The sequence below is a fragment of the Elephantulus edwardii genome, unplaced genomic scaffold, assembly GCF_000299155.1.
Source record: "Elephantulus edwardii isolate Elephantulus edwardi_28Jun2011 unplaced genomic scaffold, EleEdw1.0 scaffold00017, whole genome shotgun sequence".
NCBI lineage: Eukaryota > Metazoa > Chordata > Mammalia > Macroscelidea > Macroscelididae > Elephantulus > Elephantulus edwardii.
The window spans coordinates 14,315,071-14,382,667 of record NW_006399767.1 but is presented as its reverse complement, the minus strand read 5'-3'; the positions used below and the strand labels follow the sequence as shown (position 1 = coordinate 14,382,667).

Genomic DNA, 67,597 nt, shown 5'->3' with positions numbered 1-67,597 from the left:
AGGAAGTTACATCCCAAAGGGAAGGACCTCGCTCCTTGAAAGGAAATATGGAGGAGAAACCTTCTCAAAGATTTTTATAGGTATTCACTCACTCACTCACTGCCATCAATTCAGAATCAACTCTAAGCTAACCCTCCACTGGTTTTCTGAGGCTATAAACTGCTCTGAAAGAGACTGTCATTTTTCTCCTGAAGAGCTACTGGTGGATTTGAACCACGTCTCAGTCTTTGGGTTAGCAGTGCAACTTGCTAAGGACTATACCGCCAGAGCTCCCTTTAAAGTAAAATATTTATCTTGTCTTATTGAATATCAAAATTAAATACCAGGTAGCAAAGAGAAATAAGGATCCTCTTTATGTTTGGAATTTACAATATATAATCAGCGTATGAGGCAGATTACATAAACATAACCAGGCAGAATAAAAGAAATGCACTAGAAAATTACAAAATGCCACAGAAGAAAAATCCATGTTAACTTTGGGGTAAGGGCATTAGTAAAGGCTTTGTGAAGGTGGCATAAACCTTAGATGGTCCTTAAAGGGAAAGATAGTAGGATTTTAATAGGTTTGTATAAAATGTGTGTACTATATTCGAAGGAATTTGATGTCAAGGAAAAATATGAGCAAAGGCACTGAATTATCATATTCTATACTACACCGCATAATAGTGGATGGCTGTTGGGTGCTATTGAGCTGATTTTTGGCTCACTGTGGCCCCATGTGACAGCACAGAACTGGTCGGTAAGGTTTTCCAGGCTATCATGTCTTATGGGCGGAGCCTGCCAGGTCTCTCTCCTGAGGAGCTTCAGGGTGAGTTGAACAGTCAACAGTGGTTAAGTGCTCAACTGCTGACTAAACAGAGCTTTCAGTTCAGCTGGACTCCTTTAGTAACATTGTGTTCACCACAGCAATCCGACCAACAGTTGATTAGGATTAATATTCACATATGGCTTTATTTTACTGTGAATCTCACCTTTCCATGCACCACCATATGATGGAGACTTATTATACTCGTTATAAAGAATGAATAAGGCAGGCTCTGAAATATTAACTGAAAAGCTCAAGATCTTAGAGTTGTTACGGGTCATCGAGTCATAATCAACTCACAGTTGACCCTCTATGGGGTTTTCAGAGGCTGTAAATTACACTGGAGGAAGAGTGGCCAGCTTTATGCAGTGGTACAGCTGGTGGCTTCCAGCAGCCTGCCTTTGGGTTGGCAATGCAACTCCTTATCACTAAGTCGCCAGAGATTAATTCGATAGGCTCTTTCGATTCATCTGAGGCTTAGAAAAGACAGGGAAAAGGTAACATTGCTGGCCTTGTCACTGGATCCTACCTGAATTCTGAGCTCTCCCACTTCCAGAGGGTCACAGCCGAGATTAAAAGCTAGAGTGGCAGGCACGAGAGCCAGTCCGTCAGCGAGAGACTCTGCCAGCAGCCCAGCCCCAGGTCCCAGCCTCTCCGACAGGTCCCAGCGAGGCTCCAGGACCTGCACCCTGGCCAAGTGCGGTCTGGAGTCCGAAGGCTCTGCGGCTCGAGCCAGCCAGACCCATTCGCCCTGGAAGAGGCCGAGGCCCCGGAGACACCTCTTGCTGACCCCGATCGAGTCGCCAGTCCCTCCCAGCACTCCCCGCAGTTGGCGGGCGGCGCTCGGAGCCGCGAAGGAGGACACCACGGGAGGAGGCGGGGGCGGGCCGCTCTTCCCAGTTTCGGGGCCTAACCTGGGCCGCCCGCGGAGCTCCGTCACTGCCAGCCGCGTCCCCGGGCCCAGCAGCCCCTGCAATGCCGGCCGCGTCTCCAGCACTCGCGGCCCGGGGACTGGCAAGGCCTCTCCGCGTCTCACCAGTAGCGGCCCGACTCGCGGGCCGAGTCCGGGCCCCGGCGAAGTGCCAAGGAGCGCCCAGCCGAGAGCCGGGGGCCGCCGCACGGGCCGCGCCCGCACCCTCGCCCCGGCGTCCAGCGCCAGGAGCCGCAGCAGCGCTCGGCTAACCAGCAGCTGCGGGGGCCCGGGGCCTTGCTCCTCGGTTCCCTCCCCAGGTCCCTCCAAGGCCGGCACTAACAACGCCGGACCCCCTGGACCTTCCCCTGCAGGCCTCAGGGCCAGCACCAGGCCCGTTCCCGCTGCGGGCCACGGACCCCCAGGCGGCAGCAACACCGCCAACGGAGGCGTCTCGGTTGGGAAGGGTTCCAGGACCCGCAAGACAGCAAGAGCCATGGTGACAGAACGCCAGACAACGTAAAGCAGCTCGACTTCCGCACCGGCAGAGAGACTACCAGGACATCCGAGCGTCGTTTCCGCTTCCGCCAAGGCTGGTAGGAGGAAAGTGGGAGGGTTGTCGGTTGCGAGCATGCTCCGGGAGGAGCGAGCTGCACCTTGGAGAGATCAAGCGTGTGCATCTGTGATTATAATCACTGCGGCTGCGTGGCATTTACGCATGTGTTCTTTGAGCCAGTGTTTACAGGCATCTTGTAGGGAAGGGTTGTCCCTTCAACTAACAGGTGTTTAACAGTTTATTGACTCACTGATCAGTCAGCATGCCTCAAAGCGAATGTGAGCTGTGAGCTGTAGGTACAGTATTTAGGAAAGAATCTGCTTCTGCTTTTGTAGAGATCTAGGCACTGAGGTTTCGAGCATAATAAAACTGTTACAGACATGCTTATGGAAGTATGTTGGTTGATGCTGGATTACTACGCATGATTCATGTAACCCAGGAGTGCTTAGTGCTGCCACACCTGTTCCAACACAGCCTACTCAAACCCCACGTTCCAACATTTTCCTGTTCATTGTTCTCTTCCTTGAACACCCACCAAACTGGGAAAGAAGACTAAGCAGTTTCATTCTCTCATCTTACCAAATCCAGTTGCTTTCCTCCTACTAATCTTTGCAGACTGGAAATCTATTGTGTTTTTACCCTACAGGTGACGAGATCTAGGCTTCTGTTATGAGCTCCGAAATAGCAACCTACTTCCCACTTGTGCTATTACTTGCATTTGGTCCACGTCTCCACCTGCAATGCTCTGTACAAACCACACATTGGTAGGCCACACATTTCCAATTATGAATAATATATTTGCTCTCAGAATCAATGGATTGGCTCGTGGTAATTTACTCTTTGGACCTTCTATTCTCTCTTAGCTACTGCCCACTTTTCTCCTTTCCTCCACAGCTGAGTATCTTCTGTTAAGAGTAGAAAGAGTTCCCTGGATCCTAACATTAGAGATCTGAGCGTTTCCCTGGCCTAATGTTAGAGGACTGAAATTTCCCCAGGACCTGGTGCCTTAGCCCAGCTCCATCTAGACAGAATATATACTGGAGTTGAATGGAGGAAAGAACATACAGAAGACTAGTTAACGAATCCACCAGATGCTCTGCCGGGGAAGGAGGGGCAATCTCCTCCTGTACCAGTCAGATCTGATTTGACGGTACACGCACACAAAAATAATAAAATAAAATAAAAAAAGAAGACTAGTTAAAAGACAAAGTAAACTTTTATTAAGTTAGAAAGATACATAGAGTAAGCTTTATTAAATAAGGAAGATATACCCTCCAGAGAGGAAGATGGTTCTACTCTGGAGAGAGAGGGGAGAACAGACACTCCTTCTCCTTTGAGTCCTAATTTTGTTACACTTATTGAACTCAGTAGAATACCTGTACTCTGTACAGAGACAAGCCTTTGATAGAACTTCATTGGTTCCTGCCAGAAGGGTCAGTTGGCATCGACTGATTTATCTGCTGCTTGGATTCGATCTCTTGTTTCTCCCCAGATCTTTTTTTTTAATATTTTTATTATTATTTTATTATTTGTGTGTGTGTGTGTGTGTGTGTGTGTGTGTGTACCGTCAAATCGGATCTGACTGCTACAGGAGGAGATTGTCCCTCCTTTTCCCGGCAGAGCATCTGGTGGATTTGAACCGTGCGCCTCTGAGATTGCAGTGCAGCTTCTTGCCACTAGGCCACCAGAGCTCCCCTTCCCCAGATCTTTTACACCATATTTCCTTTGTTCTCTCTTATCATCATATCTTAGACTTTATACATTAATGGTTTTTAAAGTCTAATGTCTGAAAGTTGAATATTAGTGTTACATGTTGTAAGGATTGTGTATTCCTAAACAGTCAAGGAAAGATTTTTAAATGGATTATAGTTCCTAGAAGTACCTCGAATTCTAAACTTGATATTGCTCAGTTCCACTTCTTTGAAATAATATGCAATAATGTATTAGGTACCTGGATTCACATGGATGAAAGGTACCATTTGATAACTAAAGCATATTTATATGAATCTCTGGTGCTTACTGGGTAAGGAGTTGGGCTTCCAACTCAAAGGCAAGTGGTTCAAATCCACCACCAGCTGTTCTATGGAAGAAAGATGGTCAGTCTCTTCCTGAGTGATTTACAGGCTCTGACAATCCACTGGAGTGTCAGCTATGAGTTGGTTCTGAACCAATGGCACTGCCAACTCAAAGGCACATTGTTTGAAGCCACCAGCTGCTCTTCAAGAGAACAACGGGCTATCTCCTATGCAATTTACTGTCTCCAAAAACCTGTTGGAGGGTCAGCTCTGGTTCAGTTCCAACTCAACAGTACCAAGCAGACAACAACAATGGCAATGAGTGGAGTTGTTCAACTATACATGGATATTCCTTGCGTACAGAATTAGGAGGACACTGGAAAGGCCAAAATAAGGTATATAAACTGGACAATGTCTAACGATGACAGGAGGATAATTGATGCCTTTTAGCTATGGTGCTGGAATAGAGTAGTAAATATACCATGGACAGATAGGAAAACAAACAATTTCATCCTGGAAAGGGTGAAACCAGGCTGCTCCTCGGAGGCAAGGATTCTGAAGCTCTGTCTGACATAATGTGGGCATGTTGTAAGTAGGGACCAGTCCTTGGAGAAGGACATCATACTTGGGAGTGTGGAGGGACAGTGCAGGAGAAGAAGACCCTCTATGAGATGGATTGACTCAGTGACTGAGGTAATGGAGGTAGGAGTGTCAGAGACAATGAGGTTGGCTCAGGATTGAGCAGAGTTCAGAGCTGTTGAATATAGGGTCACTATGAGTCACAAGTGACTTGATGGCACATAACAACAAGCTCAAAGATTTGGGACTGTAATGCTCTTTGGGATCTTACAAAAGAACCCAAACAAAACTCACTGTTACTGAGTTGTTATTTGTGGCGAGCCTCCATTGTATATCTGAGGCTATAAATCTTTGTGGAAGTAGACTCTCATCTTGCTCATGTGGTGCCTTTGAGCTGCCCACCTCCTGGTTTAACAGCTCCTCACATAACCCACCACACATCAGAGATCCTTGAGTTCCATAGGAAGGATAAATACAGTCAGAAGGCCCCTGTGTAACACAAATAGTTTGAACTGGTGTATTAATCTAGACATTGATGGTTTGAACCTACCTAGAAGGTCAAGAGAAGAGAGCCCTGACAATCTGTTTCTGTAAAGATTATAGTTGTGACAATCATCCTGTGGAGCAGGTTCTACACTGTAACACTCAGGTTTCCATCAGTTGAAATCAACTGGATTATAATTGATACTATTCTTCCTGGGGTTGGGACCCTTATAGACATAAGTAACCAACTGCTTTGGAGTGGACTCCTGCAGCCTATGTGTATGAAAGTAGAACTTTGCTGTCAATGGCTGAATTTTCAGAAGTAATTTACCAGACCTTCTGAGGTGCCTCTGGATACACTGAAACTGCCAGCTTTTGAAGGGAGCAGCACATTAATGGTTTGCACCATTGGGAGACTCCCAGTCTCTTGAAAGAAAATGCTGTTCCATAGGAGGGTTGTTGTAATCTTTATGGAAACAGATTTCTAGTCCTTTCTCCTATGGTCCTGCTGGGTGGGTTCAAACTACTAACCTCTAGATTTAGTACACCAGTGAAAACTGTGCTAGTTAAGGGCCTTTGGCTATGTTTACCCTTTCCGGTTTTTAATCCCTCCAGAAGACAAGGAACTGTCACATAGAATTTAGTACTAAGGAATGGCAACTTTCCCAGCATGATGTCTTTTCCAGAAGACTGGACCTTCCTGACAACATGCCCAAAGCATGTGGGACAAAGTTTTACTATCCTGTCCTCTAAGAAGCATGCTGAGTAACAAATTTGTTTGTTTTTGTTCTTTGGCAGTCCATGTGCTATCCTAACATTAGGATCAGGGAATTCTTCTGACTCTACCAAAGGTTAGAGCTGTGGAAGAAAGGAGAAGTGAAAAGAGAGTAGAAGGTCCAAAGAGTGAATTACCATGAGCCAATACCATTGACTGAGTGCAAATATATTATTAATTATTGTAAATGTGTGACCTAGCAATGTGTGCTTTGTACAGCGCAATGCAGGTGAATTGGTTCAGGTGCACCTTAGCCTTTAGACTAACATCATTGCTCTTTAGCATTCTGGCGGGATCCCTAACAATAGGTTTTTCTAGTGCAACTCATCTTTCGGTTTTCTGACTGCTGGTACCAAGGGAGTTGTTAGTGTTACACTACTACCCTGATGCAGAAAGGAGGTTTTTAATTTAGAGTTTCCCTCTACCTCTTTCTTTCAGAAGCCCTGGGAATACAATGTTTAGCACTTGCCTGCTAACCAAAAGATCAACTGTTCAAAGCTATTAGCGGCTCATCAGCATTCAGATGTGGCAGTCAGCTTCCTTCCAGGTTTTACAGTTCTGGAAACCATGGGGCAGTTCTAGCTTGTCCTTATAGTCGCTATGAACTGTAATAGATTCCACAGCAGCGAGTTTGAATATTTGATTTTCCTTTAATATGGATTGGGCAGGGTCGCACAGTGAGGAAAGAGAGGCACTTTAGAAGGCAATAAACAGTAACTCCCAGAGCTGCAAAGAATGACCAAGGCCAATGCAGGAGCGCAGCACTCCAAGTCAAGCTCGGGTTTCCCTCTACCCCCGTCCCCTTCACTAAGCTCGACCCACTTTAGGGCGGGTCCTTCCACTTCAGCCAATTCTCGGAGCTGAACCCTGGCGGTTTGTACTCTTTCTTTCCAATGAGAAAAAAAGGAAGCAGCTTGGCTCCAATGACCAATCCGAGGAGGCGGCACCGGGTTGTCAGGCAGGTTATAAGAGTTCGGGCCAATTGGAGGCACAGGCACAGCTCGACCGGGCGCAGCGCGCAGGCGGAGGCAAAAAGACGCCGAAGCGGGCCGAGTGCGGCCGAGCAAAGCCGGAGCCGGAGCGGGACTGCAGGAGCCGGACCGGGTCCGGACGGGCCGAGATGCCCTATAAACTGAAGAAGGAGAAGGTGAGCGTGGCCCTTTCCCCCGCGCCTCCGCCCTGGGGCCTGCACTGAGCTTTGGGAGGGGCCCGCGCCAGGCCCGGGACAGCCCCACCAGACTGACCCTCCCGTCCAGCCCCCCGCAGGACTCTCAGGGCCAGCTCTCCACCCCCATGGCGGGTAGCACCCCTAGTCTGTGCTGCAGTTGGGACAGCTTTCCCACCTTGCTGGGACAGATTGCTTCCACATACACCTTTCTCTCTTCTTCTCTCTTCTACCCCCGGCCTAGGGAAACCTCTTCCCTCCAGATCTGTCCACTCCCAGGTCACTCCCCTGCTTCTCCCCCTTTCCTTGTCCCCTCGTCTCCCGCCCCTTCTTCCAGCCTCTCAACCCATTTGGGACAGCTCTTTCATCCAAGACATCACCTCCCTCCATAACTGCCCCCTCCTCCCTGGCCAGCCCCTACCCATCTCTACTGCTCTTTCTCTCTCGCTGCACCAGCCCCCTGACCTAGGACTGTGCTGCTTTCTGTCTTCTCCACCCAAATCTGGACTAGGCCCCTCCCTCCAGTTCTTCCTTCACACACAAACTTGTACGCCAGGACGGAGCCCTGCCTTCTGTTGATGGAACCTCAGAACGTCAGGGCAGGAAGGGACCTCTGAACGCCTGCAGTCCAACCCCTAGTGATTCAGAGGCCTGGACGGGGCAAGAGACTTGTCCAAGGTCACACAGTCTGCTGGAGGTAGATAGAGCTGCAATATCAGGTCTCCTGACTTGAGGGCCTCTAATGTACCAAAGCTCAGAAAACTGGCAGGCGCCATCACCTGGCTCCCAGGTTCATCTTAGACCAGTCACCCTAACTAATCTGCTCAAGCTCCTCCCCTTATTTCTAACCCCAGGAATAAAGATTTGCATTTTTATTCCTTTTTGCACCAGGGCTTAATTGCTGACTTTCCGGGCCACAAGGTGCTCAAATAGGAATTTATCTTCACTGTCAAATGAGTTTTCCTTCTTACCCCACAGAACAGCCACCCCTGGCATCGTGTCTTTGTCATGATGTCCTTACAACAAGCCCTTTCTTGGCGTTGCCTTCTTCATCCTCCTAGTATCTCCATTCCACCTTCCTCTGTTTCTCATCTTTGCCTTTTTCTACTCTCTTTCCTGCTGTTGCGGAGATCTGACTCAGAGGTGTGTTTCCTTTGAGGTACAGACTCACACCGAGGATGCTAGGATACCAGTTCCAGCCTCCCCCAGCTTCTCTTCTCCTGGGGCTGGCCCTTAGTGGTACAGGCTGGCTCTTACCTTGTGTGCTGGGCACCTGCTTTGTGACTCCAGAAGTGGATAGCTTTCATTTGCCCTCTGATTGTGTGGGTTGCTGGGCTTCTCCAGCCTTATCAATCAAACTCTTTATCCCGAGGCTGCTGGAGATTGCTTGTCAGCCTTGATTCTGGGTTGTCCCTGCAACCACTCAGGGCCCAAGGTTCTGAGAGTATGGTTGTGCGTTCAGTGGTGATGGTGTGCTGGTTACTGAATCTCCCGGAATGTTGTGCTGCACAGCATGGTGTGACCCACTCAGGGCCTGCCTTGAGGAGTGGGCATACCAATGGCTTAGGCAGCCTAGCTGTAGATGCCAGGTTGACCACACTAGTGGCTCTTTGCAGGGGTGAGGGATGGAGTTTCCATCTGCAGCTTTTATTCTAATAAGACAGATACCATCCCATCACAGAAAGCCATTGCCTGTTAGATGATTTGAGAAGAAAGAAAAAAAAAAGCCTGAATTAGACTTGTGAGGATTATAGGTTTAAGTATTTGGTTGGGATTAGGGTGCATAACTCTGACCCCTTTTCAAGTTTAACTTTCTACTCTTGATTTTTGGTTGAATTTGATACTCAGGGGTTTGCATGTTCTGAGGGGGAGGGAGGTGACAATGTGACTGAGTGTTGCCTGGATGGAGTGGGGTGGGGGTAGAGAGAGAAAGCAGGTAGGTGGAGGATCTTCATTGCTCATCCCTGTCTCCCCCTCTCCCCTTTTCTCCTTTGTCTCTGCTGGTCCATCGTTCATGGCCTTCTCTCTGAAGCTCTCCCTCCTTCTCCTCAGGATTTTCAGGACATTTGATAGTCCACTTATGGCCCTTTTGCGTTCAGCTTTGGATTAGGGTTAGTTGTGGCCAAGTCTTTTCTTCTCTGAGACAGTAACTAAGGTTTACCTTATACATAGTAAGTAGGTTCTCAGTGGATAAATTCTGAGTGCAGTTTTCTCATATCCCTTCCCTTCCCATGTGTACTGACCTGGAATATTTCTTTCTTTGGTCCTGGCTGGGGTGTCCCTGTTTCATTCCACTTTCTTCTTCATAAGAATAGCAATCATAGTGACTAACATTTAGAGTTTTCATTTGCCAGACACTGTGCCTAGGGCTATATGCTATGATTGTGGTGGAAGTGATGGGGAAACTGAGACTCGGAAAGAGTAGTTAGCTTGCCTATGGTTATACAGTTAGTCAGAGCTGGACCTACAACACAGGGCTGACTCCAGAGCCTATTGTAACCACATGCCGTGCAGCCCCTGAATGCTGGCTGGGCTGAAGTGTGTGCATACACCTGTTGTGCAGCAGCCAGGGAGAAAAGGTGGTGGGCCTGGTTCCTCCCACAAACACAAACCCACACACACACCCAGCAAACACACATAAAGGCAACTGGGATCTCTCTTGGGTACATACCCTGAAAGAGACATCTGAGACATTGTGCTAAGTGCTATATGGTTGATGTAGGGGTGCAAAAGAGAATAAGGAGCTTATGATCAAGTGGAGAGATCAGACGTGTATGAAGATGGGTCAGTCCTGTTGGAGGGACCTATGTCTGAAGTCCACTAAGTCATCTCAGTGATCTGCTCTGCTTCCGTCCGCCCCATCCTTTTCCTCTCTGCCCTGTGCCCAGAGCCTCTCCTGGCACATGACTGTGGCTCCAGCACAGCCAGCCTGGTTGGTAAGCCATGAAAGAGTGCTCAGCTCGAAGAAGGAACTCCTTCCCTCTTGGGTGACTGCAGTGAGCTGCTCTCTCCTGACTGGGAATGGCTTTTATCCCACCCCCAACCCCTCCCCCCCTTTCAGCCCACACAGAGCTCTCTTCTCCCTGAAATCCTTTTGCCCTCATAGTCAGAATTGCTTGATGTATCACTTTTAACTGAAGGTGCTTTGGTGCTATTGCATTGTAGAAGTGATTTCCAATGGATTTTCTCACCACTCCTTGGGGGAGGACACGCAGCCTCTACTTGAAGGCTCCCAGGGACTGGGAGCTCTCAACCTCACAAACTCAAACTTATTGCCATAAAATCAGAACCGACTCATGGCAGACCCTCCAGCAGGTTTTTAAGGGCTATAAATTGTATAAGAGGTGATTGCCCATTTTTCTCCCTTGGAGCAATTGGTAGATTTGAACTATCTGTCTTTGGGTTGGCAGCACAATTCCTTACCCACTAGGTCACCAGAGAGCCCTTCAGCCTCAATAAGGCAGCCCTTTTCTGTGCAACTCTGTGAGAAAATTCTCCATTTGATGCCTCAGCCTGCCTTGCTACAACTTCAACTTACTGCTTCTTTCTTGGGCATCTATAGTCCTATGGAAAAATTACATTCTTGTTCCACCTGGCAGCTCAGCATTTGTTTGCAAAGTTCCATCTCACGCTGCCTTCCTCAGGACTTCTCTCCTCCCCCCCACTGTCAGCTATCCCAGGACGGCTTGCAGCTGTTGCTCCCTGGATGTGCTATTGAATCCACTCCTAGTGTGGGTTTCATTCTCCCCACCCCCACCGTCATTATCCTGCCCCAAATTGGGTGCTCATGAATGAACCTTTTCCTCCAGATGTAGCCCCACTAAAGACAAGGGCACTTTCGGGTCCTCAATACCAAGTGCCAGGCACACAGTGGGGTCTCCATGCCCATGTGAGAACCAGACATAGATGAGCTGGGCATGTGAGCTGCTGTGGCACATTTATGTTGAGCTTGCAGGCCGACCTCAATCCTCAAGTCTTTTTCACATTCTCTGCATCCTGTTCTCGCGTAGTTGCTGGTTTTGGCCTGAAGCATAGGAAGAGAGGCTGGGCAGACTGAGACTCTGAGCCAGCTGCTGCATTCTCGAGGGAGACTTCAGATCCGTGCCCACCCACTCCTGGTTGCACCGCAGGGCTTCACCCCAGCCCTGTCCCAGCGCTTGTGGACCAAAGGGACCAGTGCCTTCAACTCCACCCTGACTCATAGTGTCTCTAGGACAGAGTAGAACTGCCCCACAGGATTTCCACACCTTTAATTCATTACAAAAGCAATTTCTCCATCTTGGCCCTTGGAGTGGCTGGTGGGTCCAAGTGCTTACCTTTAGGTGAGTCTCAGTGAGATAGTCCTGTACTTGGTAGCATCCTTGGGTGCTGTTTGTAACCATCCCAAAAATGCCTCTAAATCTCTCCAGATGCTTAGAGGAAGAATAATAACTCGTTCCCGTCCAGTGCAGAAGCCTTAGGTATCCCTCTGACTGTGTTAGCTAGAAGCCCACGGGAGCAGTTTATTTCATGATGGTTTTCTCTTGAAGGCCGTCCGAGTCCCTGAACTCATGCATGGCCTTATTGTGTGTTAGGGATGGGATGAGTTCCTAATTAGAGTCGAAGTTCCTTGCAGGGACAAAAATCTCCCTTTATACACACCCTTTCTCACAGGGTCAGGGACAAGGTTGGTACTCAGGGATTCTAACTGAAGGATTTAATTGGACAGAAGAGAAATTGCAAGTAAGATCTAAAGAATCCAGCCAAAGCTGCTCTCTTCCCTTGACATCTATTCACCCTACCTCTGTCTTCTCTCCTCAGGAGCCCTCCAAGCTTGCCAAAGGCACAGCCAAGCCCAGTAGCTCTGGCAAGGATGGTGGAGGCGAGAGCACCGAGGAGGTAAGGAGTATGGGCTTAGCTCTCTAGGTGTGGAGCAGGCCGTAGCTCCAGGAGTCTTTGTTGGTTTCTGAGGTGATAGATTCCAGGCAGTTCTGGGGAATGAGGGGGTGGGGGAGGCACTGATTTCACTTCCACAGCCTAGGAGAGGCCTGGACAGCCCACCCAAATAGCCCTCAAACAGGATTTCATTTGTTTACCAACTTTGAGTGTTGAGAGAAGGGGAAAAGCTTATGTGTGCTAAGTGATTTGAGCTCTGGGAGTGGCTGGTGTCCTTCACTTGACAAGGGCTGGGCCCACACTCCTGAATGACAGTCCTGAGCAGAGTTCAGTACTGCTCCACACTCAGCTGTAAAAAAGCAATAAATGGCAGGTAGAGAAAGCACTAGGAGGCACAGGGAGCTGAAGCAGTCCAGGCTGCATCCATGAAGTTTAGGATGTGCTCAGTGGGATGGTTGTTGGAGGAGACAGGTCTGTGTTGTGCACTGTCCTGTCTGGAAGTTGGCATCCCTTATTTGTTCTGCTTCCTCCCTTATTCTCTGTAAACTATCAGGGCAAAGAAGTAAAGAAACGGAGCTCTCTAATTGTGGGTGGATCTTATGGCTTTTTGCAAGAAGAGATTAAGGATTTGGAATGAACTACAGATTCTGATTTTTCTGGGTCCTTCTGATCCTCATCACCTCTGAAGAGAGCCAACCAAGTACTTTTCATACCTGGACCATCCATCTCTCTAGGCCTTGATTGAGTAACAGGAAGAAGGAGGATAGATTTTCCTGTTTTATAAACAATTGCAGGAGCTAAAGCACACTTTCTCTACATTTGCACAAAGTGTAAGAGTAGAATACATCCCTGGAGTAGTCCTTATCACTGATGATAAGGTAACAAGTGGTGTAACCCATTTGTTTCTGTATGTCTGTCTTCTGCCAGACTGTGAACCCAGAGGGGAGAAGTTACTGAGTATGCATGGCTTCTTGCCCACCCCTCATCCACTCTTAACACCTTATATTCATACACTTCTTGTTAAGATGATCAAATCAGTTTTGACTCAGAGTGACCCCATTTGACAGAACTGCACTGTAGGGTTTTTCTGGGTTGTAATTATAGGAACAAATGGTCAGATTCTTTCTCCTTCTGAGCTGCTAGGGGGATTTGAACTGCTAACCTTTCAGTTAGCGGCTGTGTGCTTAACCTTTGTGCCAGTGGGGCTCCTTTGATGATAGTGAATTCTTCTGGTAAACACCACTCCAGACTCAATCTCCCTTTCAAGAGTGATGACACTTGTTGGGCCTGCAGGGAAGGTGTTTGGGAACTGGCTGCTGACATCCAAAGCAGCAAGGACAGACATTTCAGGATTTCAGGAGAGAAAGGAATACTTAGGGGTTGTTCCTACTTCTTGCCTAACCAATTCTTGTTTCTTCAGCTATTAGACTGATTGGATGCCATTTTTTAAATTCATACTTTCTTGACACACACACCCCCCTCCAAGACATGATTAGGACTATGGTATTGCCATACTGGCAACAGTATGGCACTATAGTAGCAATGAACCACGACCAACTACAGTTAAATAATTGTTTGTGGATTCATTGTTTATTAGCTGTCTCTTCAGTTACTGTGTGAGCTTTCTGAGACTCTTGTTTTCTGGGCATGCTGGAGGTACCAGCATGTGAATGTATTTTGAGTGACCAAGTTGAACCAATGAATGAACAAATGGCTATATGTCAAATTAGTGCTAGAAGGGACTTCAAAGTCTCCCTAATCATAAATGAGAATACAAAGACTCAGATGAACTAAGGAATAGGCTGGGACCAAGAACTGTGATCTCTCTGTAGGTAGATCTCTGCAGACACGATCTTTATGCATTCCACTGCATTTTTTTATATTTTTTATATTGGCCTGTTTTCCTACATTCATACTTAGTATGTTCCACATTGCATTTACTAGTGGATATTGGCAACTGTTCTTCCTCATCTTTTAGTGTTTTCCAATATGAGAGTTCTGCCTCCAGTGCTGTGTCTAAATTGTCTGTGCTCTGTCATTCATAGAGTTTTCAAAGGCCTGTTATTTCAGCAATGGCTGGTCAGTCCTTTCTAGTCTGTCTTAATCTAGGAGCTCTACTTTTGTATAGCACCTGACAGACAAGTGTTGTACCCATAAGAACATATGACAGACGAGCAAACATAAATACATCTAAGCTATTAAGAGCAGCAACATGCAAAACAGTAATATAAGCAACTAACAGATAAGTGATGAAACACCTCAGAGTAAACCATAAGGACAAGCAAACATGCAGAGATACCATGGTGCTGGTGGTAGAGTTCCCACATCCAGGCAGTTATCATGTAGCCCCAAACAGAGAGGCTAGATCTCCAAGACTGTGGTCATTAGATACCTTTTAAACCTGAACTGAACCCACTCCTGTTGTTGTTGGTTGTTGTACCATCAAGTTGGAACTGACCCATATCTGACCCTCCAGTGGTTCACAGGCAGTTAATCTCACAGGAGGAGATTGCCCATCCTTCTCCTGTGGAGCAGCTAGTGGATTTGAACTGCGTGACTTCAGGACTGAAGCGCAGCTTCTTGCCACTAGGCTACCAGTGCTCCCTGAACCCAGCCATAGGGATCAATAATAACATACAGGTCCTCAATGTAGTCCATATCTTGACATTTACCCAAAAATAAAGCTCAGAAGGTTGTAAGGGGCAAGAAAGAGGGACAAAATGGAAACAAGGAGCACAAGAAGGAAGTGGGAGAGAATGCTCTCAAACTGAGGGAATTTTAACTGTTGCCAGAAAACAAAATGTGTATGCATGGTTGAATGGGAAACTAATATGTTCTGTAAGCTTTCACCCAAAATGCAGTTTAAAAGATTTTAAAAGTTGAGGCTAGATCATTTTGACAACAGTCTTTCACTTGTCCTTTTTCTGACCATAGTTGTGGGCTTTTTCCAGACACATTCACCTTATGTCAACTATTTACCCTATTTTTTTTTTCAGATACTAATAGTAGTGTTGTTATGTGCCATCAAGTCAGAACTGACTCATATCTGATCCGTTAGGGGGTTTTCAGACAGTGTAAATCACACACGAGAGGAGATTATTCATCTTTCTCCCTCAGAGCAGCTGGTGGATTCGAACTGCTGGCTTTTGGCTTGGCAGCAAAACTCCTTAACCCACTGGAGCACCAAAGCTCTCTCTAATAATAATAGCATCAAGTTTTTTTTTATTTAAATTGAGCAGTTTACCATATGCCATATACTGTGCTAAATACTTCACATTAATTGTTTATTTTTTACCGTACGCCCTGAGGTCATCGTATTATTATTGTCCCTGTTTTACTTATGAAGCTTGAGGCTTGTTGTTGTTGTTGTTGTTATGTGCCGTCGAGTCGTTTACGACTCATAGCGACCCTATGTACAACAGCCCTAAACTCTGCTCTATCCTGTGCCAATCTCATTGCCTCTGACACACCCGTCCCGATTACCCCAGTCACTGAATCAATCCACCTCATAGAGGGTCTTCCCCTCCTGCGCTGCCCCTCTACTCTGCCCAGCATGATGTCCCTCTCTAAAGACCTGTCTCCTTACAGCATGTCCAAAGTATGTCAGGCGAAGCCCCAGAATCCTTGCCTCCAAGGAGCAGACTGGTTTAACTCTCTCTAGGATGAATCTATTTGTTTTCTTGGCAGTCCATGGTACATTCAATACTCTTCTCCAGCACCACAGCTCAAAGGCGTCAATTCTCCTTCTATCCTCCCTAGTCATTGTCCAACTCTCTGATGCATAACAAGTGATTGCAAAAACCATGGCCTGTATCAGGCGCACCTTAGTCTCCAGAGAGACACCGTTGCTCTTGAGTACTTTAGAGAGGTCCCTAACCGCAGACTTTCCCATCGCAATACGTTTTTTGGTTTCCTGGCTACTGGTGCCAAGAGTGTTGACCGTGGAGCCAAGCAAACTGAAGCTGTGAACAATCTTAATCTCTTCACCATCCATCCTGATGCTACTGATTGTTTAGTGGTGAGAATTTTTGTCTTCTTGACATTGAGCCTCAGTCCATATTGAAGGCTGCAGTCCTTGACCCTCTGCTAGAGATGTTAAATTAATAGCTTTTACTCAGCAGGTAAATGGTGGACCTGGAATTCAACTCAGGTCTATATGGCTTGGGGGCCAGTTCATCTGTGGGGTTTTTTTTTAAAATTTTTTTCCCGGTCTTTTAATTTTAAAAATCAATTTAATATGTTGTTTTTGAGTAGAGAACGTATCAGATGTTAAACTGACAGAAACAAATAGAACATTAGGCTTTATCCAAAACACTGAGAAGCGATCGGGGTTTTTTTAAGATGACTTGAATTTCTTTATAGGCTTATATTTATTGTTATAGAGAATATATAAGCAAAACATACCTAAATCTAATAGTTCTGCAAGTACAATTTAGCAACATTGATTATCTTCTCTGAGTTATACAACCTTTTTCACTTTCTTCTGAATTATTCCTTTTCCATTAACAGAAACTCTCTGCTATCTAAGGTTCCTATTTAATCGTGAGTTGCTGTTATTATTTTGCTCGATATAACTACCTTTGAATTGCATAATGCATAAGACAGATACTCTTTCTTATTAAGCTCAACTATTTGGTTTTTTTTTCAACTCTTTGTTTTTACACAGACTTATTTTAAAGTTTATCTCAGGGAAAAAAGTTTCTCTTAGAGTATTCACTCACCCACCTTCCATGACTTTAGAAAATCTAAATTTCATGAGAATTTGAAATTCTGTTCTGTATTTCCCCCCTCTTGATAGGGATTCTTTATAGAATTTTTTTTTAATATGTGTGTGTATACTGTCAAATCGGATCTGACTGGTACAGGAGGAGATTGCCCTTCCTTCTCCAGCAGAGCATCTGGTGGATTTGAACTGTGTACCTCTGGGATTGCAGTGTGGCTTCTTGCTACTAGGCCACCAGAGCTCCCTTCTGTTACAGAATTTTTGACGAAGACATTCCATAATAGTAACCAGATGCCATCAAGTTCTTCTGGCATGAAGGCCATACATTCATTTCCTCTGCCTCTTCCTGACTTTTCCTTTCTCTATTGCTACAGATGAATAGAGGCCAGTTATCATGTCTTTTAAGTTGTTTAAGAGGATGGTTGCCTTTAAATTTTTAAGACCTCACAAATTAAAAAGGTAAACATAAGCATGTTATTAACTGGACTGACTGTCCAATGAAACCAAGACCCCAAACCAAGGAACCAAATCCCATGAAGTCCCTCAGAAGCTCCTCTTTTGTTGGTGTTATCAGTATATCTGTCAGCCAACTTGGCCAGATGAACTCTATAGATGTAGAATTTATTGATGGTAATTGCCGTGATTATTTGTGCAACCCTGCTTTTAATCTGCTCTTAAGGACCTCTCCAAGATCCTAACAACAACACTACAGCAGCAACAACCTTTAATCAGTATGACTTTTCCATCTCTGTAAACTGAAACTCAGTGTTCCTTAAACAACAAGCCCACTGTCCCTTCCTTCCTGCTCCTGGTAACCGCTGACAAACTTTGGTCTCTATACATTTGCCTTTTTTTGTCTTTTTATGTAAGTGAGTTCATACAGTGTTTGTCCTTTTGTGATTGACTTTCTTTTCACTAACAGAATGTCTTCAAGCTCTATCCATTTTGTAGCATGTGTCGAGACTTCATTTCTCTTGGCTGAGTAGTACTCCAGTGTGTGAACAGGCTGCCTTTTGTTCTGTCCATTCATCTGCTGGTGGGCATATAGGTGGTTTCAACTTTTTGGGTTATATGAATGGTGCTGCAGTGAATATTAGATTATTTCTACTATTTTACTATTGTGCATAGAGCTGCAGTGAATATTGATGTATAGGTTTCTGGTTTTAAATCTTTCTTTATCTGTGTCCTTAACAACATCATACACTGGCTCCGAACTCCTAGAAGAGAATTGTAGAATGGAAAGACATAGGAGAGATCAGGCCAGACTCCCTATAACCTACCTGTGCAGGTAAAAGTGTTTCCTTGTCTGTTTTGGGAGAAAGCATTTCAATGCAGGGACTCTTCTATGTAACTCTGCCATATCCTGAGCTTAAGGAGTGGCGTCAGAGGAAGGAAAAACCTTCTCCATTTCAGCCTGTCCTCTCTGTAGCCAGAGGTGTTGCCCAAACCACATATTTGGGCTTGCTTGAATATGTGTTTTCTATTGGAAAACCTCTGTTGTCATCTCATTGCCTTCAAGTTAAATCCACATTCAGCTTGGCACACTGAGCCTCTTTGAGCTGGCCACACCTCGTCCTTCTGGGCCTATTCTGACTTCTTCTCAGCCCCTGAACTTCCCATTTCCTGAGACAACAAGCCTTTTTATGACTCAGGGCCCTTATGGATGGGTTTTTGGAATGCTTTCTCTCCTTCCCCCGCCCCCTTTCCTTTTCTTTGCCTACTAAATTTATTTTTACGCTTTTAGAGCTAAGTCAAAAGTCACCTCCTCCGGAGAGTCTTTCCTGATTGTTCCAGACAGTTTGTAGCACAGCCCTCTGTGTTCCTATTGCCTCTGTGGATCTTGTTCTTGCATCTCCCTTTATTAGTTGCTTTCATTCTGTCTTGCCAACTGGACTGTGAGCTCTTTGGGGACAAGGCCATGTCTTTTTCACCTTTGAATCTCTAATGCTTAGCATGGTGTTTATTGAATAAATGAAGAAACAAAGGAATTAAGACAGCTGGATAGAGCTCTTGATGTTAATATGAGAGAGAATACCTTGTGATTTTTAGGGTCTTAAAGTGGTCTTAATTTATTATGCTAATTAATTCATTATGTAAAAGATAATGTTAGTCTTTGTAATTTTGGGGTTTTTTTCCTTGTTGTGTACCGTCAAATCTGATCTGACTGGCACAGGAGGAGATTGCCCCTCCTTCTCCAGCAGAGCATCTGGTGAATTTGAACCATGTGCCTTTGGGATTACAACACAGCTTCTTGCCACTAGGCCACTAGAGCTCCCTAGTCTTTCTAATTTTTAACAACCTTATCTTTCATCCCTTTCTTAGAGTACTTTCTATGGTGTTTAAATTGTGTTTCTGTTTTCGGCTTTATTTATATTAAGATGTTGGGTTTAATTATTAATGGTGAGTGTGTTTGGTGTAAGGAGCCCCTGGTAGTGTTGTGGTCAAGATGCGTGGCTGCTCAGACAGGTTGGTAGTTTGAGACCACTCACTACTTCATAGGAGAACCTGTGTTTCTGTGAAGACTTACAGCTTTGGAAATCCTCCAGTCACTTCTACTCTACTCTGTGAGTTGGAATTGATGCCACATGGGCTTTGGGGTTTTTTGGTATTTGGTTCCGGCTGGAGTAAGATAGGTTTAGAGTAGCCACATTAGCTGAGATCTGGGTATGTGCGCCTGGTGCTTTTCTTAATTTTCTAGGGCTCCTGTAACAAACTCCCTCAAGCTGGGTGGCCTAGACCAATAAAAATTTACTTTCTCAATGTTCTGGAGACCAAACTAATAAGAAAAAAAACTAAGACTCCATTGCCATCAAGTTGATCTGACTTGAAGTGACCCCATGTGTTACTGCTCCACCAGGGTTTTCCTGGCTGCACTCTTTACAAAAGCAGATCACCAGGCGTGCTTCCACAGTTCGAAAGTTCAAACTAGTGTTTAGGTTAGTAGATCAAGAGCAAACTGTGTGCACCACCTAGGGACCTTTTCTGGAGGCCAAGAAGTCTGAAACAAAGGTACTGACAGGACTTCAGGGCCGAATCCTGCCTTGCATTTCCACCTTCAGGACCCTTGGAATCCCTGAGCCTGTGGCGCTGTCACTCCAGTCTGCCTCCATCTTCATATGCTGCCTCTGTGTCTTCTACTGTTTTATTCCTTTCTCTTAGATTTAGCAACCACCTAGCTGGTCTCAGGGAACTCTGGTGTCACAGTGCACTGCTAATCGAAAGCTCAGCTGTTCTTTGACAGGGAGAGGAACAGTCTTCTCCCATGGAGATGTGTAGTCTTGGAACTGGTGGAGAGTTTCCTTGAGTTGGAATTGCTGGAAGTGAGGTTTTGTTTTCACATAGTCTAAGGTGATCTCACTTAAATTGATCCTTAATTGAATTATATCTATAAAGACCCTTTTTTTTTTTCAAATGAAATCTCATTCAGAAATTCTAGGTAGATGTCATTTTTACCACCCCGCGCCCGGAGGGGACGTAAAGTACACTGTCTGCTGGAGATCTGAGACAGGCTTCCTGGAATATAGGTTTTGTTGAGAGTTTAGAAATGAAGGAGAAGATGCTTCAGGCAGTGCTTCAGGAGAAGCCACAGCCACATCTTGGAAGTAGAAATGGAGAGGACCTGGTGGGGTGAAAGGCAGGCCGGCCAGGTTGCCTCTGGTCATTGTCCACCTTTGCTCTAGTACCTGCAGAGTGTTCTCTGTGGGATTTATCTGCCTCCCATTGCTGCCTTGGGTCAGTGGAGGAGAAGTTAGATGCTAAGGCTTTTAGGAATAAAGGCTAATGTGAAGCAGGTCACCAACATCCCCACACTTTGCTTCAGGGAGTGTGTTTCTTAGAGAATGATGAAAAGACCACAGGATGAGGCCTTGTCAGGGGTTGGCAGCAGGCACTTTGCTGTCTGGACCAGCTGTCTCTCATATGCCTCTTGTGTCTGGCCCCTGGGAGCGAATGGTCTTTATAAAATGAAAGTGAAAATAAAAATACACACAAACAACTTGGAGGGACCCAACGTGGGAAAGGGCAGGCTGGACCAAACCTATCAGCTGTTCTCTGTCATGGAAGTGGAGTGGAAGAGACCCAAGCCATCAACTCACTGGGTGGTAGTTACAAACTTTGTTTCTCAGCCATGCAACCTCTGTTCTCTTGAAACCTTGATGAGAGAATGGGTGGAAGACTACCAACCCAGCCCTTCCTGTTCCTCATGAGAAGACTGAGCCCTTGCTTTTCCCTCTGGAGGGAGACGTCATCCTGTTTCCAGATATTCCCTTTGTATGAGGTGCGTAAAGGTGCACAGTGTCTACATCTCACCTGGAGGTTGGAGAGCAATGTGTTCTCCCTACAGTATTGTTCCTTGGGATGGCTCTGCACTGAACTGTCCTCTGCTCTGCTGTTACTGCTGGGAACCACCGAATCAGTTCTTAAATCATAGCAACAGCATAGAACTGCCCCATAGAAACCCTATTCTGTAATCCATTTTTTTTTGTAATCCATTTTTGAGTGAACAGATCAGTAGGTCTTTTCCCGTGGGGTGCGTTATAGCATGCTTTCAGTTAGCAGCTCAGCATTTAACTATTGTGCCACCACCAGGGCGCCTCCTTCACTTTGTTGTTAGGTGCTGTTGATTTGGAACAAACATTCAGCTGCCAACCAAAAGGTTTGCTCTTTGAACCCACCAGTTACTCTGCAGGATGATGAACAGACTATTTAGACTTAAAACCTAAAAATTCATTGCCATCAAGTTGGAATCAACTCCTAGCTGACTCTCCAGTGAGTTTTCAGAGGCTGTAAAATGCATGGGAAGAGGTTACCCATCTTTTTCTTATGGATCAGCTGGTGGACGCACACGGCCTGTTTCAGATTGCCCCACTCTTTACCTACTAGGCCACGAGAGCTACCTGCTTCCTCACTCTGGTACCATTAATATTTTTCCTTTTTCATTCTACTCCTGATAACATGAAGTGCTCTGTCCTGAGGATTCCTAAATTGAGATAGAATAGCAAGTGTCTGTGAGCGGGAGTGTGATCGATCAACCAATCAAACACGTACTAAATGCCTATAAACCAAGGTCCTGGCTCTTTAGGGATTTGCTATCTCATTGTTAAGGAGATGACAGATGAGCAGATAAATACCGACACAAGAGGTGTCACTAAGAGGTGAGTTCTCAGAGCCAATAAAACAGACAAGGAATGTCAGGAGGTTGGAAAAAGGGGAGACACCCAAGGATGGAGCAATCTGAAGAAGGTGAAAGTTAAGCTAGGTCTTATAAGATGCAATGCTTTTCTGGGTCCTTATCTTAAAACAGGAATGATAATGGATTCAGTGGAGCATCTGAGATGTGCTTGTTCCAGGGATTTCTAGGCTACATTCCTAGAATGTAGGAGGGAGAAGACAAAAAATCATTGATAACTCTAATAAAGCATTTCTTGAGTGCCACATTAATCCTTATTACAACCCTGTGAGGGAGTTACTCTTTTTGTGTATGTGTGAGAAAAATTGGTACTTAGAATTAGCCAGCTGGACTCGATTGGATGATCCAAATTTTGTTGGCAACATCCAAAGCATAATAGTCAGGAGCAAGTTGAACACAGGGCTTTTTCTCTCCATCAGGACTAATCAAAATGTTGATCTTGGACACCTCAATGTCATAGAACTTCTTTACAGCTTGTTTGATTTGGTGCTTGTTGACCTTGACATCTGCAATGAACACAAGTGTGTTGTATCTTTTTTTAAAATGAATTTTAATGAAAGTTTACAGAGACTTAGGGTTTCCATTCATTCATTGTTGCACTTTTCTCCCTGCTCACCCCTTCCCCCACTTCACTCTTCTCTTTGAAAAGTAGAAGAAAAATTTTTTCATTGTTCTATAATACCTCCCTCCAAATCCACTCCACTGTGCAGCCTTCATTCTGGACTCCTGTCATGACAATAATACCTGATCATATATCCCTTTTAACCAGTTCTCTCCCTCATCTGTTTCATTGCAGTATACATTATTTATCCCCTCTTTCTCAGTCTTCCCTCAACCCTGATGTCAGTCCTGTTTTACAACAAATATTACCCTATGCAATATTTGTCCTTTTGTGCCTGAGATATTTCACTCAACATAATGTCCTCCAGGGTCACCCATTTTGTATATTTCATAAGTTCCTTGTTTTTCAGTACTGCATAGTATTCCATTGTGTGACTATACCACAGCTTCTCTATCCATTCATTTGTTGATGAGGTGTTATCTTCTGTCTTCTTCATGGCTGTCTCAGTGGTCAGGGGAAACCTGATGATGGCATAGTGGTCAAGTTTGTTTCTCATTGGGTATTTGGGCTGCCTTCAGCATCTCAGTATCTTAGGCTGCTGGAAGGTGGGTGACATACAGATCTTTTTTTTGTGGCTGTGGACACCTTCAGGACTGCCTTCTTGACCCTAAACGCCTTTGCTTTGGCTTGTTTTGGGAGGGGCTGGGGCTTCCTTCTTTCTTTGCTACTGGCACCATTTTCATAGAAAGGAGAGGGAGGTACTCTTATCTCTTATTTTACTGAGGAAACTGAGGCCCACAGAGATTGTATGACTTTTTGAGAGTCACTCACCTAATAAGTTCACCATAAGTGAACCCGGGCAGCCTGGCTTATCTGTGCTTGCAAGAGAACAAGCATCTGTCTTGAGAGAAGTGCAGTCAGGGTGTGCCTTAGAGGCATGGAAGGTGAGATTTCATTTCACAGGCTTTGGGCATGTTATCAAGAGGGGCCAGTCCTTGGACATCATACTAGTAAAGGAGGAGGGTCAGAGGAGTGGAAGATACTCAATGAGATACATTGACACAATAACAACAATAAATGGACTTGAGCACAGCAGAGATTGTGAGGATGTGAGGATGGTGCAAACCAGGTAAGGTTTCAACCAGGGTAGCTACAAGTTGGAGTCAACTCTATGGCATCTAAGCAGAAAATGGAGACTACAGTCAGAGGTTCACACCAAGCTCTTCCATCATCTCCCCTCCCACCCAGATGTGATTTATCTGCCAGGAAAAGAGACCTCCAAAGCTCCCAGGTGCCTTTGCATTATCTCATTACGATTACCAGGCTGAATGCTGGGAGCACCAAGAAAGGTGTATTCCCTCCGTCAGATCAGTATCTGAGCTGTCATCGTGAGAGGAGAGAGAGACACAACCCAAGTGGAGCTACACTGAGCCACAATGAACCTGCAGGCACGCTCAAGGATGGACTAATATCTCCTTTCCTTTGACTAGTTCACAAGCCTAATATGATTATTTTTCTAAAGAATTCAGTGTATCCAAAGGATTAAATCCCTATTTTCATCCTTTGCCCCATCCCAGAGGGGTTCAAATTCTCCCACACCTATGGTAAGGAGTAAGATAAGCTTAGCAGCCTGACCAAGAGCTTTGTGCTGAGAATCCTCCCAGTGGTTCCACAGGAGACAGATCTGGCAGTCGCCTCCTGTAACAACTACAGCCTAGGACACACTGCAGTTTTTACTCTGTCACATAGCCACTGTGAGGCTAAAAGAGACTCTAAGTCATCTGACAACAAGATATGTCTGAGTTTGGGGTGCGTGTTGTAATAGTAGTTTCAGGGTCACACTTCCGGTAGGTCACTTCCTGTGGTGTGGGTCCACAGCTGGTCATAGCCTGACTCTTCTGGTGTCTGGCTGTGAGCCAGGGCTGTCCTGTGGCTCTGCTTGTCTTCATCCAGGAGCATCTGTGTGGGTCAACATGCCTGCACTTATACCTTTATTTAGGCTTCTGAAAATGGGCTTTTCTGAGGCTTTGATACCTGTATCTGAGAGGAAGTTAACCTCACCACAGTCTAGCCGTGGGGCAGAACAGAACTGTCTCATGGGGGTTCCAAGGCTCTAATCTTTATGGATGCAGCCTTTCTTTCTCTTGTGAAGTATTGAACTGCTGACCTTGTGGTTAGCAGCACTGACTCCTTTGGTAGGAAGTAAAGCTTTAAAAGTCAGTTCTATTTCTATTATAAAAGCATTCTCAGCTTATAAATAATTTAGAAAAGGGGGAAATAATCATCTGAATATTACTACTGCCAGAAATCATTATTAGCATAATAGTAACTAGTCCTTTTCTTTGTTTTTGGTTGTGTCTTAATGTGGTTGAGCTCATTTTGCATACACAGTTTGTATTATTTTATTCGACCTAACATGCAAAGCCATTTTCTGCCATTACATAAAGGTTTTACTTTTGTTTTGTTCGTCATTATATAAAGGTTTTTTTTACTTTTGTTTTGTTCTCCTAAAATAAAAAGTCATTTTTTAATTGCTGAAATAGATATATGTAACCTAACATTTGCCAGTTTAGCAGTTTTCATGTGTGCAATGTAGTGATAGCAATTACATTAATCATGTAGAGCAACTATCACCCATAATCATTGCCAAATTTATTTGTTTGTTTTTACTATGTACTTTTACCAAAGTAATAACATGTGCCTAGTTCAGAAAGTCACATTGTATTATTAGGCTTGTCAGGAACGGAGCAAGCTGAGCTCCCCACATCTCTATGGCAACCACCTTCAATTCTGAGCTCTTTCTTCAGTGGTTGACTTCTGTATTTCTAAACGTGATTCTTTAACCGCTTCCCCCCCCCCTTTTTAATTCTTGAGGTTTAGCTCTCACCTATTTTCCTACAGAAGAATGAAGGTTTCAGCTCTTTTACAGAGCTCCTTACAAAATACTTCTCACCAATTTGGAGTAAATATGTGGGGATATTCTTAGAGCTGACTTACATATGATTACATTCAGTACATAGTTTACACAAACCTAATTTTAACCATGATATTCCATTAATTTAGTTTTTTTCTAAGTCTGAAAAATGCACAAAAAGAGATAGATAGATAGCCATATATGTGAGATTTTTCTTAAGCTAACTTTCTAATAGTTAAATTACTGAGATACAAGAATGAATTTTTTTTTCTTTACCTTTTGACTGAATGTCACACAGTCAAGTGGGTACCTGTTGCTGTTAGGTACTATCAAATTGACATTGGGTGTGTTCAAAGTTCAAACATTCATTCTTTTGGATAGCAGCCAAACAGCTGTTATCTTCTGGGTACTACTAAATTAATTTCTATACATGTATAAGCCATATACAGAGCTCTGTGGTTGTGGTATGTAGTGTTTTATATTGCTGACAGAAAGGTTGATGGTTCATATCCAGCTGTTCCTTAGGAGAATGATAAGCTGTGTCCTCCTAATAGTATATCCTGCCTGGGAAACCCAGTGGAGGATCTGAGTTGAAACCTGTAGTGAGATTGATTTAGTTTTATAAGCTGTGTAACTAGCTCCGAGATCTAGTCAAGATGTGGAATGTTTCCATGACCTTGAATGTTCCTATATCTTTCCTCAGCCCCAGACAGAACCCGTATCTCCCCACCCCCTCCTCCAGTATAACTACTGTTCTGATTTCTGTCACCATCAGTTTTGTGTATTCCCTTCCCTCCCCCTCCCCCCCCCCCCCCCGCCCAGTTTTGTATATTCTTGAATTGGCATAACATTGTGCAGGTTCTTAATGTGCAAGACATCACTTTGAGAGGCTCAGCTTGACTCTGACGGCTCCTTTATCACAGTCTAGCCCACATTTATCTGTGTAACCCTGGTCCTAGCTCCTTCAGGACATGGGAAAGCTGCTACCTGGCCAGGTGTATATAGGCATCAGCTGCCTGGAGGACAAAGGGTGGTGGCCTGGGTCCTGGATGGGAAGCAGTATCCTGGGGCACAGACTTCACCAAATGACTTGTTTGACCAGGCCCAGCCACAGTCACAGCCACAACCCCAGCCACAGAGCTCGCCTCAGTCCCAGCCACAGCCCCAGTCCCAGCCACCGTCATCCAACAAGCGTCCCAGCAACAGCACTCCGCCCCCCACGCAGCTCAGCAAAATCAAGTATTCAGGAGGGCCTCAGATTGTCAAGAAGGAGCGACGACAGAGCTCTTCCCGCTTCAACCTCAGCAAAAACCGGGAGTTGCAGAAGCTTCCTGCCCTGAAAGGTACATGGACACCAGTGGCGAGGCTGGGAAACTGGGCCTTGGGAATGCTGGGCATTGGTTTTGGGGTATTTTACCGGGAAAGGAGGTCTGTAAAATGTGAGAGTTTGTCCCACCACAGCTGGGAAGTCCCAGGGAAACAGGACAGTGGAAGAGTGGGTGGAAGGAAAGCCCGGTGGGCAGGTGGAGTGTTGTAGTGAAGGACTTGGAAGGAGAACCTGTCACCCACCCCCACCCTCTCCAGACTCTCCAACCCAAGAGCGGGAGGAGCTGTTTATCCAGAAGCTACGTCAGTGCTGCGTCCTCTTTGACTTTGTGTCAGATCCACTCAGTGACCTCAAATTCAAGGAGGTGAAGCGGGCAGGACTCAACGAGATGGTGGAGTACATCACCCACAGCCGTGATGTTGTCACCGAGGCCATTTACCCCGAGGCTGTCACCATGGTGGGAAAGGGGAAAGGAGGCAGGGATGCCGGGCTCTGGGGAAACTCGGACAGAGCTCTCACATGGGACCTACCCCTCAGTTTTCAGTGAATCTCTTCCGGACACTGCCGCCATCATCAAATCCCACAGGGGCAGAGTTTGATCCAGAAGAAGATGAACCGACTCTGGAAGCGGCCTGGCCCCACCTCCAGGTAACCAGGGAGGGGCCGGCCTTGGCTATGGGGAAGGGGGATCCTCTCAGTCTTGGGGAATCCCCCTAAGCAGGTTTTATTTTCTCCCCACAGCTTGTATATGAGTTTTTCTTACGTTTCCTTGAGTCTCCTGATTTCCAGCCAAATATAGCCAAGAAGTACATTGACCAGAAGTTTGTCCTGGCTGTGAGTTCCTCACATTCCTGCCTGCCCTGCTCCATCCCATAAACTCTAGCCCCATGCCTTCCTCATCACCATGTCAGTGGCTCTCTTTATGCTGAGCATATAGGGTTTCAGCCTAGTCTGGTATAGGGGAGATTATGGGGGTTGACAAGACCTACTTTGTACCCTCTTAAGATTACTGGAAAATGGAAGCAAAACATGAAAGCAGCACAATGGCTCTCTCTTCCCACTTCTGTATACAAACCTGTGTGTCTGGGTGTTACTGTGGGAAGAGGAGCATGATAGGATCCCTCTTTCCAGAAACCCAGGGAGCCATGGTAGACTCGTCCATAGGGAGCTGTGGTGCTAACCCTGAAGGCCACACCTCTCTGGCAGTTTGAATCCACAAGCAGCTCTAAAGGAGAAATATGGGCAGTCTCCTCCCATGCGACTTACAGCTTTGGAAGCCCGCTGGAAGGTTGACTATGAATTGATTTTGACTCGCAGTAATAAGATATATGACATTCCAGAGACTTACTTTCCCGGAGAATCCTTAGTCCCATGCCACCCAGGCCTGGCTTTCCCAGGCTCCTGCCTTACTCCCTCCTCCTCTTCCAGCTCCTAGACCTCTTTGACAGTGAAGATCCTCGTGAACGGGACTTCCTCAAGACCATCTTACATCGAATCTATGGCAAATTTCTGGGGCTCCGGGCCTATATCCGCAGGCAGATTAATCACATCTTCTACAGGTGAGTTCAGGAGCCCAGACTTAAGAGCAAAGTGAGACCCTGTCAAGTTGGAGGGGAGGAAGGAGTGAGGGGACCCTGCAGCCAGCCAGGTCTCAGAGGGATAACAGGGAGCCTTTCTCTCCCCTCAGGTTCATCTATGAGACGGAGCACCACAACGGGATTGCTGAGCTCCTGGAAATCTTGGGCAGGTGAGAGGAGGAGCATAGATACCTGAAAGAGATTGGTATGCTGAGCTTCAGCCCTAACAGACCTCCTTTACCTCCCAGCATCATCAATGGCTTTGCCCTGCCCCTTAAGGAAGAGCACAAGATGTTCCTTATCCGAGTCCTGCTTCCCCTTCACAAGGTCAAGTCCCTGAGTGTCTACCATCCTCAGGTGAGCACCCTTAGTTGATGCCACCTGACTTCAGGCAGCAAGGAGGGGAAGATAGGCATAGGAATGGCTGGGCATGGCAGAGGGAGGGAGTGAGTTAACACCTTCCCTATATGCCCTTCCATTCTGGGATCTTATTTCTGTGACCTTTGGGATATGTACCTCACCTCTTTTTCTTTTCCAGCTGGCATACTGTGTGGTACAATTCTTGGAGAAGGAGAGCAGTCTGACGGAGCCGGTAATGCCCCTTCCATGCCTCAGGGCCCAACTCTCACCACCCACAGTATCATGTGCCAGTTTGTACCTATTGAATAATGACAGTGCCTTAAGTGAGCTCTCAGAAGGGATTTGAAGAAGTGGAGCCCACATGCACCTGGGAAACAAATTCAAGCCAGAGGACCAAAGGCAGTTAACTGAAGCCTTTTCAAGACTATGCACACAAGGGTCAGGGAGAGAGCAGGACAGCTTGCTGGAGAATGAGGCAGATGTTGCCTGAGAATCCCATCACCATGTCCCTTTTTACAGGTGATTGTGGGACTTCTCAAGTTTTGGCCCAAGACCCACAGCCCCAAGGAGGTGATGTTCCTGAATGAACTAGAGGAGATTTTGGATGTCATTGAGCCCTCCGAGTTCAGCAAGGTGATGGAACCGCTCTTCCGCCAACTTGCCAAGTGTGTCTCCAGCCCTCATTTCCAGGTGAGATCTCACCTATCCCAGCCCCAGCCTCTCAGGAACTCTGGAAGCTAGCACTGTCCCTGCTGAGTCCCGCCTCTCCCCACCAGGTGGCAGAGCGTGCCCTCTATTACTGGAACAATGAGTATATCATGAGCCTGATAAGTGACAATGCTGCCCGGGTCCTTCCCATCATGTTCCCTGCACTCTACAGGAACTCCAAGAGCCACTGGAATAAGTAGGGAGCTGGGTGGAAACTGGGAGGTGGGGTCTGGTTTCAGAACCTTTGAGGGTGGGGAGAATTTAAGAGCCTGGTCATTCAGCAAGTGGAGTTAGTGTTACTGTCTGATAGGACCTTTGAGGGACGGTTGATGTCAATGGGAGATCTGTGATGGCAAGAGCCCTGTGCTCTCCCACTTCTCAGAGCAAGATATTCCATAGGTCACATCACAGCTTCAGAGGTGTAATTCTCTAAGCTGATGTGATCCCCTTAAAGTATCCGTGGGCTATACAGCGGCTTCCCAGCTAAAAGCAGGCATTCACAGTCCATCATGCTGTTGGGTGCCCATTAGAGTGGGTTTGAGTGGAAAGTGGTGGGAAGGACAGAGGCCAGGGTGCATTAGGGGTGGGGTATGGACAGGTAGACTAATCTTTGTAAAGATCTTCAAATGCCAACCTCAAGTCACAGGCTAATTGATTTGGCTACAAAAATGAGTTCACCCTGTCTAGAGGTTGGTGGGGTGTGAGCAGTACATGAAAAAGCTCTTAGGAGAGAGGAAGTTGGGGCCCTGGCTCTAAGGACTGGCTCTAGCCCCCTGTGCCTATCTTTTTTCTTGGTGGTAGGACTATCCATGGACTGATTTATAATGCCCTTAAACTGTTTATGGAGATGAATCAGAAGCTTTTTGATGACTGCACACAGCAGTACAAGGCAGAGAAGCAGAAGTGAGTATCTTTGCCCAGCAGGCTCATCTTCCACGCCCAGCTCCCTTTATGCCTGTTGAGCCCACATGACCCTTTGCTTTCAACACTGCTACTTCAGGGGTCGATTCCGAATGAAGGAGAGAGAAGAGATGTGGCAAAAGATTGAGGAGCTAGCTCGGCTTAATCCCCAGGTGAGGCTTCTTGGCTACAGCCTTGAACTGAGGGGCCCATCTTGGGCTGAGGGTAAATTCTGAGGTAAACGGTCATACAAATCCCTAAAGGAACTTTCACGACCTGTCCCTGCTTCCTTTCCCTCAGTACCCCATGTTCCGAGCTCCGCCTCCACTGCCCCCTGTGTACTCGATGGAGACGGAGACCCCCACCGCAGAAGACATCCAGCTTCTGAAAAGGACTGTGGAGACAGAGGCCGTGCAGGTGGGAGAGCCTGGAAGGCTGAAATGAAATACATCTCAGAGAGGGGAGGGAGGCACAAGTAGCAGAGCCAAAGAATTAAGGGGAAGTAGAATTAGCTGGCAGTAGGTCTTGGTTCTCACTGCCTGTTCCACCTGCAGATGCTGAAAGATATCAAGAAAGAGAAAGTGCTGCTTCGACGGAAGTCAGAGCTCCCCCAGGACGTGTACACCATCAAGGCACTGGAGGCGCACAAGCGAGCTGAAGAGTTTCTAACTGCTAGCCAGGAGGCTCTCTGACCCCCCTCACCATCCCACCACAGGGCCACAGCCCACAGCCCTGGAACACCACCCGGCCCTCTACCCTATGCTCCCTATTGGCTGACTTGGGGCAAGACAGTGCCTCTCTAGCTACTCTTAGGGAGGGGGATGCAGGCACTTGAAGCAAGGACACCCACAGTGTGTCTCCTCTTCTCCCTTAAAATGTGTTCATGCCTCCCTGTGGCTAGTGCAGAATAGGCTGGGCTCCCTAGCCCCCTCCTGTTGCTCACCCCACAGCTATCTGAGGCTGCTCTGAGAAACACAGAAATCCATGTGCCACTCTCCCCCTCTTTATCCTCATTTGAGCTCCGGGTGTCTCTCCTCTTCCTCCCCTACAGAAGCATGTAGGGAGCAGCAGGAAATTCTCACCAAAGTTATGTCAGGCCCCACCGGCTCCTGGAGAGAGTAACTGGAGGGGAGTCCAGCCTCAAGAGCACAACCCACCCCCCAGCCCCAGCAGCGTGCAAGCTAATGTGGATGTATTACTCTTTCTTCCCACAGTGGTGTGGGAAAGTCATAGGAAAATACAGGCCATGGACAGTAGGTGATGAACACATGCCCAGATAGACCAAGGGGAGCAGGAATGAACAAAAATACCCTACCTTCTGCCCCCTCTTTGGTGAGCAGCAGTCCCAGGATCACAGACATGGATGGAACCACCCTGGGGGCCGACTGCTTCCCAGTGCTTTGGAAAAGAAGCTGGAAGGGAGCAGTGCCCCAAGCATGGCTCCAACACCTATTTATTTCCTTGTTTGTGCTAATGCTGGGCAAGTCCTCACTTGCCCCTCGCAGGTACCTTGCAGGGGTGAGGGGCTGAAGAGGGCTGGACCCGGGTTCCTGGGCATAGGCAAAGCGCCTTTTGGCTGTGTACATAGGGTGCTTTATTCTCTACAGAGCGATACATGCTAAGGAGGGTTGGGCTTGGGCCAACGTCCCCATATGTACAGAACTGAATAAAGTGGGTCTCCAAGAAGTCTGATTTGCCTTGATGTGGGAAGGGAGAAGGGGAAGATGGAGATAAACAATAAAAACAGGGATGTGTTTAGTCTTGTGCTGGTTCTGACATGGAATGCTGGGTGATAAGGCAGCTCTCGTCACTGTCACTTCCAGACTGGGGATGACTGCCGGGCTTGCAGGGCCTTCTGTACCACATCTTCCCACTGTGCGTCTGAGATCTCCCGCGCCCAGGCAGGAACCCCTGGAGCAGGAAGGCTGATTCCAGCCATTGTCCTTTTCACCAGCTCTACATGTTCTGAAAGCACAGCCAAGAGGCCAGTTAGAGCATCAAACAATGAAGCAGCTCTCTTCCCCAGACATGGAACAAGTCCTTGGCCTGGGGAGGCTACCAAGTCCATCTTATTTCTAGGAAAGTTTGCACTTCTGGCAAGTCGGGTAAAAGAGCATTTTGCCTGGATTCTGAGCTTTGCAAAATCTTAGTTTACAAACACTGTTATTAGGTGCCCTTGAGTACAACTAACAGCCACTCTTGTACAACAGATCTAATCATTATCCTATCTTGTACCATCTTCACAATCTCTGAGACAGTCAAGTCCATTGCTGTAGTGACTATGTCAACCCACCTGGTTGAGGGTCTTCTCTGCCGCCCTTCTACCTTCCCACAGATGATGTCCCTTTCCAACGTATAAGTCCTCCTAGCAACATGCCCCAAGTATGTGAGACGAAGCTTCATCATCCCCAAGTATGTGAGACGAAGCTTCATCATCCTTGCTTCCAAGGAGCACTGTCCAAGACATACCTGTTTTTCTGGCAATCCATGGGACATTTAGCACTTGGTTCTTCAACACCACAATTCAAAGACATCAACTCTTCTGTCATCCTTAGTCACTGTCCAGTTCTCAGATGCACAGCAAGTGATTGAAAAGACCAAGGCCTGAATCAGGTTCACCTTAGTCCTCAAAATGACACTGTTCCTCAATAATTTGGGAGAGGTCCCTGACTGCAGACTTTCCAGTGTAACTGACCTCGTGACTGCTAGTACCAAGTGTACTGTTTGTGAAGAACAGTCATTTCCCCCTTACAGATGCTGTCAGTCCCTTTTCACCGTAATTATTCTAGAATGGTCTCTTACCTGGGTCCATGGGAATAGAGCTATGGTTGCTCAATGCTGTAGCTCCCTCCTCCTCTTCATCTTCACTCTCTATGGGAGGGTCTGGCAAATGCAGCCCTAGGGCCTGCAAAGCCAGAGAAAACAGTCCCAGGGCAACCCTTCAAAGGCTCCCTACCTCACCTGCGCAGGTGTGATTCCTCCACCATACCTGGATCCGCTCCTGGATGTCAGCAACTACATCCTCTATATCCCCGACAGGTGCCAACTCCACCTCCTCTTGTTCAGGATCTTGGTTCAGGGGCTGGTAAGAATAGCCAGCTGGGCCTACCCCTGCTTCCTCCTGCTCTTCTTCGTGCTCTTCACTGCTCCAATCCCCAGTGCCTTCTGTGGAGCCCACATGCGGCCCTAGTTCCTCAGTCTGATTGGGAAAGATTCGCTCTGGGCCCATGGTGTCTCTTGCTAGAACAACTGCTGCCATCCGGGGCAGGGGCTGCAATGAATAGCAAGGCAAAACAAGGCCCGAATATAACCAAGTCCACCTTCCATCTCTATTCCACATTACGTTTTCCTCTAGGATTTATGAAATGTTTAAATACTCCAAGGTTTTGACTCCCAATCCTCCAGCTCAGCTTGTGCCCGCCCTCACCTCCTAAGAGTGGATCCAGTAATTGCTAAACAAATAGCCCAGCCTGTACGACTCATAGCGACCCTATGAACGACAAGATGTGAACCCTGTGCTATCCTATGCCATCCTCACAATCTCTGACACACTTCAGTTCGTTGCGGCAGTGACAGTCAATCCACCTGGTTGAGGATCTTCGCCATCGCCATCCCTCCACCTTTCCTTCTTCGAAGAATAACCTCTCCTAGCAACATGTTCAAAGTATGTGAGACAAAGCTTCGCCATCCTTGCCTCCAAGGGTAGCTCTTGGAGTAGGTGCAGCCCGGCCCGAGGACCCACCAACCTCCCCTTTGCAGGGTACCGGGTCACCAGACTCTATTCTAGACAAGTGTCCCCGCCCCCTTCTTCTCACTCCACCAGGATCCTTCTGGACCGCTTGACAGATTCCCGAAGCTTCCTGCAGCTTCCCCCAAATGGCCCTAGTGGCAGGGGCTCCCAGGCGACCCTGCGGGTTCTCCGAGACTGCGTCCCCGGGAGCCTCACCCGCTCAGAGCCCGCGGTGGTATCCGCACCTTCACTTCCGGCCCCACAGGACGCGCCGGGGCTCCCGGTCTTCCAACCCCGCCCCGTGCTCATGATTGACTCGAGCGAGGACCAGCAGCCCGCCTTTTGCCCCGTCTCCGTCACTTCCTGCCCAAACAAAGGACTACATTACCCAGCCGCCCTCACGAGTTGACGCCAAATTCGTACATGCGCAAAATCTTGCCTCCCGCTTCTTCCCACCCTCAGTCTTTCTCGTCCCTCCGGAAACCGTAGACTACAAATCCCGGGAGGCCTCTGCCCTCAGCTCCGACTGCACGTGCGCACACTGCTGTCCGCCGGAAGGACAGATTTTTGGCTGTGTTTACCTCGTTGGGTACCAAGTCGGTTGGCACGCAACGGGTTCTAGGCTGCAGGCTGCGCGAGGACCCGCAGCCCCGCCCCGGCCCGGCCTGGCAGGTAGCCCAAGATGGGTAGAAGAACGGGGAAGCATTAAGGGGGGATTGAGACCCTAATGTCGAGAGCTCAAGCGGTGGGGGAGGGGCCTGAAGTGATGGGGGGGTTGGGCAGAGAAGCAGGGGAGGGGAGATGATGGGAAAGAAGAGTGTTAATAAGGGAGAAGAGCTGGGGAGGAGACTCCTGGGAGGTACTTGATGAGTGGAGGAGACATTGAAGGGAATTGGAAGCAAGATGAGGTTATGAGGCGAACCGGCCAGCTTAGCATAATGGAGGAAGGGGCGCTGGCGTGGTGGGGGGAGGGGAAGCCGGGATGGTAGGAAGAAGTCAGGGATTGCTTCAGAGCCAGACAGGAATAACCCTGGCCGAAAGAGGCCAATGAATGATTCTGTTTTCTTCTCTGATTGGAAGAAGGAAAGCTGGAGGGCTGTCGGGTGGAGCTTGGAGTAGTGGGAGAAGAGGAAATGGGAAAACTGCAAAGCTCTCAGGAGATCCAGGAGGGCCAGAAATAGTGGTATTTGCCGACGTCTTGGGAAGAGGGTAGGTACATGAAGGAACGCGAGGAAACTTGAGACTGCAGCAGTCAGTGATGGAAGAGCGGGGGACCCCAAGTTGAGAGCAGTGTTTGAGACCCTTCAGCTTGTTTTCCAGGAGCATGTGTTGTTTTTATAGAGGAGAAGCTAAGGTTCTCTTTCCACCTTTGTCTGGAGTGTCTCTTCCCCTGCAAATTCATCACAGTGAGGAGTAGGAACTATGAAGGAAGGTGAATTTCTTCCATTCTTAAGATCTTCAATCTCCTCTCTGTTCCCTTGAGCCTAGATAAAAGATAGGATTCAAGGAGGTATTGATTAAGTGAAACTAGCTTCTACTTGGGGCTATTTCAAGTTAGGACAAATGGCTATTTAAAGCTTGGGGTAAGGGATTGGGGGAGGTTATGTGTTTGGGACTGGCAAGCTAGCTGAAGGCAGCCTCACTTTACTGCAAGGAGCCTCCCCTTATTTGAGCTTTCTCTGTGCCTGATGTTCTGCCTGGCTCTTCCTGCTGCCAGGACTTCTTGAACAGGGAGCATATGATCCATCCAAACCCAGCAGGTGCCTCCTAGCAAGGACAGTGCCAAGTTGCCAGAGGATTTGCCTGACAGAGCCCATAAATGTGCTCATTATTAGGTGGTTGCCTGTTGTCTATAAGAAACCTTGAGCTCTGGTCTCATTTTTTTGGCTTGTCCAAGGACATTTTTGCTGCCTTTCTCCTTTTCAAGGCACGTGTCTACCCACTCCCTTTCAGGGTATTGTGGTGGGAGAAGAGCTGCTGGCCACACAGCTTGGTCTCTGCCACAACAGTAACAGGTCTGGAGGGGAGGCAGGAGAGAAACCCTCCTCCACACCCCATTAATCCCTAGGAGACACATACCTTTCTGGCTTAAGTTCCTGGTCTTGGCAGCATACCAGGCGCAGCTGTTAAAGGAATTCCTCATTCCTGTGGGGGAGTTCCTGGGTGACCCCAGTGACAACAGCTCCGTTTGACCAGAGCTCCCTCTAAGGGGCTAACCAGTCATGTCAACACGGAGGTCCCTAACCTTGGGTCATTCGCACCCGAAGTGGCTGGAAGCTTTTCTGCTTGGAAGTGCCCGTGCCAGCTTTGATGTTGTCCAGAGTTGGCCAGGCTATTAATAGCGCTGAGTATTTTGAGATCCTTTTCCCTACCTTAAAGAGCACAGATTCTTAGAGAGGTGGCAGTAAGCAGAGCAGAGGAAGGGGGCTCGAAGCTTACACCAGCCTAGAACCAAGGTGGTGCTTCTTCTGGGTAGAGGGTGACTCTGCTGAGTCCCTGGTCAGCAGATTCTGAGCTGGCTAACAATCAGGTTGAAGTGGCCCCACCCTTTGCTGTTAGAGAACACAGACTAGGGCTAGCTGTCTGACCTCAGCAACTCCCCTGGGGCAAGGACAGCCACCTGGGTGGTGACTAGTGTCCCTGTAAAGGGGTGGTGCGGGAGGGCCACCAGGGTTGGCTCTGGACAGAGTCACAGTGGTTGCCTGAGGAGTGCATGACCCTCACTTGTGTGCAGGAAGCAGAGGCAGCAGGCCGTGCCGGGGGGGCATGTTGCTGTAACCAGTGACCCAGGGGATGTTACGGTGGACAGTGCACCTGGAGGGCGGGCCCCGCAGGGTGAACCATGCTGCAGTTGCTGTTGGGCATCGGGTCTACTCCTTCGGGGGTTACTGTTCTGGTGAAGACTATGAGACGCTGAGACAGATTGATGTGCACATTTTCAATGCAGGTAAGCCAGTGCCAGGGTCATTCCCGGGTGTGCACATCAGGGAGCGAGTGGGTGGCTGGCTGAGGTTTGCTAATGGTGCTTGTGGCCAGGGGATGGAGGGGCAGACATGCGGTTTGGGAAAAACGGACAGGCTGGAAAGGGAGGTTCTCAGAATTAAGCAGAACTGTGTCCACAGTGTCCTTGCGTTGGACAAAGCTGCCACCGGTGAGGCCTGCCACCCATGGACAGGCTCCTGTAGTACCTTACATGCGATATGGACACTCAACTGTCCTCATTGACGACACAGTCTTTCTTTGGGGCGGGCGGAATGACACAGAAGGGGCCTGCAACGTTCTCTATGCCTTTGACGTCAGTGAGTATGGACAGGTTGTGCTTGCCAAATGGGCGCCTCACGGGGTTGGGAAAAGTGTGGACTGTGGTAGGGTGGGGCTGTGGGAATAGGCTACCCCAGCATTTGAAGGGAGTGTCAGAAGTTGCTTACGTGGATCATACCCTTTTCTTCTCAGATACTCACAAGTGGTCCACACCCCGAGTGTCGGGAACAGTTCCTGGGGCCCGGGATGGGCATTCAGCCTGTGTCCTGGGCAAGACCATGTACATTTTTGGGGGCTACGAACAGCTGGTAGGTCTGGGAAGAAATTCAAGGTTCAGAGTGGGAACAAGAAAGAAGCAGGGGAATTGAGGATGGGTGGGATAGTAGATTTTGCCTTGTTTCTAAGTTTTGAGGGAAAGGATGAGAAGTTAGGGAGTGACCACTGTCCCCTGTTATTCCTTGTTCACTCCCCTTCATTTTCCCCTACTCAGGCAGACTGTTTTTCCAATGACATTCACAAGCTAGATACCAACACCATGACATGGACCCTTATTGGTACAAAGGTATGTCCTTTGTTCTTCCCGCCAGATCTCCATCCTCAGTTGAAAAAAATCACAGGATCCTCAGAAGGAATTGATCCCTTCCCTGCTGATCCCCTTCCCTTCCTGCTCTTTCTGCTCCTGTCCAGGGTAACCCGGCACGCTGGAGGGACTTCCATTCAGCCACCATGCTGGGAAATCACATGTATGTCTTTGGGGGTCGTGCCGACCGCTTTGGGCCATTCCACTCCAACAATGAGATTTACTGCAACCGCATCCGCGTCTTTGACACCAGGACCGAAGCCTGGCTGGACTGCCCACCCACCTCAGTGCTGCCTGAGGGACGCCGGAGCCACTCAGCGTGTGAGCGTCTGTCACATCTCTGCCCGAGTCCTCCTTTTGTACCTATTCCCCTCACACTCTTGTTTTTTCTCTCTGCCAGTCGGATATAATGGAGAGCTGTACATCTTTGGGGGCTATAATGCAAGACTGAATCGGCATTTCCATGACCTCTGGAAGTTTAACCCTGGTAGGGAGCCACTGAAGCAAAAAAGAAAGAATAATAATGCTGCTAGGTGAGAGGATGGGGGTGGAGATGATTTTCAGGCTAGGCAGGCATACAACCTTTTCTTTTCTGTAAAACGTCTCTCTAGTGACCTTTACTTGGAAGAAGATTGAACCAAAGGGGAAGGGGCCCTGTCCCCGGCGGCGCCAGTGTTGCTGTATTGTTGGTGACAAAATTGTCCTCTTTGGGGGTACCAGGTTAGGAGGAGAAAGGGGAGGGTTCAAGGGAACAGCTTATACCTGTGACTAGCATGCGAGTGGGAGGTGTTTGAGCAAGAGGGCCTTGTAGGGAGTTTCCTTCTTCAACTCTCTTTTGATCCTTACAGTCCTTCTCCTGAGGAGGGCCTGGGAGATGAATTTGACCTCATAGATCATTCTGACTTGCACATTTTGGACTTCAGTAAGTGTGCTCATTCCCAAAGTGCTCCTCCAGTTGGGGTTCTTCCTAGGTAGTGACACCCAAGATGGGCTCCTTTTCTGGTTTTGACTATTTCCCACTTCCCCCTCTTCCCCAAAGGCCCTAGTCTGAAGACCCTGTGCAAACTGGCCGTGATTCAGTATAACCTGGACCAGTCCTGTCTGCCCCATGATATCAGGTACAACTTGTGGTTGGAAAGAAGGGAGTGGTTTTGGGGGGCAGGGGGAAGTGCGCAGCATAGGCATGATCTTGTTAGTTTGGTCTCAGTTTTTCTGCTGGATATGTAAGCATGCTTACAGAAAATAAGATAGAAAAGAAGTTAAAGTCATCATAGAATGAAACTGCCAGCTGGTAAATTACAGGTCTGCCCTACTAGGAAATATTTCTTAAGCTTGAAACGGCAAAAAGTGAAGAAGCAGGAAGTGTTTCCCATTTGTGAAAAATTTTGGAGCATTCCCAGACCCCCAAAATACTCTATACCAAATGACACATAAACGTAAAATACCAGAGATGAGGAGGCTGGTGCAGGACAGAGCAAGGTTCACATCTGTCATTCATTGATTGTTTGAGTTGTAGGTGACTTGGTAGCCCTTAATAACAACAATTGCAAAAGGAGAGGGCATCTGAGTTAGGGCTTTAAAAGAACAACCTAAATCATGACTGTGGTAGTTTGATGCTGTGTGTAGTCTCAGGAAAGAGCTTAGTGAAGCCACAAAATCATTCTCAGTGCTTGGATGGTTACCTTGTTACTGGTTAGCTCCAAAACAACACAAACAGTGGTTTTTAATTTTTGGTAAAATAGAATTTCTGATTTCTTTTGGTTAGCAAAAACAGGTACTAAGGTAATTTTTTTTTTTTTTTTTTTTTTTTTTTTGGTAACAATGGAGTGGTACAAAGTGATCTTTCAAAAAGCAGGAAATACCTGGATATAGGGGGGAGGGAAATTCTGGGATTTCACACCAAGCTCAGGAGTATCATTTCCTGAGATGTAAGCCTGTGCAGTTGATGTTGTTAATATGCTGAGGAGATTTGATAAAGGCTTAGAACCTAGTTGCAAAAAAGCTGGAGGTCAGAGGTCAAAAAAAGAAAGGAAGACTGGAAGACCCCCAACAAGCTGGATTGACACAGTGACTCTACAGTGGGTATGAGTGTATCAGAAATCGTGAGGATGGCACAGAATAGAGAGCAAGGTTCATATTTGTTGTTCAAAGAGTTGCTGTGAGTCGTAGATGACTCAATGGCACCTAATGAGTTGCAAAATAAGTTAAGGTACCTTTGGATCAAATTCGTTCCAAATTAAGGCTCATTCTGGCTCTACTTCTCTTTCAATTCCATTCATATGTCCAAATCAAGCACTGTAAGTTATTTTGTGTACAATTGTGCTTGTTTGGATTATTCTGCCACCCTTCCCTCCTTAATCCATCCATTTTGACGCTTGGCTCATTATCTGGTGCCAAGAAGTGTACAAGGCTGTACTTACTGTTCTGGATACTGGGCTGGCTTGACTGACAGTTGTATCAGTATTTAGTAGACTAGGGAGGGTCTTGGTATAGAAGAAACTTTGGTAAATCGTTTCAGAAGGAAAGAGTTATCAAATAGGAATTAATTTTAATATGGGGTGATGTGTGGGGAAAGCCTCAGAGAGAATACGGGATCTCTGAGGGCTTTAAAGAATAAGAGTGGAAAATGAAAAAAATTCTTGGTGGGGTGAGGTGGTAAGGCTACCCTTAGACTTGAGCAGAGCAGGCAAGATAGGCTGAGGTGTTAGTTGAGATACATACAGTTTCCCCCAGGTGCTTGGACATGAGGCTGTATATAAACATAAACAGGAAATCCATGTATAAATATAAACAGGAAATCCATGGGGACTTGGAGGAGGTGGAGGAGTGGGTGGTATTGGATTTGGTGGTGAGGTCTGATTGCTAAACCTAGGAGGGTTTTAAGGAGGTGGCCAAGCTTTAGGATGAAGGAACTGCAGGAGTATTGAGAGGAAGCAAGCAGTTCAGGGGCTGGCCGTGGGAGCTCCACTTCTCTTGTCCCTTCTGCCTGTTACTCTTGGCCATCTAGGTGGGAGCTGAATGCCATGACCACCAACAGCAATATCAGTCGTCCCATCGTCTCGTCCCATGGGTAGGAGGAAGTTTTCTGCCATCTCCCCACCTGAGCCTGCTGTTGTCTTCACTGCCCCTGACCATCTCTCACCTGGCTGCTTCTTTGAATCCTGGACTCCATACACCTCCACGTGGAGTTGCTGGACTAGAGGTGTTTTCTGTGCTGTGAACTCAGTGGGGAGTCACTGGGGAGAGGGCTAGGTCTCTCCCCATCTGGGGCCAAAGGCCTCTTCCCCTTGGTGCTGTGTCTCATCTACACTTACTTCTCCAACTACTCCTGGGCCTCTCTGCTCTGCCCCTGGCCAGTCACCCTGGGAAGGGAAAAGAAAGGGGATAAAGGCAAAGCAAGCAGTGGCTGACTGAGCCTCAGGAGCTTCCTCAAATTCTTCCTCTCCCTCCCCCCCTGCCTGATCCATGTGAGCATTGACTGGGAGCTGAGAGGAGTTGCAGCTATTGGCATGAAACCTCTTTCTCCCTCAGCTGGGGACCAGCAGATAATCCCACCCATTTGCTGCCTGAGTTGTTGCTGTAACCTGAAGCTCAGCCAGCTCAGATTTTGTAACAATTAAAAACCTCAAACCGTGTGTTATCTGTTCTTGTGGAGTCCAATGGCAACATCTGGAGTTTGCACTGGGAGCTGGGTGCTGAGAAGGGGTGGCCATGAGATTCTCAACCCAGAGCTCTGGGAAATCCAGTGACACCATGGGCAGGCCCGGCCCCTGGACTCCGAGTTGAGAGGTCTGTCAGCCCCGTGTCTCAGCCAAAGAGTTAAAAGTTAAAGGAGGAGTTGGTTCTCCTTTGGGCGACATCGCCCCCAGGGGCCCCGTGGCCTCTCCCTAGCCCGAGGTGTTTTCAGTACATCAACAGCTTGTGCTGGGCGGCTGCCGGAAGGGGCGGATCTTAAGACGTCGTAAGCGGAAGTAGCGACCTTCATCATCCGAGTGGTGCGGAACGTGATGCCCAAAGTTAGACCGCGAGATAGGTCCGCGGCTCCGGGCCCTGCAGGGGCCCGGGGCGGCGGGGACGTGGAGTCCGGGTCTCCGAGGCACGACCTGCGAGAGGGTGAGGGTTGAAGAGGCGGGAGTGCGAGGGGTGGCGGGTGCCGGCCGGTCCGTGCGAGTTCCTGGTCTACTGGGAATGGGGTGGGATGGGGTGTTCGAACCGGCTGAGTTCTCCAGAAAGTGCCCCCAAGACAACGGAAAATGGAGAGCCGGTTCTTAAAGACCAAAGGGGTTTTTTCTCCATGGAGGGCGGGGGAAGGAATGGATCACTATTGGACAAATTCTACCTACTTGAAGCTCTACTATATGCAGGCAACCGTTTAGCCATTGCATTGGTACTTGAAGATAAGGTAATAAGTAAAACATAAACTTTTTGCCCACTGGAGCGTAATTTTCGGAACGGGCAGCCCCAAGGGTAAACAAGCTATTAAAAGGTCTAAAGCACGGAGGTGTATCTTTTTAAAAGGTGACGGTTTTAGGATGTGACTTGTGTAAGTTTTTAAAGGGAAAAGAAATAGATCCAGTGAGGAGTCGAAATTTTAAATTTGAAGTCAGAAGGTCTCACTGAGATGGTGACATTTGAACAAAAATTTGAAGGAAATGAGTGAGCAATTGCAGATAATCAGGAGAGAGTGTTCCAAATGGAGAAAATATCAAGGACAAAAAAACTGAGGCAGGATCATACCTTTCTACTCATGATTAGAGACATTACAGGCAACATGTAAGGGGACTCTGGTGGCCTAGTGGTGAGCAGTTGCATTGCCAATCCCAAAGGCATACAGTTTGATGCACCAGCTGCTCTGTGTGAGAAAGATGGGCATTTTTCCTCCTTTGTTAATTGCCTCTGAAAACCCACGGGAGGGTCAGCTATAGCTTGGTTCTGATTCACATCACATGCAGGTCATGTGGGGGCTTCCAGATGTATAGCTTTTACCCTGAGTAAAGCATAAGTCACTGGGGAGTTTTTAATTCAGGAGTGACATGGTCCAAAACAACTGAGATATCATCTCACCCCAGTAACAGTAGCAAAATTCAGCAGAGCTACAAACAACAAATTCTGGAAAGGTTGTGGAAAAACTGTATTCACTGTTGGTGGGAATGTAAAATGATGCAACCACTAGGGAAGGCAAGTATGGTGCTTTCTCAAAAAGTTGGAAATAGAAATACCACCGGAATTGGCAATTCCACTACTGGAATTCCGCTACTATCCTAAAGAAACCAGAACTGCCACCCAAGCAGATATATGCACACCCATGTTTATTGCTGCTTTGTTCACAATAGCAAAGAGTTGGAAACAACCCAAGTGCCCATCAACAAACGAACGGATAGAGAAGCTGTGGTATAGTCACATAATGGAATATTATGCAGCATTGAAAAACAACTAATGAAATATACAAAATGGGTGACCCTGGAGAATATTATGCTGAGTGAAATATCTAAGTCACAAAAAGGACAAATACTGCATAATGTCACTGTTATAAAACAGGCCTGACATTGGGGTTGGGGGAAAACTAAGAAGAGGATAAATTATGTACACTGCATTGAGACAGATGAGGGAGAGAACTGTTTAAAAGGAATATATGATTAGTAGTTATTTGCATGGCCAGAGTTCAGAATAAGAACTTGATAGTAAAGTGGATAGCAGAGTAGTAAAGCAAATAATTTTTTTCTTTTTTCAAAGAGAAAAGCAAACTTGTAGGGAAGGGTGGACAGGGAGGAAAATGTGCACAATGAATAAATGGAAAATAACATTTTTTTAAATAGGAAGATAATAAAAAGGGGGAAAATGTATTTTATACTGGTTTAAAAAAAAGGGGGACATGGCCTTAGGTATATAGAATGTGGAAACAGGTGGGAGTGACAAGCAACTTTTGAGATGCCTCTCTGGCCAAAGAGGAAGGTGAAACTGGAGGCTGAAGGACTAGGTAGGAGGTTAGTACACTGACTGATGTGAGGGATGCTGAATAGGAACCTGGGACATTAGTGGTGATGACTGACTGAGGGAGTGATTTAAGGAAGGTAATTGAGAGCATTATGACTTGGTTCTTCACCAACCTCACACAGATATCTCCCTTCACAAGAGGCTCCTGATTGTTGCAACACTTGGTGTCAGTTTAGCACCATTATAGCCTCCACCACCTGGGACTTCTAATTGGTCTCCAGAGTTTACTGAAAGTGGTGAAGGTGGGCAGGTGTCTGCAGCTACTGAGCTATGTGTTTCTCCTGATTCTTCTTTCCACAGGCACATCCAACATGTCATTTGAAGAGCTATTGGAATTGCAGAACAAAGTGGGGACCAAGAAGTATAAACAATTGGTGGTTGGAAACTGCACTAGAAAGCAAGATTCTAGACCACTTGCCCAAAATCAGTGTATTGCAGATAAGCACAAGTGAGGAGCAAGGCTTGCCCTGCTGTTGGAGGCTCTCTAGCGCCTTGAGCAGGGGTCTGCTCTCTTGGGTGGCAGATGGGAGGCCTTGAACCAAGGCTGGAGTCTCCTTGACTTGTCTTTTAACTTCCTCCTAGGCCTCTGGAAATGTCAGCAAAAGCTCGGGTGCCATTTTTACGTCAGGTTGTCCCCGTCAATAAAAAGGTGAGGAAAAGAGGACATTTTCTTTTTGAAAGGAGACACAACAATTCTGTTTCAAATTTCTTCTATTCTCTCCAAAGGTGGCCAGGGACCCCCGTTTTGATGATCTTTCAGGAGAGTATAATCCTGAGGTGTTTGACAAAACATACCAATTCCTGAATGATATCCGAGCCAAAGAGAAAGAGGTGTGTACCATAACACTGAGTCATGCAGGTTTTTTAAGAGGGTGGGAAACTAGGACACAGGAGCAGGTAACATAGGTGGATTTAAATCTAATGTAGTTCTTACATTCAGACTTGAGCCATCATTTTCCTAGCCCTGTGGTCGTTAGCAATTTATTTAATTTCTGTGATCCAGATTTCTAATCATTGAAAGAATAATTCCTACCTCAAAGTGAAGAATTGATGGCTTTAAGCTGTGATGTTGGAGTACTGAACATCTCATGGACTGCCAAAAGAACAAACAAAATACGTCTTAGTCAGAGTGCCTTCAGAGGCAAAGATGATAAAGCTTTGCCTCACATAATCTGGGCATGTTGCTAAGAGGTGCTGTACCTTGGGAGGGACATAATGTGTGGAAGGGCAGAGGGTTGATGAAGGAGAGGAAGTCCCTTAACTAGGTAGGTTGACCCAGTGACTGCTGCAATGGATTCTATTGTGTCAGGAAGTGTGAGGATGGCACAGGATAGGACAGGGTTCAGATCTGATGTTCATAGAGTTGCTGTGGGTGGTACCCAGTTCACCCTCACCTAACATCAACAACAACCTCAAAGTGTTATTGGGCTTTATGTATGTGAACGTCTTAGAATGAAGTTTGGCACACAATTTCAGCCAACACTTGATAGAATGCTAATTGTCACATTTGTCTTTTGATGTGAAGATTGTGAAAAAGCAGTTGAAGAAGCATCGTTCAGGGGAACAGCACCAGAAACTGCAGCTGCTACTTCAGCGAATAGTGAGTGCTTAATAATTGTGGGAGGGTGATGCCATCTGGTCAAGATAGGATTCACAAGTCCCTCCGATTCACCCATCTCACCTTTCCTCCTCAGGAGCAGCAAGAAGCCGCACAGCAGGAGCGAAAGCAGCAGCAGGAGCTGCGCCTCGCCCTGAAGCAGGAGCGACGGGCTCAGGCCCAGCAGGGCCATCGGCCATACTTCCTGAAGAAGTGTAAGTACGGCGTGCCATGGTTACCGGGACCAAGTTGTGGGAGCCATACTGCAGAAAACTGTTAAGTTTCAGGGAGTTCTCTAGGGCTAGATCCCATGGTAACCTGAGAAGAAAGCATTAATAGTAGAGAGGACCTCTTTGTGATCATTTTGTATGCTAAGTTAGGTTTTGGGCTTTCTCTCTGTATCATTACTCCAAGGGTACTGACTAGGCCCATAGAGGTTCACAGTTAGTTGACTCAAGAAGTAATACTTGAACAGGGCTCCAAACCAGTTCATTGAGGTTTGACCTCCTGCTTTGGATTTGCATTTCCTGTGTCAAGCCAGTACAAAGCCAACAAGTTTTCACAGCTATAAATTTTTATGAGAGGAAACTACCCGCCTTTCTCTCAAGGAGTTGTTGTTGTTGTTGTTGTTTGGTGCCGTCAAGTCGTAGACTACTCATAGCGACCCTATGAACGAACAGCCTGAGCACTGGTTCGTACATAGAGATTCTGGAGGCAAGCCATTTCGGAAGTAGATGCCGCTCCTGCTTCCAGGCTTGATTTAGTCGGGAAGCTCCAGCCAACACTGTCCACCATGGGTGCCCATTACCACGATTGGCACATCACTGTCACAGGCTTCAGCATTACAGCAACCACGAGTTACCTCTGTACAGCAACGCACAGACAATGTTATACCACCTAGAAGAACGTTTGACAGGAAAACAATTTGAACCTGGCCGAGGGCTGCAGATGAAAATCACCCACCTTTGGCTTGGTAGCATACTTCCTTTCCACTAGGTCAACGTAGCTCTCTCTTTGTCGTTGTTGTTATTGTTGTTTGGTGCCGTCGAGTCGTAGACGACTCATAGCGACCCTATGAACGAATAGCCTGAGCACTGTTCATACATAGAGTTTCCGGAGGCAAGCCATTTTGGAAGTGGATGCCGCTCCTGCTTCCAGGCTTGATTTAGTCGGGAAGCTCCAGCCAACACTGTCCACCATGGGTACCCATTACCATGATTGGCACATCACTGTCACAGTCTTCAGCATCACAGCAACCACGAGTTACCTCTGTACAGCAACGCATAGACCAGTGCTATGCCACCTAGAAGAACGTTTGACAGGAAAACAATTTGAACCTGGCCGAGGGCCACAGATGAAAATCACCCACCTTCGCCTTTCTCTCAAGGAGTAGCTGGTGTATTTGAACTGATGATCACTTGGCTAGCAGTGCAGCTTATAATGTTCTGTACCATCAAAGTCAGAGTCATTGCCGTGGAGCCAAAGCCATTTAATTGTTGACTCTCCAGCAGGTTTCTGGAGCTGTAAATACACGGAAGGAGGTTACCCATCTATCTCTCTTTCCTGGGCCCTTTGGTGGATTTGAACTACCAGAGTAGTCTTTGAATTAGCCTCTGTACAGACCTGGGCCACCAGAGCTCCTTATTTCCTTCCCAGATCTACTTAGTCAGACTCTATATTTTAAAAAGATCTCTAAGAATCATTTGGAGATCTTCTTTAACTAGATTCTGGTGGAGTGTATCGTGTGTGTAAGTCTTTGAGTCAGAACTGACCCAGCAGGTTTTCAGAGGCTCTGAATCGAATGGTAAGAAATTGCCCATCTTTCTTCCCTGGCTTGGTTGATGGATTTGAACCACTTGCCTGTGAGCCATTCAGCTCCTTACTTATGAGGCCACCAGGGCTCCCTCATATGTAGGATAGAAATGAAAATCCTCAGCAAGGGGTCAAACTAGAATAAACCGGTGTGAAGCTCTGGAGGTTTCCCAGCATTGTGGTTGTAAGTTGTTGGCATGGGAAAAGGGAGAGGGAGGCATTGTTTCCTAGCTTGCTTTCTTACTCTCCTCCAGCTGAGCAGCGTCAATTGGCCCTAGCCGAGAAGTTCAAGGAGCTGAAACGCAGCAAGAAGCTAGAGAGCTTCTTAAGTCGAAAGAGGCGACGAAATGCAGGCAAGGACAGAAGACACCTCCCTTTTAGCAAAGAGTAATAAGAAACTGTCTTCAGCTCTGCCACTACCCCAGTGAGACGTGGATTTGTGGGGACAACCTTGAGCTTGGCCTGTTTTCCTGGCTAAGGCGAGATCACAGCTGCACTTGAACCAGGTTGGCTTCTGGGAGGCCTAGAAGGTTCTCAGCCTGGTCCAAAGGCTGGCGGGAAGAGCAGCTCAGGTTCCTTCCATGCCACTCAGCCTCTGCTTGGATCTGGTTCATCATGTCCTCATGTCCTTCTCCCACCCTTGCTGTAAGCTGATGACTCTGGTAAGAAAGAAAGAGGGTGACCAGTGAAGGCCACCGAGTCTGTTGATGGCTCCCTGGGCTGGGATTTTATGCTGGAATCATTTATAAACATACTTGTCACTCTTTTTTTATTTTAACTCTATGTGGTTTTTTTTGGGTAGCTTACAATTGTGGGAGTAGGCATCAAAACCTAGACTGCTGCAAAGTAGAGAGTTAGGGCAAAGACACTCCAGCTTAAGTCTGGACACCCACTTGGTTTTGGTTTCGGATGTGAAAAAGGAGATATTGACAAACATTTGCCCAATATTAAGTATGTAATCACAGCTGACAAATATGTTATTTGGGTCTAATTAATATATATTACTTGTATCATCTACATAAGGTAATTATTAATTTATTTTGGCTTCAAGACTGTTGATCTCCACATATACCTTCAAAACTACTGGTTGGTTCTCCCCTTCAGCCAGAACTCCCGATAAATTTTAGAAAGCGCTGAGCTTCTGAGCATTTTTTAAAATAACAGCTTTATGAACATAAAATGCGTACTCCATAAAATTCACTCATTTCACGTGTACAGTTAAGAGTTTTTAGTATACGAAGTGTGGTGCAAAAGTCACCACAATCCATTTTAGCACATTTTCATCTCCACAAAAAGACCCAGTTTATCTTTTGTTCCATCTCGTCCCCTTTCCATATCCCTAGGTAATCTTGTATATTTTGAGTCTGTTATATAAATGGGGTCATTATGTGGGTTTTGTGTATGTGATTTTAAAATTTTTACTCCTTAGTCAAAGGCAAGGTTCTGAATAGTTGTAGGGACATAAGAAGTTGAGTCTGTAGGGTGACTTCACAGATAGGTTAAGGTAGCAAACTGTTGGTTCCTGAGTCATCTTAGAAATGAGGCCAAGTGTCTGCCTTCCAGGGATGGAAAGTTCTAAGGGCTTACGTGCTTATTGGTACTAGTGAGAGAAGGCCTAAAGTCAGAGCAGGTTTTGGGCAAATCAAGGCCTGTCTTGAAGTGAGGTAAGACGGTACCAGAGGACAGAAACAACCGGAAGTGACCCTGCAGGCAGGAACATGAATAGTATTAGGGTGGGGGCATTCTTCCCTAAAGACCTGCTGGAGACTTATTGTTGATGAACAGAAGTATCCCAAGAGAGAAGAAATGCAAGGGTCAGTCACAGAGCTAGGCGTATATGGATTTGGGCCATGCAGTGAACTAAGGACTGGGCCTACTTCTCAGCCCACAGTGGAACCACTGGGAGCAGTGACACAGGAAGTAGCAGTGGATTCACAAGTTGGCCACTCAGGCAGTGCAGGAAGTCCTGGCTGTTGGCTCTGCTAAGGGTGCTTCTCTTGGTTCCTGGTGAGGAAAGATACACTCAAAAAGCTCAAACACCTAAAAATTAGCTCAAGAGTAAGAGAAAATCTGGGACAATTAGAAATAACACTATGATTTCAGAAACAAAAGTGGAGAGGCACCCAGGTGAGAAACCAGCAACCCAAGATGGGCGGGCTGGGAGGTACCTGCTGCAAAAGCCATCATGCGTGTCAGGACACCACACGTAGCTCCTGTGCCCATTGGCCTGGCCTCCCTTGTTTTCTGCTTTGTTCTGTGTTGGTTTTTTGTACATTGTGTGTATGTCTGATTTTTAAGGAAGGTTTACAGAAAGGTTGGATTTTCATTCATTCATTGTACAGTTTCCTCCCTCCCCCAGTCCACTTAACAATGCACCTCTTGTTCCAGACTGTTGTCATACAGATAATGCCTGAGTAGCCTTCTGCCTTATTGCCTTGCCCTGAACACCCCGACTGTTAAACTCTGGCCTCTTCCCCTTAGAAACTATTTCAGAGCTCAATCCTGAAGTCTTGGCTGGTGCCCAGCATCCTGTTGCCTTCAGTGCTTTCCCTTACCACCTGACTTCCTCACCTTTCCCCCTCCTTTCTTCTGCAGCTTTCTTTAGGTCACCACTTGGCTGCAAGAACCAGGGATTTGGGATGCCTTCTTCCCTCCCCTAAAAGTCCTTGCCAACCAGCAGAGTTCTGCCTCGGCAGTCCTGCCCAGCCTGCTCCACCCAGTGTGGGCAGCCTTGAGGGAGCCAGTCATAGCGGCTCCGAGCAAACCTCCCCCAGAGCACTACATGCTTTCTGTGTGCAGGTGCACCGTGTAGGTGTGTGAGCTCTGGTGACAGACAAGGAGTGAAGAACAGGCGTGGAAGAGAAGGAATGCAGAGGAGCTTATGGGAAGAAAGAACAGAACAGCAGTTCCTTCTAGGTGTGCTTCTAACCCAGATCCTACACACACTCAACCTCTGTATTTGCAGTGGTTTCCAGGGTGTCTGTCTGTCTGTCTGCCTGCCTGCCTCTATGTGTGTGTGTATAGACAGGCAAGGAGTAAAAATTTATATAACATTTTCCAACTCAGCATTTTCTACATGTGTGATTCAGGGACTGATTAATGATGATGTGTAACCATTATCTGTGTCAACTGCCAGACTATCCGTCACCATATCATAAACTTAAGTCTTCCCTCCCACTTGTGGTGGTATTAGGTGCCATTGAGTCAAGGAAGACTCATAGCAACCTATGAAAAACAGATCTAAACCCTGTGCTATCCTCACAATCTCTGACATATTCCAGCCTTTTACTACAATCACTGTGTCAATCCCCTTGGTTGAGGGTCTTCCTCTCTTCCCTTGACTCTCCACCTTTCCAAACATAGTGTCCTTTTCCAAGGAATAGCATCTCCTAGCAACATGCCCAAAGTATGTGAGACAAAGCTTTGTTATTTTTGCCTTCCAGAAGTATCTGGCTGCACCTTCTCGGAGAAATATGTTTGTTCTTTTGGCAGTCCATGAGATATTTAGTGCTCTTCTCCAGCACCACAGCTCAAAGCCTCTAATGCTTCCATCATCCTTACTCATTATTAAGCTTTCAGATACACTGCAAGTGATTGAAAAGACCATGGCCTGAATCAGGCACACCCTAGTCTTTCAAATTTATTATCCTTGCTCCTCAGTAATTTGGAGAGATCCCTGACTGCAGACTTTTCCCAGTGTAATGTCTCCCCTGATCTCCTGACTGCTAGTACTAAGTGAGTCCAAGTAAGAAGTTTCATTCTTTTTTCCACTTGTTATCATGTTGCCCATCAGTCCAGTGGTGAGAGTTATTTTCTGTGTGTTGAGATGCAATCCATATTGAAGGCTGCAGTCTTGGATCTCCTGCAGCAAGCACTTAAAAGTACTCACTTTTCACCAAGCGAGGTTGTATCATCTGCATAACAGGTTATTGATGAGTCTTCCCTTCCTTTCTGATCCTAATACCACATTCTTTTTTTTTTTTAATTTTTATTTTATTATTTTTGTGTGAGTGTACCGTCAAATCAGATCTGACTGGTACAGGAGGAGATTGTTCCTCCTTCCCCGGCAGAGCATCTTGTGGCTTCGAACTGTGTGCCTCTGGGATTGTAGTTGCAGCTCCTTACCACTAGGCCACTAGAGCTCCCCTACCTAATACCACATTCTTCACCTAGTCTAGCTTCTTGAATAGTTTGCTCAACATACAGATTTAACACGTATGGAGAAAAAATACAACCCTGATGCACACACCTTAATTTTAAACCATGCATGTTCCTTTTCTCTGTTTGGACAACAGCTTCTTGATCTAGGTGTGGGTTTCACATGAGCACAATTAAGAGTTCTGGGATTCCCGTTCTTCTCAATGCTAGCCATACTTTGTTATGATCTATACAGTCAAATGCTTTTGCATTGTTAATAAAGCACAAATAGACATTCTGAGATTATTTGTTTTCTCCAGCCAAGATCCATCTGACATCAGTAATGATATTCCTGGTGCCTCTTCTAAATCTGCTTGAACTTCTGACAGTTCCCTATCTATGTACAATTCTGTTTCTGAATGATCTTAAGCAATGTTTTGCTTGCATGTGATATTAAGGATCTTGTTCAATAATTTCTACATTATGTTGGGTCACTTTTCTTGGGAATGAGAACAAATAATGGATCTCTTCCAGCCAATTAGCTAGGCAAACTGTCCTCCAAAGTTCCTGGCATACACTAGTGATGCTGTGTCTGTTAGTTGAAACATGTCAGTTGGTATCCCACTGAATCTGGGACCTTATTTTTAATTTCAGTGCAACTTGAACTTCATTACCATTAGGTCTTGATCACATACAACTTCCTAAAATATTTCAGTGTTGTTTAATTCTTTTTGGTACAGTACTGTGAATTCCCTCCATCTTATTTTGATGGATTCTGGATCATTCAAGATTTTGGCCATAGCATTCTCAGTATTGAAACTTGAGACTTGAAAAAAATTTTTTTTTTCTCCATTTTTTCCCCCCAGTTCTTTAAGCTTTGGAAAGCCACCCTGGGAACCACTAGTAAGCTTTGGTTTCTAGGCATGTGCCTGTTCTAGGTACTTTAAATAAGTGGATGGTGCAGCATTTCCCCTTTAGGGACTGACATCCACCTCACTTTCCCCATGTCCATTTCTCAGAGTCGGCGCCAGGGGACCATTCTCCTGGCAGTGTTTTCGCTTGAGTGACTGACTTCCACCTTATCACATTCATCTTTCTCAAGAGATAGCTACCAAACTCCTGGCAGCGTTTGGGCCAGAGTAGGCTCTCGAGTCAGCAAAGCCTTGCTCCACCTGTACTGTAACTCTGGTCCAGTTTCCAGACAAAAAGAAGCCTTTGTGCTAATCTGCTTAAGTCACAAGCTACCTGCTGAGGGGCTGAGGTAAGCACGGAGCCTGGTCTCTAGCCTGCCAGGTGAAAGTGCTGACAGCATGCCCTCTGAGAAGGGGCTAGGATCTAGCCCCATCCATGCAATCCCCTTATCTAGAGATGAGGTTGCTGAGTCATGCCTGATTCCCTGCACCTCACTTATATCACCTGGGGGTCTCCACGCTAATGGCTGCCTGGATATCATGAGACAGCTTCAAAGCAAGAGCCCCACACACAGCACTTCTCAGATCACGAGTCACCAGACATACCACAAGCATGTAAGCAAACTCATGCACTTTATTTCTGTAGAAAGCCCCTGCCCTCTGTGCCCCTAGACCAACCTTCTAGGGCTATCGGAAGGTAGAGAAGGTCTGGGTGCCAGTGCCAGTGGCATAGGGCACCCCACGAGAGCGAATCTGCAGAGTGTGGAAGGTGAGAGGTGGGTTGGGGCCTGACGAGCCTGGGTTCAGTGACTCGGTGTGCGGTTCCATCACCGTCACCGGGACAGCGTATGACAGCATCTGGGGCCGGTCATCGTGGCGCCTCACCGTGCCTTTGCCCAGGAGGTGCAGGACGCAGGAGAGCACATCGGTACTGCTGCAGGCGGACCCCTGACCTAGGCTGCCAACCAGATCCCGGGGAGGGCACGGGCCCTTCTGCCACGCGTCCAGGACCTGTCATAGGATGGGAACAGAGAGATGATAGAGGTACCGTGCTTACCTCACCCCTAGCTTTCACTCGTCAGCAAGCTGCCAGGGCAGGAAGCCCATCCCTTACCTCCCTGCTCACATCTGCCAATTCCATAGAGAACCAGGGGCTTCTAATACATACCCTCCTGTGGACTGTCCTCCCCCAAAGCTACCTTACCCACTGTGCTCACTCCGCCTACCAGGCAAACGAGCTGGTCAATATGCAGCCCCTCATCCCCATAAGCCTTGAGGATTCGGACAATGATGCAGTTCAGGAGGTTCCGCCTTTTCTCCAAGTTCCGGCCCTCTTCATCCTCTGCTTTCAGGTATGTCTTGGGTGGGATGAGCCAGACGTTGCCCCTCCTTGGCCTTGGCTCCTCACTGTCATCTCGAATCTTGAGTACCCCTGAGAGCAGCACTGGTCACTCTGGGTTGGAAGCCCACTTGGCCCAGAAGAGATCTCTCTGGCCTCAAGTACATACCTCCTGGTGCATCCTTTTGCTCCTGGAGGTCCAAGGGGCCTCTTGAAGAAGTGAGCGGTCCAATCGCTGAATTGAGCATGTCTGGAGAGAGCCCAGAAAGCTCCAGCAGCGTCTCCACTGAGATGGCCTTAGGAAAAGATGAGCAAAACATTTAGGGCCTCCCCAGGATGGAGAAGAGAGGAGAGAGGGAAGGGAGGCAAAGGCAAAGGTTAGGGGAGAAGGGAGGAGCGATGTGGGAGTTAGCAGAGGGGCTGGGGTACCTTCAGGTCATTAAGGTACAGCAGCAGCCACATCTGCACGGTGGACACATGGAGAGTCTGATCCCCATACTGCACCTCAGCCCGGCCCAGCCACGTCCATTGTAGCCGTCTCTGTGGACTTTGCTCCATGCCAGGGTGACTCTGGCCTGGGGAAGCATCAGGGACAAGAGAGGCAGGAAGGAAGAGGAATGGTGGGTTAGAGCTGGAGTAAAGGTACAGGAATGGGTAAGGTTTTCTCCCTTTGACGTCTGCAAGGGAGTAAGGCCGCAGAATTGGTGGATACGGTGTTCCTAGCCGAATTTCTAGATGGCAACCTTTTCTCTGTCTGCCTTCCTGGTCAGCCTAGGGTCTGTGGGTCCACCTGGGCCTATCTCTGTATCAGGCAGGCTCTGATCAGTGCCTTCAAGGAGTTTCATCATGAAAAGAGGAATGATGAGTGTTCTCATCAGACCAGAATATCCCAGAGGAAAGAATTGGTACTGCCCATAAAACTGAGCATTCCCTGAAGACACTCTGTGTGTCTTCCCATCACCGAGCTTAGGATAATGGATGGTGTAGTCGGTAGCTGAGTGGTGAGGCGCTGTGTTGTCATACCAAAGGCAAGCAGTTCAGATCCATCAGCTGCACTGGTAGTAGGATGGGCAATCTCCTATGTGATTAACTGCCTCTGAAAACTCACTAGAAGGTCCACAACAAAGTTCAAGTCCATCAAAAGCTTTAACAAGATGGGCAATCTCCTCCCATGCAATTTATGGCTTCCGAAACCCAATGGAAAGTCAGCTGTGAGTCAGTTCTGACTTGAGAGCAATGAAAGTGAGATAGGCAAACACTTGCCCACAGGGAAAAGCCTTCAGGTGGCCCCTGTCTCCCACTTCCTCATCAACTGCAAAGAGGTTCCTGAGTAGTATTTTACAGAGAGACAGGCAGCAATCTGGGAACCTGGTACCTGATAGCCTCCCCACTCTATCCCTGAAAACCAAGCTCCTGCTCCCTCTCCTCAAATCCACTTCCTTCCTCACTGCCCGAGAGCTGCTGATCTCTACAGACCATCTCTCTCCACATCAAGGCTCCAGCCCCAGAGACCCAAGTCCTTTTCCAGCACCTCCCCCAACCCATTCAAAGTGCCCAGTTCCCTCCATCCGCCTGCTCCTCACTCTTGTTATAGAAGTTGGAGTATCGGTTTAAAGGTCCCCTCAGGTAGGAGGGTAGGCAGATCCTGGGGTTCAACATGTGGGAGATCGAGGAGGTGGGCCAGCAGCGTGGCGACAGGACGAGCACAGGCACTTCAGGCATGGCACCTTCGTAGTAGAGATCCTCATTCTCATTCTCCTCCTCTCCCTCAACACCAGCTTCGGCTTCCTCTCGTTCATTCTCCTGGCGGCTGGCCTCATGACCCACCTGCAGGAACACAGGGGGGCAGGGGGCCTTCTCTTGCCATCGCCTTCTTCTTAACCGTTGGCCTTCCTACTTTTCCATTTGCTCAACCCTGCCCTGACCCCTACCTGTATTTTCTTCTCTGTATCGTCCAGCTTGAGGAGTTCCTGGTCAAGCCTCTGGAGCTGGTAGACATGGAACTGGTGCTGCAGCTCCTCTGCGGTGCTCAGGCTCTGCAGCATCTGCTGGGGGAGGCGGTTGGGGAAACAGGGACCAATCTGCTCCAGCACGGCCCCCTCCAGCCAGCTTGGGCCCAGGCCCAGGAGTCGGTCCGCCATGTAGTGCCTGCAGCACACACAGGCCAGGCTGTGCCTCAGGGTGGGTGCCCAGCAAGGCCCCGGCTGCTCTGCCCAGGATCTTTGCTCTGCCCCAGAAATTGGCCCTGACCTGATCATGCTGCTTCCCTCATCTCACCCCTTTTCCACTCACTGGTAATAATGCTCAAAGGTTGTGGCCATCTCCAGGCCAGAGAACACTAGCACAGTCTCCAGGCATCGCTGCAGTTGTGCCAGCATCTCCATTCCCCGGGCTCCACCGATTCGGCTGCCCTGGATCCGCTGGTCGATTTGTCGAGCAAACTGCTCACTCACCTGGACATGGGGAAGGGCACAGGACAGCCATGAGCAGGCAGGTGGGAAAGGCCAGGAAGGCCCAGAGGAAGGCGTGGCAGCTTCATAATTGTGCAGCACATTTATATAAAAGCATTTTGTAAACTTGTGGACAATTATGAAACTACCCCTTAACAGTTACAGAATGTTCATTAGTCACATAGACCATGTCAGAAAAATTAAACCAGTAACAACCATTTAAACTAGGGAAAAAGTTCTACACACACAGATGATCACCAGACAGGGTTAATAATAAGAGATGAACGGAAAGCAATTCAAGAAGCCCCTGGATCATGCACCATCCACCCAACTTGGCTTATCAGAGTGCTCATTATCTTCGTCTATCCTTGTCTTAGTTGTGAAGCTCCCCCCATAAGACCACTTATTTTAAGAAAAGGGACTTTTTGGGGAGCTCTGGTGGCCTAGTGGCAAGACGCTGCACTGCAATCCCAGAGGAACACGGTTCGAATCCACCAGATGCTCTGCCGGAGAAGGAGGCGCAATATCCTCCTGTACCAGTCAGATCTGATTTGACGGTACACGTAAAAATAATAATAAAAAAGAAAAGGGACTTTTATCTATCTGCTCATTGTTCTATCTTCAGCTTCTATCCCAGTGCTTGACATATTTTACGTGCTACTTGTGTATCTGTTAAATGAATAACATTGATTAAGCAAATGAGAATACAACCATTAGATGGAGTTTATACAAGAACGCCTGGACAAAGAGCCATACTGACTGATATAACAGGTTTCTGATATGAGAGTCACAAGAAAGCAAGAGAAGAGGTGGTGGAAGATTTCTGGAATGATGAATGGTGATGATTAAACAACATGATAAGCATAATTAATGTCACTGTCCTTGTGAAGATGATAATGGTAATTGTTTTATTACCTGCATATTTACCATGATAAAAGAACAAACAGGAGAGCGCATTCTACCTACTCATGTGAGTAAATGATGTTAAATCATCTATAAAAACACGAGTACATCAAATCAGATTAGGGTCAGAGGCTTTGGATTTCTCTTAAGATTTTTGTTAATACAGTTACAATCACACACACACACACATATCCCCTCTGTTTAAAGAAAATCATACAGGATCTACATGTTTACTCTTGAGTGGGACTGGAAGGATGGGCCTTTTGGGGGTGTGGAGAAGGGAGCATGTGTGGGGACAGGCTTACATGGGTGGCTGTGGGAAAGGGGAGCTTCAGTAAGGCCCCTGCACAGCCATTCTGCAGTGCCAGCAAGAAGGCTGCCCGGGGTCCAAACAGCTCAGAGCTTGATTTCTGCAGCTTATCAAAGTGTTCACAATAGCGTGGCACAAAGTCATCGTCTTGCCAGTTTGCAGCCAGGAACTTGTTCACCTGAAGGGCAGGGGCAGGAGTGTAACAAGGCGTGCCATCCTTGGTACCCACCTGTCTGCCTCCACACCTCTCCCTGCCCACCTGCTGCTCCACCACCGCCCGCCAACAGCGTGTCAGGTTCCTCATGATGCTGCTTGGAAGCCCCCGGGTTGTCAGGGAGCTCCAGTCGTGGCTTCTGTTCCTGCCTTCTGTAGAGACAAAGGGGCAGAGGCAAAGTGAGCATGGTCCCTCCGCTTCCAGGTCCAAAGGTGAGACCTGTGGCCCTTCCTGACATACTGCCACTTGAGAATGTCCTTACAAGGGGATGTGCCACAGACCTGGAAGATAACAGGCCCCCAGTCTAGGACGGGAAGAGTGAGACAGTCTGCTGTGTACAATCTAAGCCTTTATACTGGCAAAAGCTCCCATCAGCAGCTCCCTGCCTGAATTCCTAGGACTCACTGGGCCGAGGACTGGCCACCACTGGAGTGGGCACCTCGCAGGACTCAACGTGCACCAGCAGGTGGGTGAGGCGGCGCACACGCGAGGAGAAGGCTGCCGCTCGGCTCTGGGGGTTGTGCGAAGCCTCCCGACACTCCAGGTACTGGTCCAGCAGCCAGCCCAGGGGGCTAACTCCATCCTCATCTGCAGGGCGAGGAAAGCGAGTCAGGGTATGCCTGCAAGGTGTGAGGAGAGGCTGCGTCACAAGGGAGGGTAGAGGAAGAGATACTGAATGAAACAGCACAGGAGTCAGGGCAGGAGAGAACCAGTGGGGACAGCAGGGCCCCTCCTTACCTTCTGGTGTCAAATGAGAGACATGGGAACTGAGGCTGTGAGGAGGGACATTGGTGCTGTGAGGGAAACTGAGGCAGTGAGGAGGGGCACAGGAACTATGAGGGAAACGGACTGTGAGGAAGGGCGCTAGGGCTGTGAGGTACTGTGAGATGCTATCAGGAAAACAGACTGTGAGGAGGAACTGGGGCTATGAGGGAAACTGGCGCTGTGAGGAGGGGCATTAGGGTTGTAAGGAGCTGTGAGGAGAGGTACTGGGGCTGTGAGGGAAACGGGCTGTAGGTAGGGGCACTGAAGGGACACAAATGGTTGTACCAAACAGGCTAAGAACATAGCTTGTGTGGCTCTGGGGTTCGGGGGAGGGGGAAAAAGCTAGCTAGCAGGGCCACACAGTGGAATGGTAAAAGGGGTTAGGCATCACTGAGCTGCTTACCTGAGGAGGTGATGCTCTGCACCAGGGGGCTGACCAGGGCCTCCCAGCAGGTCTTGCCCAGGGCTTGGGCGGCCTCCTCATCAGGGAGGAAATTGTCAGCAAAATTCTGCTCCTGGCGCAGAGCCCCATTGAGTCTGGTGATGGGAGATGAGGTGGGATGTCAGGGGACTGAAGTGTAAATGACCTCAGTGTTCATTCAGCAAACAGATCAAAACCTTACTCAATATTTAAGACCACCCTTTGTTAGCTAGTGGGTCCCATCACTGCCCCTCCACTTCTGAAACCTGAGAATGATCCAGCCCCAGCCCATGAATCTTCCATCTCACTCCTCCACAGAACACTACCCCTCAGCCACGTGCAATCATCTACTCTTGGTGCAGACACAGGGGCACACATACAAACATACACACACCTAGAGCTGAGGTGGAGCAGGCTCCTTCGGTCCTCAGCTATATCCTGGCTCCAGGCCTGTGCCCGAACCATGTAGAAGAGGCGTGTGTGTCGACACAGCTGCTCCCGGAAAACTGGCCAGAAGTTGGGCTTAGGGCCCAGGACCTCTACCCCTCGAATTCGTGTGTCGATGCCACCCTGCAGCGAGCACAGCCTGTTCTCAGCTGTCCCACACTCTCCTCAGGACAGCTGGGGCTGGCCACCCCCTCCGGCCTCATCCCTGCAGCCACCTGTGGCCCAACCTGGAGCTCTGGCCCCAGACATGCAACATTCCTGCATGCAGAGCCCCTCACCAGGGTTGTCTCCACACCCCCTGCCCCACCTGCTGGCAGCGCTTTATGCGGATTTGGATGATGGGCCAGAAGTGGTTCAGGTTCTCCAGGAGGATCACCCGGCTGGCGGTGGGCATCACGTTGACCTGGAAGGTGGGTGTCACTCCAGGTTAAGAGTGAGTGCTGACAGCCCCCTTCTGCACTGTGCTTCCTCCTTCCTCTAGCTCTCGGATGAGTGAGGCCCGAATGCTACCTCCTTAATCAGAGTCTAATGCAGCACACAATGACCCGGGATGCCACCTTCTGAGGGTTCCCGATGAATACACATTTAAGAGGTTAATGGTCTGAACAGGAGTGGGAGCCCATGAGGGTGGTCAAGAAACCCTTGTGTCCCTACCGAGGTGAGTTCCGTGTTAAGAGAGTTGGTGCTGTCGCCCCCAACTACCACCACCCTGGCCGGCATGTAGCTTGAGTCCTCGCTGGCCACCAGCAGAGTCAGCTGCCTAAGAGCGCAAAGAAAGGACCAGTCAAAAGAGCACCCTGTCAGCCCAAGAGACTCTTGATCATACCCCGAATATGATGCCATCCCCAAGACAAACACAGACAAGTCACAAGAAAGTGTCAACAGAGGCTGAGCTTAGGAGTGGAATGTGTTACCTCACGAGGATGCCCTGGTGCATGTGCAAGGTGATGGCGTGGGACCCGGCGCTGCCGCTGGACTCCCAGTAGGTCTTGGGATTGCGATCTGTCAGCCGGCTGGCCTGCTGCTGATTGGAAGACACCTCAATCTTCTCCCAGCACTTGTCCTCCTTCATTTCCACACTGGAGCCTGGGGCCAAGTGGAAAGGGGGAGGTCACAGTCTAGTGGGAAGTGGAGAGGAAGGGAAAGCATGCTGGTGTGGGACATGGACGGACAGGCACAGACCCTGGCATAGATATCTGAGGAACACATCAAAGAAGGGGATGTTGATGGCCCGGTGGGTTCGTCTGTGGTCTTCAATCTGGCCCAGCACCATCTGTGCCAAGAAGGTTAAGAGAGAATAACAAGTGGCAGCTCCTGTGATGCTCAATCACCTGCTCTTCCTGATCTTCTGGAACAGTCTCTTGTAACACCTTTGTTATGGTTCTGTATTCTCACTCAGTTGAACCCATTGTCTCCCCTTCCAGTGCCCCTTCTCCTGACCTGGATGCAGCCTCCCAGGACGTTGGTGAGGAGTCTCCGGTAGAGGTGGGCGTGCTTCTCACACTTGAACACCATGTCCCGCAGCTCCTGGGCCAGCTCCAGCTTCCCCTGGTGCTTCTCCAGGGCCTTAGAGATTGCGTCTCGGGCACCCAGCTGGTTCAGCACCACAGCATAGTCCCTGCTTGCTGAGGTCAGGCGGTGCAGGAAGGAGATGAGCTCCTGAAGGACCTGGCAGAGGGACAGGAGATGGGGCGTAAAGGGGACAGGCAGGGACCATGAGGGCTCTTCACCCCTATCTACTTTACACCCACTGTGTGCCAAGTGCTGGGGAGACTACAGTGAACAAGACAGAGTGAGGGGGTAATAAGGCATGGACAGAGGGTAGTCGGGAGACAGGAGAGGCAGGTGGAGTTAAAGAACCAAAGACAAGCTGAAAGGATTTAAAGCCAAGAGGTGCCCTGGGTTTTAGGACCACTCATTATGTTGACAGCAGGGGCTCAGAGCATCCCTGGGTTTGTTCTTTTCAGGGCCAGCTGTCCCAAGAGTCAAACTCGGAGTCTGTGTGATGAGAACTCTGTTCTCTAAGACCAGACACCCTGAAGGTAGGAGGGGGCTAATAGGGACTGGATTTTTGTGTGTGGAAATTCAGGAAATCCTCCACTCAGAAAAGAAAGTTCTGGGAAATTACCAAAGGTGTGTACTGTAGACACCCACCCCCACCGTCAGCACCATCGTTGTTCTCTGGTCCCTCCTCAAGCCTTCTGTGTCTAAGACTATTCTGTCGCTACTGCAGGGGACTCTGCTAACCAATGGGCCCCTCTTGCTACCTTCATTCCCCTTTCTTCCACCGACCCAGGCAATTCTAAAAATGCACTTTTGACACTTTCAGTGTACTTTTTCTCTGTATCAACACACAGTAGAAATATTATTATGTACTGGGCCCCTGGGTCATCTAAATGTGGTGAGCTGCTAAATGAATAATTGGAGGTTGTGTCTACCCCAAGGTGCCTCAGAAGAAAGGCCTGGTGATCGACTTCGGAAAAATCAGCTCTGAGAAACCCTGTGGAGCACACAACTTGACTCTGGCACATACAGGGTCAATCAGGAGTCAGAACTGAGTCATTGGCAACTGGTTTTAAAATACACACATAAAACCCAGCCCAACTGTTTGCCACTGAGTCAGTTCCAACTCATAGGAATCTTGTAAGACAGAGCAGACCTTCCCCATAGGGGTTCTGAAGCTGTCAATCTTTGTGGGAGCTGATGGCCTCATCTCCTACAAAGTGGCTGGTGGGTTCAAAATCTGACTTCAGGGTTAGCAGCCCAATGCTTAGATAAGGGCTCCTTATACATACATAAGTACAGAGACAGATAGATAGATAGATAGATAGATAGATAGATAGATAGATAGATAGATAGATAGATGATAGATAGATTAGATTTTGTGTTTGTTTATATTTTCATAAAAAACATAGAAAGGGTACATAAATTAATCCACGTGGTTAACAATTAGGGATGTGTAGGGGGCATCGGGAGAACAGGGATTCAAGTGGGAACAAGACTTCTCACTCTAACTACCTTGTTACATCGTTTTGATTTGTGAACCGTATGAATGTATTACCTATTTAAAAAAAATAAAATTCCGTTTTAAAACCAGAACCCCAACCAGAGGATCAAGACCCCCAAGGACTCCATCATGCCCTCCAGAACTTGCTTGGGGTGGCAGCCTCACCAGGAGCTGCCATGCGTCCTCTCCCTCCCAGCCTTGTCCTGACCAGGCAGAGGTACCTCTTGGTCAGTGCTTGGGGACCGCAGGCAGGCCACACAGGCATCCATGGCCTCATGCCAGGGCAGCAGCAGCGCCTCAGGAAAGTCCACCAACTGTGTCAGGATTCTGGGGAGCAGGGGGCAAGACACCAGAGGAATGTCCAGCCAACCTCAGAGACGCCTTCCTTGACACGACCCCACCTCTCAACACCCTCTCACCTCAAAGCAGTCAGGTGCAGAGCCCTGTTGGAGGCTGGTGTGCTGAGGCTCTGCATGAGTGTGAGGAAAGGCCATGGCTGCCGCTGGAGCTGTAGCACGAGTGGCCTGGCCTCGCCTTCCAGGGAGCCCTCTGTGCCCAGAGCTCGCTCCAGATCCAGGAGGACTTTCCCTGCTGGACCACAGCCCTCTACCAGGTGCTGCAGGGGAGTGTCAGAACACTGAGACTCGGGTTCTTTGGCTACAAGAAGAGGGAATTGGCCATTGTTTGTGACAATCTTTTTTCTGAATTTCTTCTGAAAATTTTTTTTTTTTATTTTTTGGGGCTTTCAGTCCTTGGAGGAGCAAAGTATTAATGTGCTCAGCTGCCAACCAAGATATTAGAGGTCTGAGTTTCCTAGAGGTGCCTGAGGAGAAAGGCGTGGGGATCCACTACCAAAGTATGAGCTGTTGAAAACCCCCTGGAGCTCAGCTCTACACTGCCACATGTGGTGCTGTCACGGGTGGGAGTAGACGCTGACTCACTGGCAACTGGTAACCACGCAAAGTGAGGTTTTAAGACATTACAATATATTCCATTGGGTTTATGCAACCAACTGCTTCATAACAAATTTTATAGTTTATGTTCTTAGTGGCTTCCCATATGAAAATAGAACATATCCTTCCATTTAAAATGGTGCACTACTCTATATCTCCCTTTAACAGAAAAGGTTAAATATGGGCGAGGGCTTTTCAACTCTTTAAAACCTCTTGCAATTTGACATCCTAACTTTACATCCTCCATTCCTTGAAGGAAGCCAAATGCACTCTTCTCCACTTGCCATTTGCCTCATAGTCTGAAATTTTCCTAAGGTGTCCTCTCTTCCAGGTGGGATTGCCAAGAAATTAGCTCAGACCTCTCTCTTATGCTTAAGCTTCCCCAAAGACAGGTCTGCTTAGCTGCTCGGTCTGTCCGGATGTCCTACCTTCAGCGCTGGCTACATCATTTGATTTCTGAGGCTGGGCCTGGGCTCCCAGCAGGAAGGCATCTTGTGGAACTTCTAGAAGGAGTGGGTAGGCTGGCTGCCCAGCCAGGGCCTCAGTCCCATACTTCTTGTAGACACGGCTATTGAGTAGGTCCCGGAGGTCACTGTCATCAAGTCGCTGAGGCAAAGCCAGTAGCAGATCCTGGGCCAGCTCTATGGGCACGCCCAGCTCAGCCAAGAGCTCATCATCCAAAATCTGTGGGCAGAAGTTCTCACTGCAGGGAGCGCTCAGGAGGGTTTTAATTTAGACCATTCAAGGCAGGCAGCTTGCTCCTCTCAACAGCCTTCCGATATGTTGGGACATTCTAGATTGTTCTTCTGGGGTCTCTTGCACTCTCTGACCTTCACTGCGCAATTTAAGCCTCCCCCAAGCTCTATCACAAAGGAGCCCTCCAACCTCCCTGTATCTCCAGGTCAGCTCTACCTGCCCATCCAGATTCTCCTGGAGGATCTGCAGAACCTCTTGATGGTCAGAGACATCCAGCTTCTTAATGAAGAACAGCAGCTCCCACCATTCAGCCTGGGTTAGGTGCTCGCTCTCCTCAGCATCCTCATCCTCTGGCTGAGCATAAGGCACAGCATAGAGCTCTGCCATGGGCTTCCACCTCCATGAGGGCAAGGCTGGAGAAGTGGGTCAGGGGGTACAGGCATGTCACAGTCTACCCAGCCGGACCATGGCTCCCCTGTGCACAGCTGACCCCTGCTTTTCCCTTGGGCTCACCTACACCCAGGGCTCCACTGCCTACTGCCCCTTGGTTTTCCTCAGCATCCGCCATCTCTTCAATGTCTTCCTCAAAGCCCAGGATCTCCAACATGTGCCAGTGTACCCAGTAGGTGCGGCCTGTTGATTCCCATAGCACCTGGAGAAGAGAGGGAAGGAGGGAGCTCACCTAACGGGGCCTGAGACTCAGTGATGAAGACATAGAGTCTGTAGAGTGCCCACCTCAGGCCAAGTTGGGGGGGGGGGGGAATCCCAGATAATAAGACAGCAGCATAGCGGGGGGGAAAAGCGAGTGTGAATACACACATACACACCCCCTTTCCCTACTGGGGAAATATTTTCTATATTTTTTAAAATTTGTTTTTAAATTTTACATTGGTTTGCATACAAAATTTGTATATATTTGTATACATCATTGTATACATTTGTATCTTTAATTCATTGTGGTTCATACAATCATTCTTATTATGTTTTAGAAAATCAATCACCATTAAACCATGCCCATCATCACCCTGTCTTTCTAGATCCCCACTGGATCGTTCCCATTTCCTTTATCCTACCTCCCTTTACCCACCAAATGATGCAATCTTATGACCTCCCCTTTGCTCTTAACCTTTTTTGTTTTAAAAAATTATGATTTAAGTGAATTTTACAAATCAAATTGGTTTTGTACTAAGCCATTCATGCACATTTTGGTTTATAACATTAATTGGGACACCCAGAATGGAATAAACACGTTCCTACTTCCTCCGGATAATTCTCATTTCCATTATTCCTTCTACCCTTCCTCTTTCTGCTTTCTGGGATTTCTACATGGAAAAATGCTGCTCCTTGGGCCTTACTTATTTGGCTAAGGAGTGAGTGCCCCCCTGTGTAACTGGCCATTTTATAGGCATGTCTGTTATTTGGTACAAAGTTAATGCACAGAGGTGTTTTGTTCCAGGTTTGAGGGTAACTAAAAGCCATCTTGGGGGTTCTACTAGTCTCTACCAGATAGTCCAAGCTTTTTATGTTTGTGAGGTTTGTTCCACTTTCCCCCACTCTATCCAGGGCCTTCTACTGTAACCTCTTTTTAGAGTGTTTTGCGTTGGTGGGTGGGCACCATCTAGTTCTTCTGGCCTAGGGATCATGGAAGTTAAGGTCCTTTGCACTAACTGTATTTATGTGCCTCTGCTTTTCTTTTCCCTTTGTTCCAGCCAGAAATCTCCTCACATTCATCCTTGACAACCAGCTCATGCCCTTGTCTCCCTAACCTCTGCCATCTCAGTTTCTGCTCCCTGGGTTGAGTCTCTCCTTGACTTGACATTCTTTCCCAGATTTTTCTCAGCCCTCCAAATGAGCTCTCTCCTGAGGAGTCAATTGCTCATCTTTTTTTACCATTCCAGTTCCCCCTAGTTTTCTCCTCAGGAGTGGCTGGCAGAGCCTTCTGCACGACAGCCCAGCCACGTCCTCAGTGTCCCACTGCCACTCCCACTCACCTGCACAGGGGGCACACCATTGTTGCTCTGCTGGAACTCGCCCTCGTCCCCAGCTCTGATCTCTTCATAATCATCCAGCATGCGCACTCGCATCCCTGGCTGGAGGGTATCCCGCACATACAAGGCATAGGTATTGCCACTTGCAAACTCAGTGCGAGGGCGAAACCGCCGTGACCGCCTGGGGGCAGGCTGGGCTTGGGCAGCTGGGAGCCCAGGGTCTGCATCTTCAGGGTGGCGTTGGAAAATGGACGAGGTAGGCCTTATCCATCTCCCCTGTCTGCTGGAGGAGGCCCGGTCCCAGCGCATGACCTGCACCAACTCTGTGATCAAGCTGCCCATGGCCATACTGAATTCCAGTTCTAGCCGGCTCCTCTCCCCATTGAACTCCTCAGGAACTGAGTTGTTCTGGAGCCCTCGTTCTGCAGCACTGTCGTTCAGTTGATCCAGGAGTGAGGTAACATGCAAATAGCCCTTCACCAGGGAGAAGAGGAGCCTTCCTGGGACCTGTAGGATACAACCTTTGGCCTGTGCCCATCTGGGCCAAGCTTTAGTTCTCCTTCCTACATTATTATCTATAAATAGGTACCAAAGTTTGGTCCCAAGATCTTGTTCATGGCTTTTCCCACCCTCTGATTCCCACAGAATACCTGTGGCAGCTGAACACCTTCGAAAGAAATAGGATGTTCAGAGAGTGTGGCCTGTGCAAATAGTGCCAACAGAGCGCAGCGGCTGTCGAAATCCAAGTGCTTCTCAATGGCCTCTTGCTGGCTCAGTGACAGGAGGATCTGGGTCCGAGTCCCTGTAACCCACACCCCAATCAGTAACTGCTCCCTAATCTCAATCTTGCCATGAATATCTCCTAGACAATCTACTCTCTGTCTAGTTATTTTACCACTACACACTAGGAAAACTTGGTTGTTTAAAAAACCAGAATGTACTTTCTTATTTACATCCCAAGACTCACTTTCACCGCTGTCAAAGGAGACTCTGAGTCATAGTAACCCTACAGGACAGAGTAAAACTGCCTCACAGTTCCAAGGCTGTAAATCTTTATGGAAGCCAACTGCCACATCTATCTCTCAAGGGAGCAGGTGGTTGGTTCAAATTACTGACCTTTCAGTCAGGAGAACTTAACCACTACAATAATAAAGGGCATGGACGGACACACAAACACACATACACTGCCAATGACATGGATTTCAACTCACAGCCACCTTCTGTCAGGTTTCTGAGGCTATAAATCTTTACAGGAGAAGACTGTTCATCTTTCTCCTGCAGAAAGGGTGGTGGATTCAAAGCCCTGACTTTCTGGCTAGCACAACACACTATTCCAACACACACACACACTCTCTCTCTCTCTCTTTCTGCAAGAGCCCTAGAAGCACAATGTTTAAATGCTTGGCTGCTAAGCAAAAAGGCTGCCAGATCAAACCCACCCAGTGGCTTCAGGGGAGAATGATGTGGCAAACTGCTTCCTTAAATATCCTGTAAAGATTTAATTCAATGCCATCAAGTTGGAACCAACTCACAGCTGAGCCTCCAACAGATTTTCTGAATCTGTAAATTACATGGACAAAGACTGTCCATCTTCCTCACCACCTGCTCCCTGTGGAGTCACTGGTGGATTCCAACCACCAGAGGCGCCACCTTTGGGTTA

The 67,597-nt window shown here is 47.7% G+C and overlaps 5 protein-coding genes across 13 annotated transcripts in view; 2 read left to right on the top strand and 3 right to left on the bottom strand.

Moving 5' to 3' along the window:
- Positions 1-2,229, bottom strand: part of PEX6 (peroxisomal biogenesis factor 6) — a 14,901-nt gene extending 12,672 nt beyond the window's left edge. Inside the window, exon 1 of one of the 2 annotated variants that reach the window (XM_006881979.1) lies at positions 1,335-2,229. In XM_006881979.1, the coding sequence (XP_006882041.1) occupies positions 1,335-2,213 (879 nt within the window). In that variant the 5' untranslated portion in view covers positions 2,214-2,229. The remainder of the gene's footprint in view (positions 1-1,334) is intronic. The other variant, XM_006881980.1, reaches the window with a different exon arrangement.
- Positions 2,230-7,071: 4,842 nt separating this feature from the next.
- On the top strand, positions 7,072-32,111 carry PPP2R5D (protein phosphatase 2, regulatory subunit B', delta). Of its 7 annotated transcripts, none has more exons than XM_006881972.1 (16): positions 7,072-7,270; positions 12,089-12,166; positions 26,653-26,893; positions 27,135-27,334; positions 27,415-27,525; positions 27,619-27,711; positions 28,306-28,436; positions 28,565-28,624; positions 28,703-28,811; positions 28,993-29,046; positions 29,334-29,504; positions 29,591-29,718; positions 30,324-30,425; positions 30,523-30,595; positions 30,723-30,839; positions 30,977-32,111. In XM_006881972.1, exons 1-16 carry the CDS (start codon positions 7,244-7,246, stop codon positions 31,112-31,114), a joined length of 1,833 nt encoding a protein of 610 aa, XP_006882034.1. In that variant the 5' UTR covers positions 7,072-7,243; the 3' UTR covers positions 31,115-32,111. The 7 variants fall into 7 exon arrangements, with proteins under 7 accessions (XP_006882034.1, XP_006882037.1, XP_006882038.1 ...); XM_006881976.1 differs by having other exon boundaries at positions 7,110-7,270; positions 12,089-12,120; positions 26,713-26,893; positions 30,977-31,231; XM_006881978.1 differs by having other exon boundaries at positions 7,172-7,270; positions 26,701-26,893; positions 30,977-31,114.
- Positions 32,112-32,235: 124 nt separating this feature from the next.
- MEA1 (male-enhanced antigen 1) lies at positions 32,236-34,494 on the bottom strand. The gene is made up of 4 exons (XM_006881971.1): positions 34,396-34,494; positions 33,412-33,693; positions 33,225-33,327; positions 32,236-32,387 (listed from the first exon to the last, which is right to left on the bottom strand). The coding sequence occupies exons 1-4, from the start codon at positions 34,459-34,461 to the stop codon at positions 32,236-32,238; spliced, it is 603 nt and encodes a 200-aa protein (XP_006882033.1). The 5' UTR covers positions 34,462-34,494.
- Positions 34,495-34,595: 101 nt separating this feature from the next.
- KLHDC3 (kelch domain containing 3) lies at positions 34,596-41,628 on the top strand. 2 transcript variants are annotated; one of them, XM_006881969.1, is made up of 12 exons: positions 34,734-34,824; positions 36,887-37,099; positions 37,275-37,451; positions 37,606-37,721; positions 37,904-37,975; positions 38,101-38,314; positions 38,394-38,480; positions 38,605-38,713; positions 38,842-38,915; positions 39,033-39,111; positions 41,001-41,054; positions 41,418-41,620. In XM_006881969.1, the coding sequence occupies exons 2-12, from the start codon at positions 36,946-36,948 to the stop codon at positions 41,611-41,613; spliced, it is 1,332 nt and encodes a 443-aa protein (XP_006882031.1). In that variant the 5' UTR covers positions 34,734-34,824; positions 36,887-36,945; the 3' UTR covers positions 41,614-41,620. The 2 variants fall into 2 exon arrangements, with proteins under 2 accessions (XP_006882032.1, XP_006882031.1); XM_006881970.1 differs by having other exon boundaries at positions 34,596-34,824; positions 41,001-41,628.
- Positions 41,629-53,131: 11,503 nt separating this feature from the next.
- The window catches only part of CUL7 (cullin 7), a 15,578-nt gene continuing 1,112 nt past the window's right edge, over positions 53,132-67,597 (bottom strand). Inside the window, exons 2-25 of the mRNA XM_006881968.1 lie at positions 66,588-66,739; positions 65,941-66,444; positions 64,463-64,601; positions 64,166-64,362; positions 63,682-63,937; positions 62,720-62,957; positions 62,522-62,627; positions 60,734-60,961; positions 60,476-60,566; positions 60,208-60,379; positions 59,948-60,053; positions 59,601-59,696; positions 59,241-59,416; positions 58,829-58,962; positions 58,066-58,248; positions 57,706-57,812; positions 57,442-57,624; positions 56,076-56,236; positions 55,709-55,931; positions 55,367-55,610; positions 54,213-54,358; positions 53,953-54,079; positions 53,671-53,876; positions 53,132-53,455 (exon numbers count right to left, since the gene is read on the bottom strand). Coding sequence (XP_006882030.1) covers positions 53,132-53,455; positions 53,671-53,876; positions 53,953-54,079; positions 54,213-54,358; positions 55,367-55,610; positions 55,709-55,931; positions 56,076-56,236; positions 57,442-57,624; positions 57,706-57,812; positions 58,066-58,248; positions 58,829-58,962; positions 59,241-59,416; positions 59,601-59,696; positions 59,948-60,053; positions 60,208-60,379; positions 60,476-60,566; positions 60,734-60,961; positions 62,522-62,627; positions 62,720-62,957; positions 63,682-63,937; positions 64,166-64,362; positions 64,463-64,601; positions 65,941-66,444; positions 66,588-66,739 — 4,499 coding nt within the window. The remainder of the gene's footprint in view (positions 53,456-53,670; positions 53,877-53,952; positions 54,080-54,212; positions 54,359-55,366; positions 55,611-55,708; positions 55,932-56,075; positions 56,237-57,441; positions 57,625-57,705; positions 57,813-58,065; positions 58,249-58,828; positions 58,963-59,240; positions 59,417-59,600; positions 59,697-59,947; positions 60,054-60,207; positions 60,380-60,475; positions 60,567-60,733; positions 60,962-62,521; positions 62,628-62,719; positions 62,958-63,681; positions 63,938-64,165; positions 64,363-64,462; positions 64,602-65,940; positions 66,445-66,587; positions 66,740-67,597) is intronic.

Excerpts from the sequence above, each read along its gene's own strand:
- MEA1 (XM_006881971.1), bottom strand. The coding sequence starts at position 34,461 with ATGAGCACGGGGCGGGGTTGGAAGACCGGGAGCCCCGGCGCGTCCTGT. Across the intron at positions 33,694-34,395 it reads GTGGGGCCGGAAGTGAAGGT|CCCCTGCCCCGGATGGCAGC; the intron begins GCGGATACCACC and ends TATTCATTGCAG. Across the intron at positions 32,388-33,224 it reads CTCTATTCCCATGGACCCAG|AACATGTAGAGCTGGTGAAA; the intron begins GTAAGAGACCAT and ends CTGTGCTTTCAG.
- PPP2R5D (XM_006881972.1), top strand. The coding sequence starts at position 7,244 with ATGCCCTATAAACTGAAGAAGGAGAAG. Across the intron at positions 7,271-12,088 it reads ATAAACTGAAGAAGGAGAAG|GAGCCCTCCAAGCTTGCCAA; the intron begins GTGAGCGTGGCC and ends TTCTCTCCTCAG. Across the intron at positions 30,426-30,522 it reads TACAAGGCAGAGAAGCAGAA|GGGTCGATTCCGAATGAAGG; the intron begins GTGAGTATCTTT and ends CTGCTACTTCAG.
- KLHDC3 (XM_006881969.1), top strand. The coding sequence starts at position 36,946 with ATGTTACGGTGGACAGTGCACCTGGAGGGCGGGCCCCGCAGGGTGAAC. Across the intron at positions 38,481-38,604 it reads CCTCTGGAAGTTTAACCCTG|TGACCTTTACTTGGAAGAAG; the intron begins GTAGGGAGCCAC and ends ACGTCTCTCTAG. Across the intron at positions 39,112-41,000 it reads TGTCTGCCCCATGATATCAG|GTGGGAGCTGAATGCCATGA; the intron begins GTACAACTTGTG and ends TTGGCCATCTAG.